Genomic DNA, 51,868 nt, shown 5'->3' on the forward strand with positions numbered 1-51,868 from the left:
TTCTCCAGGTCTTATTGTGGGATGGCATGTCACGATCGACATTCACTGTTTAACCTCTACGAAGCCTTGTGCCACCCAGGGGTTACCCGTGTTGCGGATTCGCGCCCGCCGGCGTGCGAGCGGCCACGTAACTCGAATCGCGGCACGTCGCCCACCGGACGGACAATCCCGTCGTGACCCTCTCGGACTAACGCCGGGAACTAGTCACGGGTGGGCCTTTCGGACTCACCACGATCGTGCCAATCGGCCCCCCGCGTGGGATAGGGTTGCTCGCCAAATTCGACCTACTGAAGTACCCACACGGAGGGTAGACCGGGCGATCGCACCTCGCCGCAGGTCGACTTCGGACACGGGCCACTTTAAGCGACCCGTTCCGTACTATCGGGATAACCGAGTGGTGTTATCGCCAACCTCGACGGTTCGATTAATTATCGGGCGTTTTTAGCCCACGACCAACCCTTTACGTGAAGTAAGATGGAGATTCAATTAAAGAAAAGACGAAGCGAAACGGGAAAAACAGTTCAACATAAAGCACATTTTATTCCGCGGCAAACAGAAAGCACACATATACAATTATACACCAAAAGCAAATGTAAAAGTAGAAGCACAACAATTCTGCACAAAAAGCAAATGTAACAATGCAGATCTACTACCGACTACCGAGCACACGGCAACACTTATACAGTTTTACTTCACAGACGGCGCCGACAACACATATACTCAAAGCAAAAGAAAAAGGAAGGGGCCACCCTCAACGATGAGGGGGGCAGACGGGCCTGGGGCCGAGACCGCGTTGAGCCTACCCGTCTGGTGATGAGCCGCAAGATGGCGGCGGCGCCCCGACTCCGCGGGCCTCGCTGGCACTGCCTGGAATGGGGTGGGAACGGGGCCCCCTTCTCACACTATCTCAGCGCGGGGGGAAACAGGAGGGGGTTGTTGATGCTCGGGGGAATGAGGATATCTCGCTGGCTTGGGTCCCGCGACGAGCGACTCCACCGCGACCTCGGTCGCGTTACCGTCCTCCCCTCTCCGCAGCTCCCCGACTCTGACACGAGCGCCCTCTCGACTGCCTTTGCCGCCGCCGCCACAACTCTCCAACTCTCCCACTCTCCCACTCTCCACTCTTCTCAACTCCGTCCAACTGCGATTCAGAAACTCTTTTTCTCTCCCGATTCAGAAACTCCCTCAACAACTGCCTTTTCGGCGAGCGAACGCGGCCCTTTATAGCCCCCGGGGCTTCGCTCCTTCACCTTCGACCCTTCACCTCTGGCTGGCTCCCCATTGGACAGAGGAAAAGTGGGCATGAATGATTCTTGATCCGATTTCTCGGAAAGGCTGGTGTTTTTGCACCCGCTGCTCGGTGCGCGCCCTGTACGAGTCCAGGATCGGTGCCCACAAGCGGCGCGGGAATGGCGGTGATGCGATGGTTGCGAGAGCGAGATGTGACGGCAAGGGTCGTGGCTGTTGTTGTGAAGCGGCATTGCGGTTGGTGGTTGTGTGTGATGGCTGTTGAGACATGGTTGGTGGTGGTTGTGGTGGTAGTAATGGCGGCTGGTCCAAAATAAAGATAGTAAAAGAAAAACGGCTATCTAAAAGGGTCGCAGCCCGAATGAATGACATTTATTCCCTCTAAACAACGGGTTTGGGCCTAACTACACATATACTTACAGAGATATCTCACCTAAGGGACCTGAATGGTGGTTTGCGAATTTCGTCAACCACAACACTACCCCCTCCCCTTTTTACAGACTCGTCCCGAGTCGTCAAATTTTCGTGTGCCATCATGTGTAGTTTTCCCCTAGTACATTTTACCTACGGATCCCTGAGTGCGACATTCATGGTATTCGTGTCCCCAAAATAAATAACCTGAGGGCTGAGTAACTACCTAAACAAACTCACTCACACGGACGACTTAAATAAAATTGCCGGCGCTAAGACAGACATGCCGGGGGCGCACTCATATGTACAGTACATCTTAACCTTAACTTACAAATTTTACACTAAACCATGGCCCAGGATCAATGAACTCTGCAAAAAGAAAGCAGTTAGCAGGGAGCCAGGCTGCTCGCATGCAGTCTCTGGCTCAAACAATGCAGGTGACAGGGAACGTGGCCGGCTGCTCACACGCAGTCCAAGGCCTTCCCTTTTGAAATGAACCCAGTGAACCACAACGGTGCATGGGCTGCACAAACGCAGTCTCCGTGCCAGCTCAAGTGGCACACGCAATGAGCTCAACGGATGGATGGATGGATGAATGGATGCACGCAAACACGGTGCACGGGCCGCCACTGCAGGCCCGTGTTGTAGCTGCCAACAGGGCAGTTCTCGCAGCTTGCAAACTGTTGCTTTCTGATCCTGGCGCACATGGCAATGAACAGGGGGGGCAAAGCAAAAATTGAACGGGGCTGGTGAACAGGGGCAGTGGGCATGGCATGGCAAAGGTGATCAGGCAAACACAGCCTGCAGAACAAGGCCGCTGCAAGCAAACACAGCTGGCAGATGAACTGGCCGGCACAGGCCTTGCAGAAAACAGCTGCAGACGATCCGGCCGGTACAGGCCTTGCAGCACAGCAGCTGCAGCCGATCAAGCCGGCACAGGCCTTGCAGCAAAACAACAGCTGCCGATGAAGCTGGCCAGCCTTCACCGTTCAGTGGAGGTTGGTGGAGGGAGTGCGGTGGTGCTGGCCACTCGGAAGGCGGGCTCGGACCTACCCTACGGTCTCCCTCCCAACCTATCGCCTTTGCCTGTCACTGTCTATACCCACTCCCTTAATTTGTCAAACCCCAATTTAGCCCCAACTTATCTTTTTATTTTTACTTCCCCACTATAAATCGTCCCCTAACCCCCTGTACTGTCCTTGTTCGGCTAACCTATCCTGTCACCTAGCCTACTCCCAACCCCTACGTTCCCTTCCCGGAGGGGAATAAGAGAGAGCTAGCGTCCTGTGTCGAGGCCCAATCCAAGCCTCAGAATGGCCTCCCCAGACTTCAGCAATCTAAACCAAAGTGGGTCCAGCGGCCCACAACGAGAGCGAGGGGATGGATGGTGCGGAGGGGTACACTTCCTATCTACCCTAACCATTTAACTGTTAAACTACCCCGGGGCTTTCAACAAGCACCTCTCCCTTAAACTATTGGTTCTAACAACCCAGATTCCCATCGCCTGTGTTGGTGTCCTCACAATTTCGGGCCTCGCCCCCCAATTTTCTCTCCGTGCCCTCACACGGTCTCATGGCTGGGACGCGTGGCTCCCTTTGACAGGCACGACCCTCTGCCGAATCTCCAGCTATGGCACCCCCGGGCACTACACTGCCTCCGAGCCTACCAGCTCCCTAAACACCAGGGAGTGCCCCCCATGGCACCTCCCCTGAAATGCACACGTGGCAGGCTGGCTTTCCAGGCCCCTTTCCGAGGGTCACCCGTGCCCACAACACTGCCCACGCAGCTAATGGCGCCCCGGGCCCCCGCACCAAGCAGGCGCACCCGTGCCCACTACGCTATCCCAGCCCCCCATGGGCCCTTGGCCTACCACGGCCGACGAGCCTGGTGCCCGGGGTACCCACTCAGCGATACTCACCTTTCGCAGCCACGCTTCCAGCCCGTCAACAGGGCTCCTGCACCCCTCCAAATGGGTTTCGAGCCTACATTCACACCAATAACAAAACGACCTCCATTTTTCAATTTAACTAACCCCCTAACTCACTCTACACTGACCCCGGGGTCCCTTGGGCGGGAGTCACTCCTCCCCCCAATCACTCATCGCACCATGCAGTCCCCATTCGCTCCATACACACAGACCCGCTGGCCTCACTCACTCACCAAGCACATGCTTCCACTTCACTCACCAACAACTCTTCAACACACTCACCGCTGAACTCTGCCATCCTTCTAACTACCTCCCCTAACTAACTCGTGCTCTCACGTCGTCCCTTACACTATAGCACGTTCCTTTTAACACTACGTAGCTAAACTACGTCCCCTCTACACACTCCCTGTCAGTCACTGTCTCCAAATAATCCCATTAATCAATTTCCCAACCTAAATCTCGCTACATTCCCTCTAACTAATCCATTCCACGGACTCCATGAGGACTTACCCCTGCCCCATGAAGTCGGTCTAGCTCAGCTAACCCTTCCCCCTAACTAGTTTCCATCCTGTGCCCTGGTAAGGGGGTCTTCCACCCCTTGCCCGGGAATCCTGTGCACCCGAAAGTGAGGCTTGCTTTTTTTATTTTTTTATTTTTTTTTCACATGCGCAGCACCAGCGCGGCAACTCACAGCTCGCGCACTTTGCACCTGCCCGTGACGTCATGCAGCTGCACGTGTACCTCGTCCCTCCTTGGACGGTACCATCCGGCAGGGATACCCCTCCTGCCGGATTCCAACCCCACGTGCAGCCATGACGTCACCGTGCGCATAAAAAAAACACAAGCCCCACGTCTCGAGGGGTTCCCCACGCGAACACATGTGCTTTGCCCGTTGGAGCTTAACACACACGATCGCGTGGAGAACCCGTCCGGTCCAAATCCATAATCCTGCCTAAACTTTGTCCGTCCGCGGGATCGGCAAATCCACCGCGTGCGTTTCCGGACCGGGACTTCACTCTCGCAAGCGAGCACGTGGGGGCCTCGTGCGTTGCACAGTACGGACCTCGCGCTCGCTGCTGGGTGAACCCGGCACGGTCCCCGAAACAGCTACAGCCGAAACAGCTACAGCTGCTACTCGGCTTTCTTTCCTCTGTCGCAGTCTCCGTCTCCATTCCACACACGCACTCCCGCGTGTTACGACGCTAACACACCTCACCATTAAACTCACACCGGGAGACGCGGCTGCAAGTTCACACATGCCGACCGACATCTCCCTCACACACAGCGACCTTGCACACGCTGTCTCTCTCACACTCGGCCGCTCACTCACGCATGCCATTTCCCTCACACTACCCATACCACTCACACGTGGTGCTCCATTCATACTGGCCGTTTCACTCACGCATGCCACCTCCCTCGCACACGTGGCTCCACTCACTCGCGGCCTTTCACTCACTCGTGCCATTTCCCTCACACAAACCATACCACTCACACACGCGGGGGCACTCGCCCGCGGTCCCTCACTCATATTGGCCGTTTCACTCACACACACGGCGACACTCACACACGGTGCCTCATCCACACACGGCATGCTGGGAAGCACGCCCTTTGGCACACTTGCCACTACACCACTCACACACGCGGGGGCACTCGCCCGCGGTGTCTCACTCACACACCGTGCCTCACTCACACACGCGGGGGAACTCGCCCGCGGTGTCTCACTCACACACGGCGCGCTGGGAAGCACGCCCTTCTGCACACTTACCACCACACCACTCACACACGGGGTCGCTTCCACACACGGGGTCTTTGTCACCCACCCGGTCGCTCTCACACACGCCCTTGCACCCGCGCTATGCGTGCGTTGCAGCACGCATTTCGCCACACTTGTGAACACACACCTCGACACCACACACACCAGGACAACCACACTGGGGATTCGTGTCCCCACAAGGGTCTCCGGGGCCTCTATACCCCCCAAGCTCGGCGTGCACCTGTCCACAGCACTCCTCCCCTCAACCTCGCAAAGCACGACCGAACCCACCTGGTCGTGACTCGCCTCAAGGGGGCATACTCGCTCCCCTCGTTCCTGGAGGAGGCCATCCAGCTGCTCGCACCGGGCCTCCACCCAGTCCGCCAGCTCCCCCTCATGGTCCTCCACTACCTCTGTGTGTGTGTGCGCGTCACTAACCTTGTCCAATTCACCCTCTATCTCCCGTGTCTCTATACATTTTATTATTTCTGTCGTCTCCTCGTGTCTATTGGTCTCTGCTTCTTTCTGGCGTCTTTCCCTTATCTTTATGTAGGTCAACCTTGCTTTCTCCTTAAGTCGCTCCCATCCTTCCCTGTTTTTCACTCCTTGCTCTTTCACAATCTCCGCGTACCTCATCCTTGCTTTCCGTCTTAATTGTTCTTTTCTCTCCCTCCCAATTACTTTCACCTCGTCTCTTGTCTCCCGAACTATTTTCTCCTTACCTGCCTCCACTGCGGGCCCGACAGCCGTTGCACTCCCTCCCAGCTGGTTCGCTCCCACATGTGGAGTCGCCATTTTGAGCTCCCCGGTTACTGCCTTCATGCCCGCCTGCAGGCTTCGGCCCATTTTCTGCGTCTCACCCCGCAGCTCTTTCATTTCTTCCTTCATGTTTGTTTCCATTTCGTTCATTTGTTGTGTATTCGCATCCATTTTTTCGTTTATGCCTTTTATTTCGTTTTTCATTTCATTTGTGTTTGCATCCATTTTCGTTTTCACTTCGTTCATTTGCTTGTTCATGCCTTTTATTTCGTTTTTCATTTCATTTGTGTTTGTATCCATCCTCGCTGTCATTGCCGCCAGCATGGCGCATAGCTGGGCCATGTCGGGTGCGCTTGGGTGAGCCGATTCGGCAAGGATCGGGGGGTTTTGGTGGAGAGGGGGAGGGGAGTTGTCATACACCGCGGCCGCCGCCGCACCCATTTCGGGCTCTGGGTTCAGTTGGGGGAGTTCGTGTTCCTGCACAACCAACATTTCCTGCACGGGGATTTCATCCTGGACCATGGATCCTACATTACTACACATATACATTTCTAATACCCCCGGCTCCCGCTCACCTTGAGACGCCATCTTATTTCTCGTAAAGCGTTAATTTGAATGGCTCGTAATTTGGAGGGAATCGGGGGTCACTCCTCTCACCCCTGGACCGATTCCCGTGAATTTAGCTGGAGACAGGAGAGCCCGTTGTCCCGTTCTCCGACACCAGTGTCGCGAGGAGGGGGGTGAGTTTGTATCCCACTCCTGACACCAGTGTTGCTGATTCGCGCCCGCCGGCGTGCGAGCAGCCACATAACTCGAATCGCGGCACGTAGCCCACCGGACGGACAATCCCGTTGTGACCCTCTCGGACTAACGCCGGGAACTAGTCACGGGTGGGCCTTTCGGCCTCACCACGATCGTGCCAATCGGCCCCCCGCGTGGGATAGGGTTGCTCGCCAAATTCGACCTACCTAAGTACCCACACGGAGGGTAGACCGGGCGATCGCACCTCGCCGCAGGTCGACTTCGGACACGGGCCACTTTAAGCGACCCGTTCCGTACTATCGGGAGAACCGAGTGGTGTTATCGCCAACCTCGACGGTTCGATTGATTATCGGGCGTTTTTATCCCACGACCAACCCTTTACGTGAAGTAAGATGGAGATTCAATTAAAGAAAAGACGAAGTGAAACGGGAAAAACAGTTCAACATAAAGCACATTTTATTCCGCGGCAAACGGAAAGCACACATATACAATTATACACCAAAAGCAAATGTAAAAGTAGAAGAAGCACAACAATTCTGCACAAAAAGCAAATGTAACAATGCAGATCTACTACCGACTACCGAGCACACGGCAACACTTATACAGTTTTACTTCACAGACGGCGCCGACAACACATATACTCAAAGCAAAAGAAAAAGGAAGGGGCCACCCTCAACGATGAGGGGGGCAGACGGGCCTGGGGCCGAGACCGCGTCGAGCCTACCCGTCTGGTGATGAGCCGCAAGATGGCGGCGGCGCCCCGACTCCGCGGGCCTCGCTGGCACTGCCTGGAATGGGGTGGGAACGGGGCCCCCTTCTCACACTATCTCACCGCGGGGGGAAACAGGTGGGGGTTGTTGATGCTCGGGGGGAATGAGGATATCTCGCTGGCTTGGGTCCCGCGACGAGCGACTCCACCGCGACCTCGGTCGCGTTACCGTCCTCCCCTCTCCGCAGCTCCCCGACTCTGACACGAGCGCCCTCTCGACTGCCTTCGCCGCCGCCGCCACAACTCTCCAACTCTCCCACTCTCCACTCTTCTCAACTCCGTCCAACTGCGATTCAGAAACTTTTTCTCTCCCGATTCAGAAACTCCCTCAACAACTGCCTTTTCGGCGAGCGAACGCGGCCCTTTATAGCCCCCGGGGCTTCGCTCCTTCACCTTTGACCCTTCACCTCTGGCTAGCTCCCCATTGGACAGAGGAAAAGTGGGCGTGAATGATTCTTGATCCGATTTCTCGGAAAGGCTGGTGTTTTTGCACCCGCTGCTCGGTGCGCGCCCTGTACGAGTCCAGGATCGGTGCCCACAAGCGGCGCGGGAATGGCGGTGATGCGATGGTTGCGAGAGCGAGATGTGACGGCAAGGGTCGTGGCTGTTGTTGTGAAGCGGCGTTGCGGTTGGTGGTTGTTGTGTGATGGCTGTTGAGACGTGGTTGGTGGTGGTTGTGGTGGTAGTAATGGCGGCTGGTCCAAAATAAAGATAGTAAAAGAAAAACGGCTATCTAAAAGGGTCGCAGCCCGAATGAATGACATTTATTCCCTCTAAACAACGGGTTTGGACCTAACTACACATATACTTACAGAGATATCTCACCTAAGGAACCTGAATGGTGGTTTGCGAATTTCGTCAACCACAACACCCGCTTATACCATTTTGTGAAATCTAAGAATATGCCAAACTCTGTGGAGGATGTCCGGCAGGTTGTTGGATCTTGTAGAATATGCGCAGAATGCAAGCCCAAGTTTCACCAACCAGATAAGACTCGACTCATAAAAGCTGCTCAGCCATTTGAGCGTCTCAATATAGATTTCAAGGGGCCTCTTCCGAGTACAGATAAGAATCAGTATTTTCTTAACATTGTGGAAGAATATTCACGGTTTCCTTTTGTATTTCCTTGTGCCGACATGACCACTTCCACGGTTATCAAGTGCCTCTGTCAGCTGTTCGCTATTTTCGGAATGCCGGCTTACATTCATTCGGACCGGGGACCCTCCTTCATGAGCAAGGAATTACAAGACTTCCTTGCCAGTAGGGGGATCGCTGGTAGCAGAACTACTAGCTATAATCCTCAAGGGAATGGCCAAGTGGAGAGGTTCAATGGTACCATTTGGAAGGCAATCACAACGGCTCTAAAATCCCGTAATCTACCCATCAAATGCTGGCAGACTGTTCTGCCTGATGCTCTCCACTCAATTCGTTCACTGTTGTCTACAGCAACCAATGCTACCCCCCATGAAAGACTTCTGAACTATTCTCGTCGTTCTTCCTCGGGAGCCTCGGTGCCTACTTGGCTCTGCAATCCTGGCCCAGTCCTGCTGAAGCGTCACGTACGCACGAATAAAACTGATCCCCTTGTGGATGAAGTCGACCTCCTCCAAGCAGGACCCCACTATGCCCATATTCGCTACCCAGATGGCAGGGAAACTACGGTCTCTGTTAGACACTTAGCCCCAATTGGAACCCCATCCAAGAGTGAACCCCAAATTCTACCTCAGGCTTCTGAAGAAAATGTAATTCCCCAGGGTAGTCCCCAAGACGCACCCTGCTCAGAGGGGGATGATCTCGTTCCTGATATGGTTCCTGCAACTCCACAGCAATCAGATGCTGTGGATAACCCTCCAGTGCCAAGAAGATCCGGTCGCACCATTCGTCCTCCTATTAGACTAGATTTATAGAGATAGATATCTCGGAAGGGGGTGAATGTTGTGATAATAAAGTGCCATACTGTAATTGGCGGCAACGGTAATTGGGCGGATGTGGCAGCACTGTATATGAAGGTCAATGGCTGGTGTTGACACGTATACCACGTACTCCGTGGAAAGTCATGCTGGAACAGTAATGGTATGTTATATACTATATTAGGAATAATGTACTCTGAGGAATGTAATTGGTATTAGAGTATGGAGTTTAACTTCGTTATTATGTGATGCGTATGTGGTATTTGCCTTCAGTATTACGTGTACAAGTTATTGTATTTTGTTATTCTTACCCTATGTATATTTATGTTGTTGTAGATATGCGTATGGGTTTTGTGAGAATAAAGCCGATCGAAAAGGTCTATTGTTGATTACTACAACAGTCACAATTAATGTTTATTTATGTATTTATTATTATTTTATTGTTTTGTACGATTGACCGTCCGATCTGATTGAAACTTGCCAGGAATATTGCTGGGGACCCGCGGATGTGCCTTTTCGAGGTTTGATATTAATCGGACGAGCAGTTCCCAAGTTACAACCATTTATCTGTCGACCAATATCTGCGAGAGAGTGGGGAGAGAGAGGGGGTGGGAGTGGGGACGAGAGAGAGAGAGAGCGAGAGAGGGGACGGGAGAGGGGGTGTGAGAGGGGGGTGTGAGAGAGAGGGGTGGGAGTGGGGGTGAGAGAGAGGGGCGATGGAGAAGGGCGAGAGAGAGGGGCGAGAGAGGAGGGGGAGAGAGGAGGGGCGAGACTAGGGGTGAGAGAGTGGGGAGAGAGAGGGGGGGGAAAGAGGGGTGGAGGGAGAGGAGGAATAGAGGATAGGTGACACTCGGGGTGAGAGAGCAGGGAGAGAGAGAGAGGGGGGGGAAAGAGAGGGGGCGAGAGAGGGGGTGAGAGAGAGGAGGCGTCACAATTCAAGAGTGAGAGAGGAGGGGCAAGAGAGGGGGGTGAGAGTGGGAGCGAGAGGGGCAAAAGAGGAGGGGCGAGACTAGGGGGAGCGAGGGGGGGCGAGAGAGAAGGGGCGTCACAATTCTTCTTCATTTGATATGACGTCACAATTGACGCTGGAGACCTGAATATGTTTCCCAGGTGTTTCCCAAGTTATGGCCATTTGTGATACGGTTGGTCCGATCTAATTGAAACAATGCCCCAATCCAGTCACCGTTTACGCCCCTACGGGCCCGTACTAGTGAGTATGAATACCGCGAGGTACGCAATTTATTCGATGAAGAAGGGCAAGCCCCAAATTAAAGCACTGCCTCCGACGGATGAAAAACTCCGGTATCATACGCTGAGGGCTCATCTGCAGGTGATGCTCTGGAAGGAAGCAGACAAGCAAAGTGCCCCTCCCCTTCAGATCATCAGCTTTGGCTGTGAAATCGTGAATGGTGTGCCGTATCCTGTCACCGCCACAGGACCTGCTGCACCTCCTGAGTTGATGGATGTTGTTCGTCGCCAGTGCAGAGCTGAGGAGAAGGCATGCGCGCAGGACAATGGCAGCTGCTTCAAAGCTCATCTTCCAAGCTGCAGTTACTGCCACTGCTCTGCTTCCGCTGAGTGTCGCAACCCTCGAACCAAGTCCAAGAGAGGAGACCAAGAGCACTCACGTGGGGAAGAAGAGGAGGAATTAAACCCGATTGATGACATGATGTGCATCTAATGTTGTGGTCAGTCCATCGCTGGTTTCTCAAGTAGCTTTTCTATTGCTGGCTGTGCACGTCCACTCGTCGTTTATCGCAGTGCACCATTTGTAGGAAATGAACAATTGCAGCGTCGATTCATTGCAACGGCATTTTTTTTTTTATCATTCCAACCAGGAATAAAATCTATGGCAGTGAAACGCGCATTCGATTTCTCGAACAACTGGACACCACAATCATCCTTCTAGCATGTTCCAATCATAAGTTATTCCTGCTTTCCGTCTTCACCATCATGGCATGGTAGCCATATTGGATTTCTGTTGCTAGGCAACGTCAAAACTTCGTTTGAACATGAGACATGAAGCTGCCACACTCAAAACCCACCACCTGCACTGACCTTAGTCGAATGTCATGCTTGGCCAGCCGGTTCGTGAAAGACTTGGCGTAACAACTACCTCCCCCCCCAACCCCACACGAAGACGGGAGTAGTCGTGGCCGTGGCCGTTAGAGAAGAAGTGAGAACCATCAGTGGAATCCAGATGGTGTCGGTATTTCGTTGATTGTATCTACCGAGGTCCAAGGACATACATTATTAACAAGGAGCTTCAACGAGCGACTCGGCCACCGTTCATTGATCTCTGGCCAAGCGACGTCGATCACCACCTTTTTAAGGGATTACATCTGTCGATCACCACCTTTTTAAGGGATTACATCCGTCGATCACCACCTTTTTAAGGGATTACATCCGTCGATCACCACCTTTTTAAGGGATTACATCCGTCGATCACCACCTTTTTAAGGGATTACATCCGTCGATCACCACCTTTTTAAGGGATTAAATCCGCTCCATCTTTGTTTATTTTGATAACGTGCCAGAAGAGCTCCGCGCGGCAGAATGTGCTAAATCCGGTCGAGGGATACCCCTCCCAGTGACGTAGGGGCGGTTTGGAAACGCCCTCCTGTTCCTCGTTGCCATGGGAATGGTCCAAGCTTATGGACCGCACCCACAAGGTCGTGACGATGGGTCGTGACGAGTGGGCACGGCAAGTCGAGACGGTTAAATTTACACGTGTGTGAATGTTCTGCGGGACTGGCAGGGTGGTTGAGAAGAGGTAGAGCTAGAGGTAGCTGTGTACTCACCTGTGACCTCTGAACTGTCCAGCCTGCGCTCAAATCTCCTCCGAGCTTGAAAATAACAAGAGTTCCCTTCCAAAAAACCTTCCATGGTAGGAGGACGCCATTGCGCTATTATTACCAACCTATAGTTGTATGTGCGTGCTCTTATCCTTTTAAATACTGAGCGTCAAACAACGAAGCGGCACAGACCATTGTTCAAGTGTTTGGGATGTTTGACTTGTTCGAGGTTCGAAGCATCGGTTGGTTGTCGTTAAAGATCCCAAAGGGCAGGTGAGTTATCACCGGAACCCTGAAAAACAAACCACCTACAAATACCTGCGCATACTGCGGTTAGCAAGTGGTCAGGTGTTCTTGGATATCCCTTGACAGTAGGTTACCTGCTTGCTATCTCAGAGTGTAGTTGTCTTGACGGCAGGTTACCTGCTTGCTATCTCAGAGTGAGGTTGTTGTCTTGGCAGCAGGTTACCTGCTTGCTATCTCAGAGTGTAGTTGTTGTCTTGGCAGCAGGTTACCTGCTTGCTATCTCAGAGTGTGGTTGTTGTCTTGGCAGCAGGTTACCTGCTTGCTATCTCAGAGTGTGGTTGTTGTCTTGGCAGCAGGTTACCTGCTTGCTATCTCAGAGTGTAGTTGTTGTCTTGGCAGCAGGTTACCTGCTTGCTATCTCAGAGTGTGGTTGTTGTCTTGGCAGCAGGTTACCTGCTTATCTCAGAGTGTGGTTGTTGTCTTGGCAGCAGGTTACCTGCTTGCTATCTCAGAGTGTGGTTGTTGTCTTGGCAGCAGGTTACCTGCTTGCTATCTCAGAGTGTGGTTGTTGTCTTGGCAGCAGGTTACCTGCTTGCTATCTCAGAGTGTGGTTGTTGTCTTGGCAGCAGGTTACCTGCTTGTTATCTCAGAGTGTGGTTGTTGTCTTGGCAGCAGGTTACCTGCTTGTTATCTCAGAGTGTGGTTGTTGTCTTGGCAGCAGGTTACCTGCTTGTTATCTCAGAGTGTAGTTGTTGTCTTGACAGCAGGTTACCTGCTTGCTATCTCAGAGTGTGGTTGTTGTCTTGGCAGCAGGTTACCTGCTTGCTATCTCAGAGTGTAGTTGTTGTCTTGACAGCAGGTTACCTGCTTGCTATCTCAGAGTGTGGTTGTTGTCTTGACAGCAGGTTACCTGCTTGCTATCTCAGAGTGTGGTTGTTGGCAGCAGTTGCAAAAGTGCAAACGAATCCGCGTTCACAGGTTCAGCGACCAAGGGCAGCAATGACTCATTTCCTTGTAATCCACGTGAAGTCACTAAGTTCAGTACACTGTACATGTCTCAATGTCTTTGTCCTGTGCACGTGATCCAGTTAATAAAGAACCCCAATTATTCCCACATCCTTGTGCGGTCTGTCCCTGGAAGGTTTTTGACCCAGGTGTTTTGACGAACCGGCTGGCCAGGATTGACGTTCGACTGAAGACGATTTGGGAAGGAATTTTGAATGTATTAAGGGTGTATATGAATTACACCATTTTATATATATATTTATATATATATATATATATATATATATATATATATATATATATATATATATATATATATATATATATATATATATATATATATATATATATATATATATATATATATATGGTAGTTTGTGTGTGCTCTCTCTGCAACCTGTTCACCTTCCTCCTTCTCATTGAGTGGATGTCTGGCTGCATTTGGATTTGAGCTGTGGGTTATGGGGGTACTGGGGTTCATGTCGTGCAAGTTAGGTGCGTGGTCGAAAATTTGGTGTTTGAGTCGGTGTTGGGACTTTGGAGGGTGTGCATACAGGCTGCGACACAGGCATGGTGGGCGTAATGTCCTGCTGCATTGACATTTGCTTGTTCTTCCTTGTTCAGGCGTTTTTCACTCAATCGTCCCATTATATTAAACTAGTGTGTGCCCGTACGTCCAAAAAAAAAAAAAGTCATATCAAATGTCATATAGCAGCATCGCGTCCTGTCATTGGTTTGGTAAATAAATGCCCATAACTTGGGAAACACTTGGGAAACAGCTGAAATGGATGAAGAAGAACGATATCAAACCTTGAAAAGGCACATACTCAGGTCCCCAGCGTCAATTGTGACGTCATATCAAACGAAGAAGAAGATTTTTGACGTCAATTGTGATGTCATATCAAACGAAGAAGAAGATTTGTGACGTCAATTGTGACGTCAAAGCACTGTGTCTTGTCATTGGTTTGGTAAATAAATGGCCATAACTTGGGAAACACTTGTCTGATTAATATAAAACCTTAAAGGCACATCCTCAGGTCGCCAGCAATATACCTGGCAAGTTTCAATTAGATTGGATCAGGGGTTGTTGAGAAACAGCGGTCACACACACACACACACACACACACACACACACACACACACACACACACACACACACACACACACACACACACACACACACACACACACACACACACACACACACACACACACACAACGACACAGACACACACACACACACACACACACACACACACACACACACACACACACACACACCGACACACACACACACACCGACACACACACACACACACACACACACACACACACCGACACACACACACACACCGCCACACACACACACACACCGACACACACACATACACACACCGACACACACACACACACACACACACACACACACACACACACCGACACACACTCACACACACCGACACTGACACACACACACACACACACACACACACATTGCTGGAATTATAGATAGATAATAGCGGATGTTCTTCTTCTTGTAGTGAAACTTTCATCGCTTTCTTCCCGGGTCCGCCGCGCTTTCCTCGAGAGCACGTGCCACCGAGAGAGCACGTGAGCGCGTTCGACTTCCCCGCAGGGCGCGAGGAAACAGAGGAAGCATGGAGGAGCATCCCGTCCATGTGGTGGTGGAGCCTTGGAGGGGGACGAGTTATTAACGAATAAACGAGGAGACCAACAAAGTTCGGACGCCGCACTCACGGCGGAAAGAATCCTTATAACAATTGATACGAGACGGGGAGAGGAAAGCATCAAATCACAGTCGAAGAAAAAAAAAACCGAGGGAGTGACAGACGGTCGACGTCGGATGACGTAACACCGTGACAACGGTGCTGTTGTTTACACGCGTTTCCATAACGACGCGGAATGTTTTGACAAACACCGCGCGCTGGCAAGGGCGGGGAAAGGAGAAAAAAGAAAAGAGGAAAAATCTCGTGCGACGATCAACCAATCAGATGGAGGTTCGTCCCTCATCGGAAATGACGTGGACCAATGAAATCACGCGCCCGTTCCCGGCTTCTGTGCGATATAAACGAACAAGCGGAAGGGAATCCCCGAGGCGTTTCGCGCGGATGTTCAACAGGCGTTTCGTGTCTCCGTCTCACTGTGTGACGTCCGTGCGAAGGTGTGAGGCGTTGACATATTATATCCATAGATGCCGACGCGTAGGCAAGATTTCTTGATTGTACAAAAGTGAAGAGCCGCACAACGAACAAGACGTTTATGAGATTGCCAAAGGAGGGAAACGTTTCGGAGGATCCCATCTGTTCGGGTGCATCCTGGTGATGAAGTCCTGAAATGGCGACGGTGGATCGGCGTGCTGTAACCTTGTTCTCATTCGGTGGTGACGGTACTCTCGCCATGTCCGAGGGTTATTTGGAAGATGTCATCATGGTGAGAATAAGGAAGGGATCCCTGCAGCATGCACACGTTTTGTTCTCTTTCTCTCTTTCTCTCTTTCTCTCTTTCTTTCTCTCTTTCTCTCTTTTTTTTCTCTCTCTCTCTCTCTCTCTCTCTCTCTCTCTCTCTCTCTCTCTCTCTCTCTCTCTCTCTCTCTCTCTCTCTCTCTCTCTCTCTCTCTCTCTCTCTCTCTCTCTCTCTCTCTCTCCTCTTTTTCTCTCTCTCTCCACTGGAAACTTTCCTCGAACTTTAGCCAAATCGGTTTTTATCAGGTACCCACTTGCTTGCATCTTGATATGGGCTCAGAAGGAATTACGCGTGAGACGATTGAGATAGTTTTTAACTTTGAAAAAAAAACCCCACCTTGTCACAGTTTCCCTTACCTTTTACCAACAAACTTTTGCGAAAGCCTTTTGGTCATTTTGCTGCAGTTACTGTACATAACAAGTAATAAAAACAATTTAAACTAGAACTGCCACTTTATAACTGCTGGCAGTGATGACCGGGTACCCAAACGTGTCCGCCTTTGACACAACTGACACAACATGAGACTTAAATCATCGTCGCAAAGTTTCGCATTCATCGGAAAAGCGGTGCCAGAGAAAACATGATTTAATGGTGATACAAACACAGGCCTGCTTCGCGACAGCGCAGAAGAGGCGAGTTACGAACCGGGCAGCACAAAGCGTTCAATTTCGTTATTACTGGCGAACAGATTAAAATGATTAAATAATTCTGGCTGCCAAACCACGTGACCAATCAGGTTGAAATTTTAAACTTTTGTTTCGCATGTCGGCTAAATTTCAAATGTGAAGTTTCGTATATACAGAAGCAGCGGTTCCAGAGTAAACATTAATTAATATTTATCCTTCAATTCAAGATGGCGGCCAAACCATGTGACTTGTGACGTCATAATTTTCACCACATGTGCAAACAGGATCGGAGATGATAAGTGCAAATTTTCGCTTCGCCAGGTTAAGCAGTTCCAGAGAAAACATTATTTAATATTTTTCTTAAAACCAACATGGCTGCCAAACCCTGGGCCCGATCCCGTTGAAATTTCAAACCCTCATTCCGCATGAGCGTTCCACCATAAACTTGATGTTTCACATTTATGGATGCAGTAGTTCCAGAGTAAACATTAATTAATATTTTTCCTTCAATCCAATATGGCTGCCAAACGTTGTGTCATACCTCAAAAGGGGGTGAGAACTTTTTATTCGTCATGGAGAGGCGGTCATAGTGGTCGAGTTTCGCCTGGATCTGTTCAGCCGTTTCAGAGAAAAAGAAGTTTGAAGATATTGTTTTTCAATCCAAGATGGCTGTCGAACCATGTGACCTATGACATCACAAATTTATATTCTGCTTCCAACTGGGTATTGGAACACGTTTGTGAAGTTTCGTGTTAATCGGTAAAGGTGCGTTTTTCTATCCAAGATGGCCGCCAAACCATGTGACGTGTGACGTCATAATTTTTACCATGCTTGCATACTGCCCTCTCGATGATAATTACAAATTTTCGATTCGTTTGGTTAAGCGGTTCTAGAGAAAACATTATTTAATATTTTTCTTAAATCCAAGATGGCGGCCAAACCATGTGACTTATCAATTCTAAATTAACAAACTTATATCGCCTTCCTGTCCCGAATACAGTTCTGAAATCTCCCCTTCATTGGGCCAGGGCTTCTGGAGAAGAAGATGTTTGGAGGTTTTAGGGTTTTTTCAAGATGGCCGCCAAACCATGTGACCGATTAAGAACAAATTAACAAACTTGAGAAAGGACCTCATGGGGAATATATGTGTGAAGTTTCGTCTTAATCTATCTTGCCCTTCTGGAGAAGAAGATTTTTAAAATTTATTCATTTTCAATCCAAGATGGCTGCCGAACCTTGTGACCTATGATGTCATAAATTTAAATTCTGCTTTCCATCGTCGACCCGAACAAGTGTGTGAAGTTTCGTGAAAATCGGATAAGGTCTATTTTTCTATCCAAGATGGCCGCCAAACCATGTGACTTCTGAGGTAAAATTTTTTTTACCATGTATGCAGACTTGAGGGAGGAAGGCACTTGCAAATTTTCCCTTCGATGGCTTATGAAATACCAGAGAAAACATTATTTAATATTTTTCTTAAATCCAACATGGCGGCCAAACCATGTGACCTATCACTTTGAAATTAACAAACTTGCATCGCATACATGTCCCGAATATAGTTGTGAAATCTCGCCTTCATGGGACCAGCGCTTCTGGAGAAGAAGATGTTTGGAGGTTTTAGGGTTTTTTCAAGATGGCCGCCAAACCATGTGACGTATCAACAACAAATTAACAAACTTGAAAGAGGACATCAGCGGGAATGTACTTGTAAAGTTTCGCCTTAATCTGTCCAGCCCTTCTGGAGAAGAAGATTTTTTTAAAAAAACACTAAAAAACAAGATGGCGGCCGAATTACGTCATCGATGACGTCAAGAAAAACATTTTCGTCAGTGATTTTAGGCGTAGATGATGCTCAGAATTTTTCAGATTTTTCCTATATGGCGTTCTACTTGACGAATTTTCACCGGTATATCGCTTCACCTATGACGTCATGAAAAATCACACGTGTTCCCCATAGGGAGCTTAGTAAAATGTATCAAGAGAAAATTTTTTCCATTGCAGGGTTTCTGAGATACAGAGGTCCAAAGTTTATCGTTTTTTTCAAGATGGCACCCGCACCACATGACCAATGACGTCATAATTATAACGTGATTGTGCTATCAAAAAAGATACATACTGTGGTGAAAATTTTGTGTCGATCGGACTTAGTATCCCAGAGAAGATGATTTTTAAAGCGAAAAAGGGTGCAAAATGCCGGCGGAAAAAGAAAAAGAATAAATAAACAGAAGAAAAACAATAGGGTACCCTGTACTCACAGGGTACCCTAATAAACTACAGGGGCACTAGGTAGAGTGCATACCTCCGCCACGCAATGCCTGATCCACGAGAACATATCGGGGTCCAATGCATTTTTCATATATCATGCTATACAGGACTAGATCGTTTTTGGCCCAATCTCTCAATGGTGAATAATCACTTGAATAATTAAATAATTCTCGTATCCAGATCCGGATTCGGATCTTCACCCAAATCGAATCGATTCGTCCTCGACACCACCAAGTTTCATCCGAATCCGTCCACAACTTTTTCAGAAACCGTGCGATAAACAGGGTATCCCAAACGTTTGGATCCATTGGCAAAAATTTATTTAAAAGTTTTATAACAGTAAATGCTCAAATTGACGGCCTTGGACTTCGCGACACTTGTTTACACGCTGAATAGAAGAACGTTGAACATTTCTGAACCAAAAACGTTGAAACACTTTAACAGTGACATGTGTTTTTGGATGCTTATCAGGATGCTTTCTGTTGAATTCGGCAGCAACTCCTCTATGTGAAGAATCCTGTCTTGCGTACATGAGAATGACATCATTTCAATCTTCAATTGTGAGTTTCGAAGCCATCTTGGATCTGAAAGAAAAGAAAAATATCAAATTGTATATTAGGAAAAATGCCGACGGATCCAGACTTTTGGGATACCCTGTATATTAGTTCACCCGAATCTCAATGGTGAAGAATCACTTAAAATTATGACAATCTGATCTTCACCAGAGTTGAATGAATTCTTCCTTGTCACACACCCAACCTGTCGTCCAAGTTTCACCCAAATCCGGCCATAACTTTTTGAGATATCTTGCACACAAACAAACAAACAAACAAACAAACAAACAAGAAGACATCGTGCAGAGCCCGATACTTGCAAAATAGATGAAACGCATTTGACCTCAAAAACGAATTGGTGGTTGAATTCAATGACCAAATATGCAAATCCTCTTCAAATTCCAGGTCAATCAGATGAAAATTGACAATTTTAGAAATGCGGGCATGTTAACATCTTGGCCTATGTTGACCTCAAAAATATTTGGTGGTTGAATTGAGTGATCTGACATGCAAATCCTCTTCAAATTTCTAGTCAATCGGATGAAAATTGACATTTGTTGACCGAGCGTTCGAATTTTGATTTATTTATTTGACAACTAAATACCACCTCATCGCTTCTCTGACGGGAATACTGAGGTGGGGGTTGGGGGGAGGAAGAGGGGTGAGAGAGGCCGGACAAAGGCCGCCCGGACGCTTCCGGGGACAAACACGGCCCGACATAACCACCGTCCAGACATGTGGTGGGGAAGAGAGGATGGAAGGAGAGTAAGGGGTGGGGGAAGAGAAGGCAGTGAGAGGTGAGAGGAAGGGAAGGCAGACATGCGGTGGAGCATTAATTACAATTCATACTGTGTCATCAAAATGCTGGTGTATAGAATAACGGTGAAGATGGAAACAAAATAATGTCTGAAATCCATTTTCTACTAGTTACACTAAAAATACCACCCAGACATGTCCAGAGATAAACTCAATCCGGGGACAAAGTCCAAACTGGTCCAACACGTGGAACATGTCTTTCAATCCACACAAATCTCACACTCTCACTATGTCTCTTCGAAAGGACCGTTTACAAAACCCCCCCATCCACTTTCTCAACAATCCTCTGGAAGAAGTCTTTTCTTTCAAGCTTCTGGGTCTCACTATCTGCCATGACCTTTCCTGGGAAAGTCACATTTCCAACCTTGCCTCAAAAGCCAGTCGCCGACTGGGAATCCTCCGTCGTGCAAAGTCCTTCCTCGGCCCTCTTGAGCTCCTGACTACTTACAAAGCTTTTGTCCGTAGCCTGATGGAGTACTGCTCTCCCCTCTGGGCTGGTGCTCCTGCCTCCCACCTTTCTCGACTTCACGCTGTCGAAACCAGGGCTTTTAAGATCATTGGCATCTCCCGCAATGAAGCTGAGTCTTTGGGCCTCTCACTCAATCACCGCAGGTTGGTCGGTGGTCTTTCTGTCTTCTACCGACTCCTCTCCAGCCTTGCCCCCCTGCTCTCTCTGCGATTTGTCCCAACCACATTTCCACAGGGCGCTCAAGGTCCGCCAACAACCCCCTTCTGGTAAAACTACCAAAATCACGAATCACTGCTCATCTTCACTCTTTCATTCCTCTTTTTTCCCGCCTTTGGAATAAACTTCCTCACTCTATTCTTTCCCATTCTTCCCTCCAGGCTTTCAAAACAGCTGTTCACCACCACCTCTTATCTTCCCCCATCCAAATCCTCGATCTTTTCTACCCCCGATAATCCACCCAAGCCCACTTCCTTCAATTCTCCTGCTTTCCTTCCTGAAAGTCCCTGTAATGTCCATCTTCTCCTCGCCATGTTCCCCGTCCCATCCCCATCCCTCTCCCTTCCACAGTTCACCTGTGTCTGTTCCCCAATGTTTTGTCCCTTCCACTCCCACCCCTCTTGTCTCATGCCTCCTTGCTGTGAGTTGTGTGTTAGCTCTCATACGAGCCTCGACCAAGGTATACAAAAAATAAAAAATAAAAAAAAATAAAAAAAGGCCGCCCGGACGCGTCCGGGGACAAACACGGCCCGACATAACCACCGTCCAGACATGTGTGGAGGTAACCACCATCCAGACATAACCACCATCCAGACATAACCACCATCTGGAAACATCCACAGAGAGAGAGAGTGAGAGAAGGGGAGAGTAAGAGAGGTGTGGGAGGAGGGTGCTGCACTGTATTGGGAGGGGGTGGAGCAAGGTTTGGACAAAGAGAGAGAGAGAGAGAGGGGGTTGGGGGTAGAGGAGTTAGCAGAGAGAATGTTATGCTTCACACACACACACACACACACACACACACACACACACACACACACACACACACACACACACACACACACACACACACACACACGCACACACACACACACACACACGCACACACATGCGCGCGCGCGCACACACACACACACACACACACACACACACACACACACACACACACACACACACACACACACACTTAGTGTCTTTTCTGGGGAAAATAATTATTCAAAGAAAGATGTGCTGATGGTTTCATGTGATCATTTCTTGTGACCATCCCTTCCTTGTTTACATATTTTTTTGGAGGAACATCCCGACATCCTTTTACATTTACAAACACGAGCAGAGGTGCCCGGCATTGCTCCCCTTCGCCTTCCCCTCCCTCTTTCCATCCCTTCCCCTCTCTCCTCCTATTCCTTCCCCTCCCTCCTCATATTCCTTCCCCTCCCTCCTCCCACCCCACCCTTCTCCCACCAACACTGCTTCCCCTCCCTCAAAACTGCCCCCCCCCTTCCCCTGCCTCTGCTGATTAGTGGAGGTTGGCTTTGGAGCGTCCCACTCTCTGGGGACGTGTGCAGTGCAAAAATGCAAATTATCTCCACAGCTGATTTGTAATATCCTCTGCCACCACCACCACCACTGGGTGGCGCTACACAATACACATTCACGTCGAGAATACAACCTTCTCTCCTGTACCTGCATGACTACAGGTGAAACCAAGTACCCCATGTTCACCCATGTTCTCGCTTATTCTGACTATATTACTATTAAGTGATGGATGACTACTACTACGACATTAATGGTCCAAATTATTCCCACCTTGTAGGATCGCCCGAGGAAACTTTTTTGGCACAAGTCTTTCAGGAACTGGCTGGCCAAGCCTGACATTCGACGGAAGGTGGCAGGAATTTTTAATTTGTTCGTGGTGCTGGTGATAACTTGCGTACTCTTTGTGAAGGATAATGTGGGGTCTTTAACAGCCCCAACTAATGTCAGCAGACGGGACGCCCAGTTTTGCGTCCATCCAAGGGACGGTCCACACATTGATGAATCTCCTTGCTTGTATGTAAAACACCGTGATGACAGTTTATAGCTTGGTCGGGATTCAAACCGAAGCCATACAGCTTGGAGGAGTGTGCACACCTTTAAGGTATTCTGTCAGCCCCCAAAACCTTTCGCTTGTTCTGACCATTGTTGTGAAGTCGAGCATTTTCTTCCCAACATGCAATGCAGATTTTACATTTCATTGTTTGTTGGAACTTGGTTGGGCTTCAATGAATACAAAAGGCTATCAAGAGATCTGTTTTGAGCCTTTGATCACTGAAAGAAAGAAAGAACAAACTAACTGGCTCTATGTCGGTACGTCTCAGCCTCACGGATCATCCATTCCATTGCTACTAATGCTCGTAATGGTAAAACAGCTCATAGTTTGGCAACCAAGTCTACACAACTGATGCAAATGGAAATTTAACCCCTCGCCTGCAACAACATGCAACCCAACCCACCTCCTAATACTTCCTTCCTCTTTCCCTATCCCTCTCCCAACCTCTTCACCCTTTTACTTTCCACCCCCCCAGCCCCCACCCTCCTCCACTCTCCCATACATTCCTTCCTTTCCTCATATCTGTCATTTTGGCTTGAAGAAAAAGTGCTTGAAACCTTTTTTGAAATATTGATCTGAAGATCTTGGAGAATATCGGACATATTTAGAATGACCAAAGGAGATAATGGAAGAATCAACATACTATTTGAAAGATGAACCTGGGATCTCAGCATCATGGGGAGTATGTTCAGACGTGCCTGTGAATCAGGACAAAATGAATCAAACTTCGAACGAATATAAAAGTTGCAAAACAAGTCAGCACTAGAAAGCATCCCAGAATGCAAAATTCCCATCTGCGTCTGCTTTGTGCAGGAACTAAACTTGACAAAAACAACAGCTAAAAAAATACATGTTTGTAAAATTTATTAATTAGTGTTCTTCATATTCTTACAATAAAGATTTGGTGAAAATTTGATGGCAAAAGCTCATATGGTAAAAAGTTATGGCCTGGACAGACACACTGAAGCTCAATGGTAATTAAATAAATAAATATACAGAAATGATTTTAAAAAGCCGACCATGTCATGCTGCGCAGCGGCGGATGGGCTCATAAGTGCTATTTGTACTTACTGTGACTTTGACCTTTGACATTTTGACCGAATTATTAAATTTTTCTTCTCCATGTTCCCATAATAAAGGATTGTTGAAAATTTGGTCAAAAATATGGTAAAAAGTACAACGTCGGTGGGCAAGAAAGGTGAAATTTTGCCTATTTATTTAACTTGAGGTCACACTTCTGGGGGGGGGGGGGTGGGAGAAATCACAAAACTCCATCAATGTCCAAACAAAAATAATACACAATAGCACAATGTTTTAGTCAACTAATGGGCCCGTTTGTCCATTGGACCATTTTTTTTCATCGGTCCTCACGGCCTTGTAGCATATCAGTCTACCAGTGTGACCACTCCTCATTTTCAAGAATGCCAAGGTGAGCCAATGAAAAAACAAAAATTCACAAGGTTTCGGAAAAGCGATGATAATAGATCACCTATACGCCAAGAAAACCCATAGAAAACCAAGACGCCAAGGTGAACAACGAATAGCCAAAATCTTGTGAAAAAATCCAAGGAGTGGTCACACTGCTGTCTACCGTACTGCTTGAGCCTTGTACCAAGACCAGATGAGCTTGGGCCAGGGCGGAGATTATTCATTTGTTATTATTATTACCAAATGATACGACGATTATTATTGTTATTAATATTACTAGTGCGTGGCTGTACGTGCGTGGCCGTACGTTCAAACCAAAAATAAAAATAAAAACTTTCAAACCGAAAGCCAGAAACAACCACACAGGCCATTTCTTCGCTCTCGTAAACAACGACTGGATTGGGCCATTGTGTTTATCTATAAATGCACATAAGAAATTGAGAAATTATTAGAATACACGAAGTCATCACTATCCGGAAGTCCATACGTTGTAACCCGTAATGGGGAACGCAGCTGAGGTTCTCTTCCCTATCGGCCATGCCTACGCAGCAACGTGTCTTGTCATTGGTTCGTAAATAAATGGCCATAACTTGGGAAGCACTTGTCCCATTAATATGAAACCTTGAAAAGGCACATACTCAGGTCCCCAGCAATATAGCTGGCAAGTTTCAATTAGATCGGACCAGTGGTTGTCGAGAAACAGCGGTCACACACACACACACACACACACACACACACACACACACACACACACACACACACACACACACACACACACACACACACACACACACACACACACACACACACACACACACACACACACACACACACACACACACACACACCTCATCCATTGAAGTAGATGCATATTTATCCTGTTTAACGAATGATCAACATTACTAGAAGACCATGATACATTTCTCCAGGAAAGTTGAATGCAAACACAACGCCCTACTTTACAAAATTGGAAAAAAATACAGATGAGATTGCCAAAAATAGCTGGAATGGCACTCAATGGAGCGCATAGTCTCGGCTCGCTTGCTCATTCTGAACGAAAATACCATCTATTGAACGTGCTACTATTATTATAGCCCACTGCTATTGGGCCCATATACCCATATCATTCCATGCACCTTATTATGTCACAGACATTGCCATTATCCATTGCTTTATTGATTAAATATTAGGATATTTAAGGACCAGTTTTGTGTGTATTAAAGCTAAATTGCATCAATGTAGGTGAATATTAAATTATTTTTTTCTCATGGCTAAACGATCATACTGTTACGGTTGTGGACATTCGCAAACCACCATTCAGGTCCCATAGGTGAGATATCTCTGTAAGTACATGTGTAGTTAGCCCCAAACCCGTTGTTTAGAGGGAATAAATGTGATTCATTCGGGCTGCGATGCTTTGAGATAGCCGTTTTTCTGTTCTATCTTTATTTTGAACCAACCGCCATCACACAACAACCACCAACCACAACGCTGCTTCACAACAATAACAACGCCAACAGCCACGACCTTTACCTTCACAACTCGCTCCCACATCATCGCATCATGCCATTTCCAAACGCACCATGACCATCAAACCACCACCATAAACCCTCCACCACCCTCACCTCCCTCCTTCTACCGCCATTCCCGCACCACCCGTGAGCACCGAGCGTCGGGCTGTCCTGGGCTCGTACAAGATACGCGCCGAGCTGCGAGTGCAAATGCGGCCTTTCCGAGGAGAATTCGGATCAGGAATGCTACACGCCCACTTCTGATCCGTCCAATCAGCAAGTACGGGGCGGCTTGGCCCCGCCTCCAGGCGCGTCTGTGTGGAATCGAGATATGCAAATTCTAGGATCAGGGGAGATTCACACCCCTTTTCCTCCGTCCAATGGGTGAGCGTGGCTCCGCCCCCGAGCTCATCCTGATCCGGAAATTTGCATATGGGTTCTCGTGCCGGCCTATAAAACGCCGAGCAGAAAAGCGAAGAGTTTTGGGGCAGAGAGAAAGAAGAGTTGTTGCGCAAGAGTTGTTGTTGCGAGGCAGTCAAGTCGGGTTGGAGCGCGGAGTGGAGTCGGGAGGCGAGGGCGTCCAGGTGGTTTTCTGCAGTCGGCTGAGGAGAATTGGGGGAAGAGTCCGAGGAGCTCGGGTCCGAGGCAAGGAAGACGGCGGTCGGCGACGAGGTTGCGGTGGAATCGCTCGTCACAGGACCCAAGCAAGCCAGCTATACTCCTTCCCCAGAGCATCAACAATTCCCCCTTTCCCCCGCGCTGAGATAGTGCAAAAAGGGGGCCCCGTTCCCACCCCACTCCAAGCGGTGCCAACGAAACCCGCGAAGGAGCACGAAGTCGGGGCACCGCCGCGCTGCCACATTTGCGGCTCATCACGAAGACGCGGGTAGGACCCCCCCCCACCCCGGTCTCGCGGGCCTGGCCGCTCCTCCAGGTGCCGCGCACACATTGGCCTACGGGCCCATCTGCCCCCTTGCCTATGAGGGTGGCTTTCTTTTCCTTTGCTTTTGAGTAAATGTGTGTCGGCACTGTCTGTGAAGTAAAACTGTTTAAGTGTTGCCGTGTGCTCGCATAGTCGGTAGTATCTCTGCGTCATTGTTTCTTTTGTAGCATTTGATATATGTGCATTGTGTTTGGCTGTATATGTGTGCTCTCCGTGTGCCGCGGAATAAATGTGCATTATGTTGAACTGTTTTCCCGTTTCGCTTCGTCTTTTCTTTAATTGAATCTCCATCTTTCTTCACGTAACGGGTTCGTCGTGGGCTTAATACGCCCGATAATTAATCGAACCGTCGAGGCCGACGATAACACCGCTCGGTTATCCCGATAGTATGGAACGGATCGCTTAAGCGGCCCGTGTCCGGAGTCGACCTGCGGCGAGGTGCGATCGCCCAGTCTACCATCCGCGTGGGTACTTAGGTAGGTCAAGTTTGGCGAACAACCCTATCCCACGCGGGTGGCCGATTGGCACGATCGTGGTGAGGCTGAAAGGCCCACCCGTGACTAGCTCCCGGTGTTAGTCCGAGAGGGTCACGACAGAATTGTCCGTCCAGTGGGCGACGTGCCGCGATTTGAGTCACGTGGCCGTTCGCACGCCGGCGGGCGCGAATTCGCAACAATACGTATGAAATTTTGCATCGATCTGTCAACGGTTCTGGAGAACATTTTTTACATTTTTATTTTCAATCCAAGTAGTACGTGCCCGTAAAAAAAAAAATAAACATTCCAACCACGAGCAACAAACAACAACCACACAGGCCGTTTCCTCGCTCTCGCGTGCCCGTACGTGTGTGGCGCGGAAGTTCGCATATCACAGTTACGATGATTCGCAATTTAGGTTTTAATGGCCAATTATTCAATTAGCGCCAACGTATTTTGCCTTTTCGCAATGTCATCGCAAGGAAAAACAAAAAGAGAAGAGAAGAGAGAAAAAAAAATTACTTCCTGGTTCGGAGCAGACCAGCACTCTGATGTTACTGAAATTTATGCACTGTCTCATATGAAAACGATCATAACTTGGGGCATTGTGTTTATCTATAAATGCGCATAAGAAATCGAGAAATTATTAGAATACACGAAGTCATCACTCTCCGGAAGTCCGTACGTTGTAACCCGTAATGGGGAATGCAGCTGAGCTTCCCTTCCCCATCGGCCACGCCCACGCAACAACGTGTCTTGTCATTGGTTTGGAAAATAAATGGCCATAACTTGGGAAGCACTTGTCCGATTAATATTAAACCTTGAAAAGGCACATCCTCAGGGCCCCAGCAATATACCTGGCAAGTTTCAATTAGATCGAAACAGCGGTCACACACACACACACACATACACACACACATACACACACACACACACACACACACACACACACACACACACATACACACACACACACACACACACACACACACACACACACACACACACACACACACACTGCTGGAATTATAGATAGATATGCCCACCAGACGATATGACCGATTAAGTCACAAGTTTAATTGTTGCCGTGTGCTCACTTGCATGGTGTTGTAGATCAGATATATGATGTTTCAGATTTTTCAGCCAACAATTTTTCAATTCAACCAATTATGGTTGGAATACCCCTTCACCGATGACGTCATCAGTATCACCCGATATACTCCATGGGGAGTTGATTACATATTTGCAGTTTAATTTTTTTTCTTGGAGCGGTTTTGGAGATGAAGATGTTCATTTTTTTTCCCCTTTAATCCAATATGGCTGCAATGCCGTGTGATCTATGATGTCAGAATTATGAATAAAATATTCTTCATGGGGAGTCCCTCCTACATTTAAAGTTTTGCATCGATCGGACAAGTGGTTTCAGAGAAATTTTCAAGCAAAATATGTGGACGGACACACAACACACAACACACACACACACACACACACACACACACACACACACACACACACACACACACACACACACACACACACACACACACACACACACACACACACACACACACACACACACACGGGCAGCAGGGTGGTTATAATAAACCACCAATAACGATTCGCGATATAACTGGCAACTAGCATGTTTAATGACCTCGCATCATACGTCATGTAACGTATGTCTGCCTCATCTCCATTGGCTCGTTCAGTGGCTCATCACTATCTCGGCTGGGAGAAGGAGGGAGCTTGGAGTGCCTGCTTCACACATGGCCAGATCTGTACGGGGTGACCACAAGTGCGTTCAAATAAAACACAAATTTTGCATACATATAGATCATATATTTATGACTTTGCTTATTCAGGGCAATCCTCGCTAACTACAATCGTCTTGATGCTTTACTAAAGTACAAATAACCTAATCTTGATCAGGTGACCCAACCTGCATGTGTATCCATACACATCCTCCTTGGTCCTTTTGTTTGGTAATACGAAGCATTTTCAATTTGAAATTGCTGTCTAAACCATCAGTCAGACCACTCTGGTGTGGATGTTAAGATTACTGAGATATAGCAAGGACCGCTGAGGTTAAATACCTGAGCAGGGAGAGAGGGTGATCTTGCCCCACCTTTCCTTACGCAGGCATCCTGCACCACCTTGCCCTTCTCCTCTTCAATCACTCACTACTCCAATCAACCTATATTCAATAGGTTTGCATTACATGTCAGCTTCATCTTCCTCCACCAGCAGCTCTCTCTCCTTCCTTAACGCACATCCTGCTCACCTCCCTCTCTGTCTGTCCTTCCTTCTATCCTCCCATCTGTCTCTCCAGCATCTGAATTACTCAGATTTCCTCCTTCCTGACAACGATGCTGAACTCAACAGTGGGTCAGGAATGGACTTCGGTGGTACAGGCCACAGCGTTGCTCATCTGTCCTCCATGATCACTAGCCCATCCACTACAATATCAGGAGAACAGAGTTTCATGGCTGACCTCCTCAACTCGCACTTCGAACCATTACCCTTTGTCGAGTCTCCTGTCGGGACTCTGGGCCTATGTTCTCCCCGTGAGCCCGGTCACCAACATTGGGCAACAGCTGCACCTATACGAGGTAAGGCCATAAAATCGTTCATGATGAGGTATAGCCAGACTTTGACTTGTGATCTCGAGTCTGAGGCTGTCTCTAACCTGATCATTTGTTCCATTTCATTGATCATGTCTAAGCTTATTAAATTCATGATCAATCTTTTCCCATTTCCTTGATATTCTTCCTGAAGTTTCCTCATTAAACAATTTCCTGTCCTTGTTTATCAACTTGTATGTCTTTTAAGTGACACTCCCATTGTCCCTGTTTTTTGCCGTCCCGTCCAACACATTTGCTCCAGAATCACCATCTGATGGATACATCTGGGATGCTTTGGGAACACCAACTCCAGCTAGTCAGGAAAAGTCCGTTCCGTCTTGCCATGCCCAATCTGCTTCCCTTACCTCTGAGCCCAGCCGAGGTGGTTGCAGTAGCCAACAAGGCCATTGTTTCCAGAGTACAGGATTTGAGGGGTGGTTGAGTGCTCAGGCTGTTGGAGAAGCAACAGGTATGTGGTGTCGCTCTGGCTGATTTTTACAGACACTTACTTGGTGAGAATAGGGTTGTGAGTTCAGTAAGATGGAGTGGGAGTCGAGCCAGTACTCAAATGTATGATTCAGGAAATATAGAGACTACATCAGGTTTATTTTGAAGAAAACAATGACATAAATGTTGTGCGAGCGAATGTTTCCATATCTTGTATTTGCCTCCTTAGTCCTTACCCGATAAGTATGCATCACCGATTTCTTCGCTTTCTTTTCCACAGTGTCTGCGATCAGGGGAACACGGCGGAGGCGAGGCGTTAAGCGGGCAGGCCCATCAGGAGAGCAGAAGAAGATTCGGAATCTAACGGCACAGAAACCAAGACACCCTTGCACCTTCTTGAATTGTGCAAAGGTTTACTCCAAAAGTTCACACCTAAAAGCACACATCCGTTCTCATACAGGTATTTGCACATATTTAAAACCACAGGTATTGGATCTTGTGAAAACATTTAGTGTTATATTTTATGGAAAGACTTTCTTCAAATCAATTAACCCCCCACCCCCAAGGATAGAGGGAGGCTGATACCTGTTGTAGGGTTTGTTGATCCAATTAGTGCCCCGATTTTTAATGGTAGTACCTCAGAGTTTATTAGACCTCTCGGGGTACCAAACTCTCATTTAGGTTTTGTTTTGTTTTTCTGCCAATTTCTGAGCTGTATCTCGGAGCAGGCTGGAACTTTTGGAATTAAAGTTAGCATCAATGATGGGAATAAAAAGTGTGTGGGGTTGACGAAAAAAATTTGACCATTACCTAATGAAGGTCTCGACCTAATTATAAAGAATTTAACATTTTTCATGATAACTCGATGAAGGTTTGTCTGATTGGAACAAAATTTCCCTCTCTAGATAGGATAGAGCAAGGCACATTTACTCTTAATTTGTGTGATATCCCTCAAGGTTAATAGTGAAGGTCAAATGGTGGTCTGAATAACAATTTTGTCATCACTCAATTTTGCTAATGCGGAATCTCAAACACCGAAGGTCAAGGTCATATGGCGGTCTGAAAATAATATGGCCATCATTGGATCATGGGCTCGGGCAGATGGAGTGGGAGTTGATTCGAAGACTTACGCTTGGCGATTGTTTTGTGATTGCAGATATCTAGTTATGTTTATTGTTTCACATATCGTTTGAGCTTCTGTTATTTTATGGAGCTATGGTAACCCTAAACCTAAAAGGATGCCTATTTTACCTTTAGATGCATAAGTCGAAGTTAGTGACTTAAGTTTGGAAGGAAAGGGTTTTTTTTTTTGTCAGCATCACCTGACCTGGAGAAATCAGTCGATTTGCACATCCTAATCCAAGCTTTTGTCAAAACATCTTTGTTCTCCATCGAAGTGAGGAGGAATCTTTTTGGTATAAGCTCTGGTGTAAAGCTGACTGCAATCTCTCTGAGAATCTCATGCAAGATGGCATTGAAAAAAAAACAAGAAAAAAACTGAAGGAAAACTTACAATGAGTGTGACTGGCTTGGCGATTAGATTGAAAAGAAGTCAATATTTGATGTTTTTCTGCCTCTGCATCTTTACGCAGGTGAAAAGCCATATGGCTGTGACTGGACTGGCTGTAGTTGGCGGTTTGCCCGCTCAGATGAGCTCACTCGGCATTACCGCAAGCACACAGGACATCGTCCATTTCGTTGTCTATCATGCAGTCGATGCTTCACTCGATCAGATCACCTGGCATTGCATGCCAAGAGGCATTCTACTGACTAGCACAGAACTGGCGGCCAGAGAGGGATCGTTAGTGAGGATTAGGGAAGGCGTCATGCGTTGGAAAAAAGACTGGAGATGCCAGAAGAGCAAAGTGAATGGCTGTGAGATGTCGTTTTCCATATAAGTATGTTTGTCTATATTTTTAATTGCTTTCTTTTTTGTGATACTAGATTTTTATTAAATTATATATTTTATTAAATGGCTCCTCAGTAATGCCTCTTTAATTTGCTCAGAACAAAAAAATTTTTTTTATAATAAAGGTGGGATGGTGTACTTGGGATGGCAGGACATCTTGAAGGTATGCGCACCCGCCTTTGAGCTGTCCAACCTGGATTTAAAGATATACCCAGGTGTGAACTCTCATCCTGGTGTTTCATGTGCAGGGTGATCAATGTATGCGCCGTCCATTGGAAGGACGTTAAGCTGGAGGACCCGTCTTATGGCAATGGTTGTTGGGGGACATTAAAGATACAACACTGTCTTTTGCGAAGAGGAGGCGAGTTGTTGCCAGCACCCTGAACAAATTGGAAATTTCTGCTGGTCGAACATCAGGCCTGGCTAGCCAATTTGTGAAAGACTTGGATCAAAGATGTTTCCTGGCCTACCCCACAACAAGGTGTGAATAATTGAGGCTCTTAAAGTATGTAGTCGTAGTAGTGGTAGTCGTTGTTTTGTTAGAATGGCTTTGGGGGCTTGCATTCAGAACACAGGAAAGCTCAGGCAGACATAAGCTTTATCTTTAATGACCCTTGACGTCCTTGTCTGTGCACTACTAGTAGTAGTAGTAGTAGTTGTAAAAGATGTGCATTAATGTACAACTGCTTTGCCAATTTAATTGCGCCATTAATTTTTGCCATATTGAAGTACAGTAACAAATTTCATGTAAAGTTTATTTATACGTATAGTACTGAATTGGTTTTGGTTACGTGTACCAACATGAGGACAGCCCTATTTCAATAAGGGAGATGTGTATTTTTTCAAAAATTTGTATGAATGTGCTTTGTATATTGAATGCTATTTTTGTAAGTAAATCTTTTTAAAGTCATGTTTTATTGATCTCTCAGGTTGCTTTTCAGTGCTTCCAGGTTTGAACGGCATTTCCAATTGAGCTTTCAATTTAATGAAATGTGCAAGGGAAGTAGCGATAACCCCCTTTTGTATTTGGGATTATGTAAATATCCTCACATCTGTGTGTACTTTGTGGATGTACACACATGGGTGAGTTAATAACGGGTATAGAGTTGCAGCCACGAATCCCACAGATGTCATACACCTTCTCTACCATTTCCCGTTACACACACACTATATATATATATACAGGTGGTGGACAGAAAATGAAAACACCTGGGTAAATGAGGAGCACAAAGTCAATTTAAAGCAATGGCTTCCACATAGTTGTGGCCCATGTGTTAATGAAGCAAATTTCATGCCAGCATGCTTAGGGTCATGTATGAAAATGCAGCACAGGCCTATAATTATGGCTAGTATGGCTGCAAGAGGAGACCTCAGTGACTTGGAAAGAGGAGTGATTGGTGGGGTGCTTTTGGCAGGAGCTTCAGTGGCAAAGAGTTCAACTTACTGATGTTTCACAGGATCGCGAGCCAAACCGCCTCAACATAAGGTGATGTCGGCATGGAACGCCGAGGGAAAAACATCATCAACAAAGGGCAACAGTAGAAGGAAGCGCATCCTCCAGTATCGTGGTAGCTGTGCATTAAATTGAAGTGTAAGGCAAAGCAGGCAAGAAACTGCAGATGAATTGACTGTAAATTTCAATCTAGGGTGCAAGCAGCCAGTTTAATAAAAAAAATGGTCCACTGAGAACTCCACGGAGCAGGATACCATAGTCAGGTTACAGTGAATAAACCACTCATCACACCTGGCAATGCACGTTTACGAGTCTAGTGGTGCAAAGAGCACAGGCATTGAACGACCGAACAGTGGAGAAATGTGATATCGTCAGATGAATCATCCTTCACCAGGTTCTCGACAAATGGACAAGTGCACATGTGGCCCCAACCTAAAGAACTCGACAACCCTGAGTGATTGGTCCCAACATTGGAGGGTTCTTGTGGTTCTGCAACGCTGTGGAGCGCATTTTCATGGCATGGTTTCGTTGCAGTTATTCCCTTAGAAGGCAAGGACAATGCCATTCGCTACTTAATGGCACCGAATGATCATCTTCACTCCACGTTGTAGCATTTCTTTCCTGCCGGGAGGGGTGTCTTCCAGGATGTCAATGCCCCTATCAACAGAGCAAGTGTGGTCGCCCAATAATTTGATGAGCATGACACTTCTATCCATATGTCATGACCTTCTCAGTCACCAGATCTGAACCTAATCAAGCGTTTATGGGATAGTCTGGAACGATTCCTGAGACCGCATTTTCCAGCTGCATCAAATGGGTGTGAGTTGATTGACTTTCTTTTGGAAGAATGGTGCCGCAATCCTCCTGTAGAACTCCAGACGCTAGTGGACTCTATGCCATGGCGCATACAGGCTGTATTGGTTGCACGTTGTGGCCTCACATACTATCAAGTGATTTTGCATTGGTGTTTCCATTTTTTGTCCACTGCATGTACATTTTAAATTCATTTAAAAGGGTATGCCACTGCCCTGGGGCATTCGCCAGGTGTCGGGGGTGGGGTTCTGTCCAGTGAGTGTGCTGTGGCCAGTCTCAAGAAAAGTGGGCAGGTAAACATAGAGAGAGGAGGAAAGAAAGCATCGCCCTGCCAAATCGTGTATCGACCTCTTTCACCTTCATCGTGTTCTGGTCCTACTGTCATCTGGTTTGATGAGGAGGTGAGACACGAGCTGTTTATGGTCTGGAAGCATTGGTCTGGCTGCCCGAGAGCTCACCCAGAGACACCACCTCAACAGCCTGGGTGACGACATTTTCTGGTGGTCAGGATTTCTTTTATTTTCCTTTCTACCTTTGTTCTTATTCTCACCCCCACCCCCCCACCCCCTTTCAACCTCCTCCCTCACCGATGCTCTCTTCCCTCTATTCGTTTTGAGATCCGTGGCTATAGAGGGAGGTTATAAACATCATTGAACTTAATGTTTACTCCTGTGAATAAATTTGTAAGAATTTTTTACAGAATAATAAATTCCGTTTTCTTCAATCGTTGTCGCGTGTTGTATTTTGGAGAGGTTGTGGGCCTTGTGCACCTCTGCCACCTCTCATTCAGTCATGTTCTCACTGCCTTCACAGGGCTGACAAGATGGTCTAGACTCTCGATGTATGCGCACTCGCCTCTAAGCTGTCTAGCTTAGGTGGTCCAAAAAAACATATGGCCAACATTGGATCACGAGCCAAGGATAATTTGTGGGCAATCGCCAAGGTTAAGCCAACAAGGGAGGCTTACCCTTAATGATCACTTTGTGATCACAGATATCTCGTTTTCATTCAGGTAAAAGTACCCCAAAGTATTCCAATTGCACCAAATAATTTGTCGACATTTGAATAATTTCTGTTTACAATTTATATCACTTCTATCCACATCATTTTTATCTACATTCTAAATAATTTGCATTTACAATCTACATCAATTCTATTTATATTATTTCTGTCTATATCTAAATTTTTTTACATCAAAGTCTAAATATTGTTACGATTGTGGGGTAAGATGGAGGAATCTAATGGGGAATATAGCTTTGTGTGGAGTTGCTTGGTCTATGGATATGTTGGAGGCATTTCGATGTAACTAAGTAGGGAACCTGTGAGCTTAAGTGTTACGTGTCACCACACGAGGGGGTGGTGTCGTGTTAATTTGCTCGGGTTTAAGAATAAGCTTCCCCAGTATGAAATCACCCCTCTGTGATGTTTCCAGACGTCGTGTCCAGGGGGATTAACCCCTACCTGAACGGATGGCAAAGCTTCTCCTTTGATGGCCTACAGCCAATACTCGGAGATTAATGCACGTGTGGGAAGGGGGAGGGGGGCAATGGCGGAGGGGCGGAGGAGCGCAGCACAAGTGGGGGGGGGGTTACACTCAAACCCCACTACAAATACATACCTACAGATTCTTAAAAAAGGAATAAATTTCATGAAAAAAAACAAATATTTACAAAGGACAATAATTCAAAAGGGGAATGAGAATAATAGTGAAATAATGAATCCTAAAGTCGAGGCGCCTCCTTACACAGACTCAAATACAGACAAAGGGAACACAAAATAAAAAGATAAACCTCTCATTTCGAGTATTCTTGGACTTAGCTTGGCCCACAGCTGGTTATTGTGGAACTTGGAATCGAGGTGCTCCTATTCGCACATGCAGACATGCACAAAATGGCACTTCTCTCGTAGCGGAACAAACGCACGCCAGGCAATCTGCGCACTGCACATCAAGGCTCAGAGCCCCAGTGCATTGGCCTCTTGCGCCGATCGTCACCACCGACCCAACCGCGAGCCAAAGGCCAGCGTCTTGCTGCACCACGCGAGCCAAACCACCTCAACATGAATACAAGGATTGTGCCGTCCTCCTCGGCGTGTGCTCACCATGAACTCTCGCCTCTCCGGTACAATGCTCCTCATACCTCCGCTCTGATCATGGCTCTCCAAAAATGTGCAAGCCATGAACTCCTGCCTCTGATTCTCCTCCGAATCAACTCTGCCATGTGCGTTCCTCACACTGACCTCATGCATGCGCTCTGCCGATCTCTCGTCCTATTCAGTATGATGCTCCCCCACACCCTCTCAAAGTGCGCAAGCTAACCCTCTCAATCACGCCTTTATCCTCCGCCTCCGGGGTGTGGCCTGCTCGCACGAAACCTAGGAAGGTGGAGCTTCTGCCTGCTTGGCTAGCTTCTGATGTCACGCCCATCAATCATCAGCCTCAGGGGCGTGACTTCGCCTGTTGTCACCCCTTGAAGGTGGGGCTTTCTGCCCACTTGTAGTGGTTTTATGGACGTGTTCCCCACCTTTATTGCCGATATTGACAGATAAAAGCATAGGGAAAAAATCATAGAGGGGTGATTACATACTGGGGAAGCTGATTCTTAAACTCTAGCTAATGAACATGACACCACCCCCTCATGTGGTGACACGTAACACTTAACCTCACAGGTTCCCTACTTAGTTACATCGAGATGCCTCCTACATGTCCACGGACCACTACACAATGCTATATTCCCTATTAGATTCCTCCAGCTACCCCCACAGTCGTAACACAGCCCCCTCCCCGAAACCGTAGCTCCTGCAAGGTTCAATGCAGGCGTTACCATTGCAGCCTTAACACTTACCGACTCACACCTAATTAGTTTATGAAATGAATTAGACGGGGCTATGGGAAGTGAGCCATACCTCACTTACCTATTTTCCTTAACGTTTTACACCCCTTAAACACAACAATTCAAATATTTGCAAAACTCTTGGTTCCTCGCTCCTCACTCCTGGGGTGGGTAGAAATTGTCAGCAAGCACACACAAAAACCTAATGTAGGATAAAACCTTCACCAAAAATTATTTTAACATTTGCACAACCCCCTTCTAAGGACTGTTCTTTGGTGGATGCCACAATACCCAACGTTACCTGCGGAGCTGTCCCGATTTACCTACCCAAATTTCTGTGAGCCCTGTCTCTCCGGTACAGGTTTGTGACATGGATTTAGTGAACCTTTCCTCACACACTCATACATAAACTCTATATCAATCATTCATTCCAACCCTGCAAGACCATGGCTGAAATGTTATTACACACATGTGTGATCCTCAGCTGGGCAGCAGGGAGGTACCGTACAAGAAAAATGGTGGGGGTTCCTCCGGGTGTGGTACCGCAGTCCAAAAACAAGTCGCCTGACGTACGACTTCTAAGCCCCCCCCTCAACTATTCGGTCCTTGACAGCCAAACAGCTGTTTTGCTATAGGTCTCGTCGGGGACGGTCTCCACACATCCAGGCTCTCACGGCCTCACACGGCTCGCCAGGGGTCTCTTTACTGCTGGTCACCCAACCAGACCTCCCCATCCGACGGGTCTCCATTTCCAAACACCACCGGCTGCCAGGGACAAATTACCTCGGGGGTGGGGGGCACAAATTACCTCCTCCAGAGCTTGATCCATTCCTGCGGTCCCACTTATCTTCCCCACCCACACAACCCAACATCTTATTTCCTCCCCCGCTGTCATTCAATTCTCAAACATTGCAATGCAAAAATGGTGATCCTGCTTGGCCTGCTTACATGTTAGAATTCGCATTCATTCTCCAAACACGACTCAATTCTCTACACATTGCAGACATCTCAACACAAGACAATTTTGGTTTCCAAACCAATCCCTTTACGGACCATTGAGTTACTCTCACTCATTATCATCCTAATTACCCATGTCCCAATTTCTAGCAAAACTGAACCCTTGGGACAGTAAGCATCAAAGCACTTTACCCGAAGTGTAAGTCATCGCAGGTTGGTCGGGTCTAAGGGTATCATCCACACCCTCCTAAATTCCCTTTGCTCTCTTTTAATCCACCCCTGTGGATTCATTGCTTTCAATCTCCCTGGGCTCCAAACTTTTTATTCGTTCATTTTATTGCATTTTTAAATTTGTCTATCACTCCAAAATCTTGTAAATCACCCGGGCTTGTGATTTGGTGCAATTGTACACAATAAGCACACCCTCAATGAGGTGTCAAAGAATCAGATCAGCCGCAAGAACTGTCTACAAACATTCTTGCAAGAGGTAGCAGGATCTCTGTTTGCACCACCCTCCAGGATCTGGTAGACCCAAATTTCCCTCAGTCGCTCCCAGAAGTCTACATCCTCCTCCTACATCCTCATGTTGTTTACCCTGTATACCCACCCCATCCCTCTCTCTTTCACAAATCTGATGTCCCTGTTCCCTACTGCTGTTGTATCTCTCTCTCTCTCTCTCTCTCTCTCTCTCTCTCTCTCTCTCTCTCTCTCTCTCTCTCTCTCTCTCTCTCTCTCTCTCTCTCTCTCTCTCTCTCTCTCTCTCTCTCTCTCTCTCTCTCTCTCTCTCTCTCTCTCTCTCTCTCTCTCTCTCTCTCTCTATATATATATCTCTCTCTCTTGCCCAATCTTGTCTCTTGCCTCCTTTGTTATGTTTTTTGTGTTAGCTCTTATATGAGCCTCGACAAAGTATACAAAACAAAAAATCCTTGATGTCTAAATATATATCAAAATCTTTTACGTTTACAATCTCAATCTTTCATTTGCAGTCTCAATCTACTATGTCTACAGTTCAGAACATTCAGGGCCCTTTTCACGGTGCCATACCAAGAAGGAATCCCCATGTTTTCCATTTGCAGATGCCCACTTCATTGCCATGCGAGGGATTCTTTCATCACCCATTAGATAAATATGTCCAACACATTACTTCTTCTAAAGCTTATACGTGAGGGGTAGCTATTTATCCATTCTGTAAATTTCTTTATTTGTGACTCATCACGATAACCTTCATCAGCTGTTCCTGAGTGAACGCGTGGGTGGGGTTTGGTTGGGGGGAAGGGGATGTATGTCCAAGCGTTACGGAGTGCTACAGGGGGGAGGTGGGGATGTTTCCAGTGTCGTTACGTATTAACGTTAAATCAACCTATGGCAAGTTTGGTCCCGGCACCTTTTATTCAATGATAAAAGCAAATCGCTTTGTTTAAATGTTGTCTTCCCATGGTAGTCGTTGAGTTTCAGGAGGAAGTAAAGTGGCCACGTACCCATGCCAATAGATACATGAAGTGGAATGTCCAAACTCCATGTTGACGTCATTCTCTCATCAAGCCACTCTAATTGTTCGTTCTCCATGTACCTGATGATACACACAGGTTCGCGTTGACGTTTGGCCGCCACACGTTGCACTCACTGCCTTTTACGGCGTAGTTGGAATCGTTGGCTACTGGGTGACTTAAGAAAATGTGACGTCACTTTCCCTGAGAAGACGTTGTACTTTGTAGACGAGAAGCACCGCTCCCAACGGGAGCCGTCAAGGGGGTCATGTTAATGCCGATTTTACTCCAAGGGGTCCCAGGATTACACACCCAAAAAATGGTTGTGATCAGTTCAGCCGTTTTTGCGGTACCTGGGAACAGACAGACGGACAGACGGTGAATAATTATAGTAAAGATATTCATACTTTAAATTGAATGATTTTATCAAAACATGTTTTTATATCGCCAAGATCTGTACAATATAAAATGTTGTATAATAATAATAATGATATGGAAATTTCAAAAGTACAAAATTAATATTGTTTTTGCGGTTTTGACGACTATTCCATCATTGCTTTTTCCACAGACACTTAATCTCATTTGCAAATAAATGAAAGTAATTGAACATATTTAGAAACGATTACGTCACTCCTTACGAGTGGCCCGATGACGTCATTACAGGGATTTCCCCGACTGCTGCTTGGTCGTATTGACTGTACACTCACTGTACTGCCTTTAATTTTTCAAATATAGTTCGTAGTCACCGAAACAAACAATGGGATAAATAACAGCCCGGGATTAAAGATCCACCGAATCAAAATTGCTTGAAAGAAAAAAAAACAATAAAAAACCACACATGTTTGGTTTAATGAATAAATAGATATGGCTTCAATTAACACTTAATCGTTGTTCATTTCTTGAATAAATATCTTGAAACAAAGATTTTAACGTTTTCCGGTGTCCTTTTACGCTGTATGCCTGGTGTTGGCCTAATGGTTATGGATCCTAGGGTCCTGAGTTCAAATCCCACTCAGCTGTTGAATTAATACCAGGTGGGGTTGACTCTGCCTGTCATCTTTCCAAGGTCGGCAAAATGAGTGCCAGCTTGCTGGTATCCTGTGTCGGGGTGGCGACCCGTCCAGGATTGTATCCAATAGCCAAGGAGACCAGTTGCTTAAGCAGCATCAACGCTCTGCACAGAGTATGGTCCCAATCTCCTCTTCTCCTTTTAACGCTCAATTAGCCCCCCCCCCAAATGGCGACCATATATCACGTGACCCGCCAGGTCATCTTGACCTCCGGTTCACACAAGTGTGTGGTCTTACAGCACCTTGGACATCAGCATTTCAACTGTCATCATAAACTCAGGATTCTTGATCAGAAAAATCTTCGTAAAATTCACTTTCTGACGAGTCTGAATGGCGAGTCGTGCGCCTATTATCCATTACGTGCTGACACAATCTTTCCCTCTTTTTTTTTGTTTTAATACCTTGTCGAGGCTCGTGTGAGAGCTAACACACAACGCACAGCAAGGGGGGTATGAGACAAGAGGGGCGGGAGTGGGAGGGACAAAACAGTGGGGGAACAGAGACATTAGGAGATCTGTGGAAGGGATAGGGATGGGGTGGGGAACATGGGGAATACAAGATGGACATTACAGGGAGGTGTTAGAAGGATTTGAATGAGGTGGGCTTGGGTGGATTATCGGGGGTAGAAAAGATCGAGGATTTGGATGGGGGATGATGAGGGGTGGTGGTGAACAGCTGTTTTGAAGGCCTGGAGGAAAGAATGGGAATGAATGGAGTGAGGGAGTTTATTCCAACGGCGGGAAAAAAGAGGAATGAAAGAGTGAAGGTGAGCAGTGATTTGTGATTTTGGTAGTTTTACCAGAAGGGGGTTGTTGGCGGACCTTGAGCGCCCTGCAGAATTGTGGTGGAGACAAATCGCAGAGAGAGCAGGGGGGGCTGGAGAGGAGACGGTAGAAGACAGAAAGACCACCGACCAACCTGCGGTGATTGAGTGAGAGGCCCAAAGACTCAGCCTCATTGCAGGAGAGGCCGATGATCCGAAATGCCTTGGTTTCCACAGCGTGAAGCTGAGAAAGGTGAGAGGCAGGAGCACCAGCCCAGAGGGGAGAGCAGTACTCCATCAGGCTGCGGACAAAAGCTTTGTAAGTGGTCAGGAGCTCAGGTGGGCCAAGGAAGGACTTTGCACGACGGAGGATTCCCAGTCGGCGACTGGCTTTGGAGGCGAGGTTTGAAATGTGGCTTTCCCAGGAAAGGTCATGGCAGATAGTAAGACCCAGAAGCTTGAAAGAAAGGATTTCTTCCAGAGGATTGTTGAGAAAGTGGATGGGGGAGTTTTCTAAACGGTCCTTTCGGAGAGACATAGTGAGAGTGTGAGATTTGTCTGGATTGAAAGACATGTTCCACATGTTGGACCAGTTTGTGATTTTATCCAGATCTGCAGTGAGCGAAGAAGCTGCTGCTTGCCGGTCTGAGGGATGACCGATGGTACGGCAGAGGGTGGAGTCATGAGCAAAGAGAAATAGAGGATTTTCCAGAGAGTCGGAGAGATCATTGATGAAAACCAGAAAAAGAACAGGGCCCAGGACGCTACCCTGAGGAACTCCAGCCTGCACAGGAAGAGGGGATGAAAGAACTCCATTTAGGGCCACACGTTGACTGCGACAGGAGAGGAAGTCTGCGAGCCATGAGTGGAGATGGCCTTGAATACCATGGGAAGAGAGTTTGGTGAGCAGGGCAGGGTGCCAGACTGTGTAAAAAGCACGTGATATTGTTACGAATTTGGAAAACTATCGCACACAACATTCAGGTTCCTATAGATGAGTTATATCGGTAAGTATGTGTTTTATAGATAGCTCCCTTTCCCTTGTCTAATGGGTAAATAAATGTTCATGCGCTGTGCAGTTATTTTAATAGTCAGGTTTTCCTTTCGTTCATTTCTACACCCCCATCAACGCCAGACACACCTTCACCTCACTCTGACGGATGCCATTGCACCAATGCGTTCGATCACGTACGAGGGCGGAGTTCAAAGAGGAGCATCGCGGTGGCGCTCAACCAACCGGGATGCATCGAGTGACGTGACCGTCGCTCGGCCAATCGGACTTCCCCGACTCTGTGAGGGGCAGTCCAAGTGATGTCACCACGCCACCTGGCCAATCGAAGGGTTTGCCGCCCGTTTTGGCCAGTGAGAGGGACGGCGAGGATATGTGTGCCAAAACTGGCCAGTGACAGGGCGACGAGGGATTCTGCGGAGAAGGCCGTCCGGTGTGGAGAAGCGTGGAGGGTGGAGACACCCCCCCTTCCGCGGGGGACAACAAAATAAAAGCGCAGATGGCTGGTTGAAAAAGACAGACAAGATTGGAGATTTAATTCGCTTCGAGATTGAAGAAGAGACTTCTCCACAGTCCTCGTCGTCGTCAGCCCTGGTCCTCGTCTGCCTCCGCCGACTCCTCCTCCGAATGATTGCGAGCTTGAGTGATCACCTTGACGCACCTTAACTGGGTCCGGCTGCACTGGTCAGTCCTTGGGTGACCGGAGTTCCGGGAAGGAGTGGACGCCAGCCGCGCGCTCGTGACCAGGTAGCCAGCCACCACTGATCTGCAGCCCGACTGTCCTCCGGGCTGGAGATCCAAATAAAGACCAATTGTGGTCCGATTCTTTTGGGTGTGTGCTTATGTGTGTTTGTGGCGCCAGTCTGGAAAGTAGTAAAACTGTTACGTACTTTTCGCCTGTACATTGACTGCGTTGCAATTCTCAATAGTCCGTTTAGCTCTGCTCTTATGTGCTTCCCTCATTCCCCACCTATTGTATAAATAAACCCCCATTTGTTAAATGTTTTAAGCTCGTTCGTGTCCATTCTTGCATTGACTGAGCATGCTGGGAAGAATTATCAAGGCCATTGTGCCGCTGTAAGGGGACATTTGGACCGACGGTTCTTGGCGATTAAACCGCTCAGAATCGTACACGGAACGAGCGCGCTAAGTGGCTCGTTTTTGTACGAGTTCCGTCAAGGGTGTGAAGACTTGGTAGATCGCCACTTGGTCTCTCAGTATTTTGAGATTTGGCGAATAACCCTGTACCACGTGGTGGAAATATTGACGCTTCACGGTCCAAAAGAAAGGACCAGTATTCTCTGGAGTTTTCCGGAGAAGTACAATCTGAATTCTAGGCGATCGGTCGAGCTGACTTGCGGCTCCATCTAGCGGTCGTGCTCGTGGCCGACGTTCTGGTCCCGCAACAATATGTCCAGGGATAAGGCTCGGATTTCCTGTCTGGCATTGAGGACTTCCATCCATTGTTGGGAGAGCAGAAGCAGCATATCCAGGATAGAGTGACCTGGTCTGAAACCAAATTGATGATCGGAAATCAAGCCATTGGAGAAGAGGAAGGATTTAATGTCTGAAGCGATGATGGATTCCATCACATTGCTGATGATTGGGAGAAGGCTGATTGGTCTGTAGTTGCAGGGATCTGTTTTTGCACCATTTTTGTGCAGGGCAGTGATGTTTGCTGATTTCCAAGGAGATGGCAGATGACCTTGAGCAAATGAGAGGGTGAATAGAACAGAGAGAGTGTGAGCAAGAGCAGAAGAGCAGGCTTTGAGGACACGTGGGCTGATGCCACCTGGACCAGTTGCAGAATCTGAGTCGAGGTTTGACAGCAAGCTCTCCACCTTGTCAGGAGAAAAAGACACAGAGTCCAGGGACAGTTGGGTGCGACTGAGTAAGGTGGGTCGAGAGAGTGATGGGTTTTGGACACAAGATTTAGCTGCAAACACCGAGTTTAGGCATTCAGCTTTTTCACATGCGGTACCAGCAGTGCGGCCATTTGAGGTAAGGGAGGGGAGGGAGGGGGAACATACACCAGAAACAGATTTGATTAGACGCCACCAGGATTTTGAGGAGGGAGAGAGGTTTGAGAGTTCAGACTTGAGATGAGAAAGATGTTGTTTTCTGGCTCTCCTGAGGGTAGATACACACTTGTTCGGAGCTTTATGGAAGGAACTGAGATTGCCCTCAGTTGGGTTTGCTTTCCATGAGGCAAAGGCAAGTTGTTTCAGGACAACTGCCTCACCACAAGCTTCAGTAAACCAAGTGCGGGAGGAAGGGTAGGACAACTGAAGACGAGAGGGGATAAATCTGTGCATGAGGGAGAGCAAGTTTCTTTGAAACAATTCCCCGGATCAGTTGATGTTGGAGAAAGTAGCGATAGGAGTCCAGTCTATAAGTTTGAGGGCTGCTTGGAGACCCTGCCAGTCGGCTTGGGTGAAATGCCAGACTCGACGGTGGTGAGGTGGTTCTCTGATAACAGCCAGAGAGATGTCCCCTTTGACAAGGACGTGGTCAGAAGAACTGATTGGAGCGGAGCTAGAGCAGCAGATATTGTCAGGGAAATTTGTCAAAATCAGATCCAGAAGAGATGGAGTACCATTGGTTGAGATCCGGGTCGGGAAGTTGACCGATTGAGTCAGTCCCAATGAGTCGCAGAAAGCTTTTGCTGAGGTGTCATGGCAGGTGAGAGAGGTACCCACACCTAGCCAACTGGCGTGATGACAATTGAAGTCGCCACATATGAGGAAGAGAGTTTGGATGAGAAGATAGAAGTTGGTCCATGTTTTGGGATAGTGAGGTGTAGATGGAGTCATCACTGTTCGGTGGACGGTACAGTGCATATCTAAACATGAGGTGGGAGTGGAGGGGAAGCCGTAGCCAGAGGTAATCCTGGGGCTGTGGGGGAGTGAGGGCAGTGCATGGAGAGTGAGGAATAGAGTCTTTGATGTAGAGAGCAGCTCCTACACCAGGACGAGGCTCAGGTCTGTCATACCGGAGGAGGGAGTAACCGGGGAGAGATACTTTGAAGTCAGACACGTCTTGGGGGAGGAAAGTTTCTGTTAGGCAGATTATGTCTGGTTTGTCAGTGGCAGCCTGTATGGAAAGATCTGAAAGGTTTGAGCGAAGGCCCCAGATATTTGAGGTCCACACTTTTAATGAAGAGGGAGGGGTGGAGGCTTTGGGTGCAGGGGGTGGGGTGGGGGAGGGTAGGACAAGGGACGGGGGGGGAGGGTAGGACAAGGGACGGGGGGGGGGAGGTAAGGAGGGTTGTTGAAAGAGTGTGGGGGATTGCAGAATAGCTAGGGGAGGGGGGCGGATGAGGAGGAGAAAAGGCTCTGTGGTGCTGGGGGAGAGGGGGGACAAGAGAGGGGGAAGAAGGCAGTTGAGGATTTGAGGAGTTGGAGTGAAGAGAGGGGGGTGAGAGGGCAGTGGAAGGGGGGAGCCTTGTGGATGAGGGGGGGAGGGGGGCAACTTTGAGAAGGATGAGTGAGGGGGATGAATGGTGGGAGAAAGGTGAGGGGGGAGTTTTTGAGAGAGGTGAGAGTGAGGCTTGGAGGGAGAAGAGTGGGATGGTTGCTTTGAGAGTGAGGGGTGAGAGGAGTGAGTTGGCACTGAAGTTGGAAAAAAAGAATGGTTGATGGAAAGTGAACATTCATTGCAAACTGGGGTTTTTTAAGTTTTCGGTCAGAGATGCGATTTAACACAATTCTTCATGGATGCAATAAAGGCGAATGCAGAGAATGGAGAGAAGAAATGCTGTAACAGTTGGATTTTTTCGGCAAGGCATGAATGAGAGGTCGAATTGAGAGTAGTCTGTTTAAATAGCAGAAGAGTAGTGCATTATGATACAGTAAAGAGTACCACACGTGTGAAAGAGGAAGATGAAGCATTATAAGAGATAGTTTTATTATTATTATTATTATTATTATTATTATTATTATTATTATTATTAATGTTTGAGAGAGTTTTCAACAGATTAGGTCATGGAAGTGTTGTAGAAAAAAAGAAAAAATTAAAAAATTAAAAAAAAATTAAAAAGAGGAAGAAGAAGAAGAATCGAGACTCGTGAGTGAGCAAGGAGAAAAGTAGCGTTATTTTTATTTATTTTTTTGTTGTTGATTTAAGATAAGAAATAGAGTGATTAGTTGGGAGGGATGGGGGACGTTAGGAAAGTGGGGAAGATAGAAATTGAAGGTAATGGGGAGAAAAAACAAAACATCATCATACACCGAGGGGAACCGGTAGGCCTCAAGCACCCGTTAAGACAAGAAATACGATGAATACTCTTGCGGCTCGATCTGGATCACATGCATGGTCTTGTGAGACCGGCGACGCTGCTTGGGCCTGCAATAAACCAGTTATCTGACATGGTGTCAGAAGTTAACCGGACCTGTTGCTTCCTAACAAACGACCATCCATCAGTATGGCATGGCGTTTCCAAGCTTTGAATACCCGACTATCGATTGCGATGCAGCAGATTTATTTGGAGAATTCACTCGGTTTCGAGAGCACATTCAGTTCGTGTTCACTGACCCGCCATCGGAGCTAAACCCAAATAGAAAAGCCGGATGGCTGGGCATGTGGATTGGTGCTCATGGCCGTGAAGTTTATAAAATGTTCACATGGGAGGAGACCGAGAAAGATGATTTCTACAAGGTACTCTATCATTTTAAAATGTATGCGCGACCGAGAAAGAACAAGCGGATCGCCCAGCACCGGTTGAGGCAGCAGAAACAAAAGAGTGAGACATTTGATAACTTTGTAAAGGATCTGAGGATTATTCTCATGGACTGCGAGTATGCTGATCCCGAGGACATTCTCGTAGATGTGGTCATTGATGGCATTTTTTAAATCCAGGGTGCAGGAGAGGTTCCTGGATCAAGGTGAAGGACTATCACTAGCAAAAGCTCTGGAAATTGGACAACAGTTTGAGTTGTCTCGCAAACAAATCCGCATCGTGCAGAGTGAAGATAACTACAAACTTGGGGTGTCAGCTATCACAGCTCAGAGCAAATCACATCCCGAGCCTTGTGCCTCATCATCGCAGCTGCAAGCATTCAAAGCATACAGTAGATGTGACATGGATGAGCGGCACGTGTGGAACCAAGGGAAATGTCCTGCAGTGGAGGAGGAGGAGATTGGGACCATACTCTGTGCAGAGCATTGGTGCTGCTTAAGCAGTCTCCTTGGCTATTGGGCACAATCCTGGACGGGTCGCTACTCCGACACAGTATACCAGCATGCTGGCATTCATTTTGTCGACCTCGGAAGGATGACAGGCCGAGTTAACCCCACCTGGTATTAATTCAACAGCTGAGCGGGATTTGAACTCAGGACCCTAGGATCCAAAGCCCACCACCCTAACCATTAAGCCAACACCTACAGTAGGCTCTGCCTGTTCCTATTGCAAACACCCAAACCATTGGATGTTGGTCTGCCGTAGGTGACAGCGACTGGGCAAAACACTCCTCGTCGATGCTGGAGAAAACAAGGAAGAACTTCCTGAAGGCAGTTCGGAGGTTCTTCAAATATACAAGGTTGACAACATCGGCACTCTGGCAGTTGACAAATGGTCTCAGACTGTCAGAGTCAGTGGCATTGCGAACATTACCTTCCATATTTGATGCAGGGGCAAGGTGCAATATACTTACACTCAGGGATTTTCAAAGACGACCAGTTAACACTGAACTTCACAAGTCTAAGAGAACCCTGATAACTTACTCCAACCACATCATTCGGCCGGTTGCTTCTACGGATTTTTCCCTGGAATTCGAGGGGAGGTCCGTAATAGCTCTTTGCGAGCTGGTCACTCTGGATCAGGAGAACGTGATATCAGGGGAGACCGCTGAGAACCTTGGCCTCATTGCTCGACTGAGTTCCCTGGCGGGGGTTCAGTCAGTGGATGATGGATCATTTCCCCCAGAGCTACGAGATTTTCTTGATATCATTGGTACTTCAGGTACCCGCCCAGGGGTCTACTGAATCAAAATACACCCAACAGCCAATGGGGTTGTACATGCTGCACGTCGGCAACCCACTGCGCTAATGCCTAGGATCATCGAGGAATTGAACAAGATATTAGATAATGGCTTCATAACTCGGAGCCAACTGAGTGGGTCATTTCAAGTGGTAGCTGCAGTTCACAATGGCAGGCTAAGAATATGTTTGGATCCAAGAGATCTCAACAAGGCCATTAAACATGAGCATTATCCCATGAAGGTGGTTGAAGAGGTGGTCTCAAACATACCAAAAGCCAACTTGTTCTCAGTATTTGAATGCAAAGATGGGTTTCTACAGATTCTCCTGGATGAGCAGTCATCAAAACTGATGACCTTCAGTACACCGATGGGTCATTTTCGTTGGCTGAGGCTACCATTTGGATTGAAATGTGCCCCAGAAATATTTCAGCATATCATGGATCAAATGTTCGATGGCATTATTGGAGCCACAGTGATCATGGATGATATCTTGATTGCAGGACGAGATCAAGATCATCACGACAGCATTTTAAAGCAAGTCATGGAGAGGGCTACATCCTACAACCTCAAATTGAACATGCAAAAATGCAAAGTTCGCCAAAAGGAAGTTCGATATGTCGGGCATCTACTTACTGCAGACAGACTCAAGCCTGACCCCTCAAGAATTGAGGCCCTCCGTAATATGCCTATTCCACAGAATAAAGAGGACGTGCGGCGTTTCCTTGGATTAGTTGCTTACCTGGCTAAATTTATTCCTCAACTGAGTGGTCAATTCACCGCTTCGAGCTTTACTGAGAGCTGATAGTATTTTTGACTGGCAACCTGCACAGGACCAAGCTTTCCATAAACTACTGAATCTCTGTTATCAGCAGCCTGTACTGAGATACTGTGATGTGAAGGCACCAGTAGAGATCCATGCGGATGCAAGTCAAAGTGGTCTCGGTGGTGTCTTGATGCAGGAGGGGAAGCCGGTTGCATACACTTCGCGATCCCTGTCGGAGGTGGAACAACGGAATGCTCAGATTGAAAAAGAAATGCTTGCAATCCTCCACGCCTGTATGAAATTCCACTGCTACATATTTGGCAAGACAGTGACTGTATTTACAGATCACAAGCCACTTCAAGAGATTTTCAAAAAACCTCTTCTGTCTGCTCCCATGCGTTTGCAGAGGATGCTGTCACGTGTGCGGTGGTACGATCTCGAGGTAGTGTATAAAAGTGGTAAAGACATGCAGCTACCAGATACACTATCTCGTGCTTATCAGACGCACCAGTTGTTGGGACAAGAAGTCAATCTGGAGCAGGTTTCAATGTTAGACTTCATCTCCATCACCAAGGAGAGATGTCCAGCTGCAGGAACAGACTCGACAAGAGTTACAACTTCTGTCGGACGTGATCCACACTGGATGGCCCAGCTACCGAAACGAAGTGCCCATTCCATTGAGACCATACTGGGATTCAAAGAGTGAGGTAGGTGTCTCTGATGGAATTACCTATAAAGGTATGCGTATAGTTGTGCCTCCTGGTCTCCGTCAGCACATGTTCTCCATCATACACAGCTCTCTCCTTGGTGTTGTAAAGTGTAAACTGCGTGCTGGGGAAGTCCTCTGTTGGTTAACAATGAACCAACAGGATGGAAGAGGCAGTGAAAAACTACACTACATGTGCAGATTACCAAAATAAACTTCCTCAAGAACCGCTCATACCGACACAGATTCCAGGTTTACCATTCAACCAGGTCGTTGTGGACCTCTTCGAGTTTGAGTCAAATCAACACATTTTGGTTGTTGATTATTATTATTCCAAATTTATAGAGGAATGTGTGCTTAAGGATATGAGAAGCCACACAATTGATGCTCTAAAATCCATCTTTAGTACACATGGTATACCTGAAGGTCTAAGGAGTGACAATGCATCATTGTTAGTGTCCAAAGAGTTCAAATCGTTCTGTTTTGATTCCGGCATTAACCAAACTACTTCCAGCCAGGCTCCATTTGCTCGTGCTAACTGTAAAACAATTGTGGAAGAAAGCGGAGGACAAACATCTGGCTTTGTTAGACGACCGCACCACTCCCCTCGAAGGACTACACTTGTCCTCTGCACAGCTGTTGATGGGTAGAAGACTGTTCTTTATACTACTCGCTCAGGCCCTATTGTAAAATGGCCTTTTTAAAAATAAAAACAAAACTTTTTTTGATCTTTGCTTTGAATCTTTGATTTGCTTTGATTTTGTGTGCAGGTGGGTTGCTACATGTGGGTTATTATTTGTTAGATCCTCGTGGAGGATCTCCAAGTATTACTCACGTTGTTCTTCATCTTCTTCTTGTGGACTTTTTTGTTTCACAGCCTACGGTTTTCATCGAAACTTCCTGAAACTTGGCATATATATATATATATATATATATATATATATATATATATATATATATATATATATATATATATATATATATATATATATATATATTTATATATATATATATATATATATATATGTAAAAATACCCTGCGCAGACAGTTACCATCTCCGATTTTGAAAATTCCTTCGAGAAAAAAAGTTATGACGTCAAAATATCTCCGCTAATGGAAATCGCCTCAAAAATTATCTCTGAAACTAGACAAGCTTTTTGAATTCTTCTTGTGGGAATCGAACGGGGCATTAGCAGAGATTAATTATGATACATCACTATGAGACATCACTGTGATAAAACAGGGCATTAGCACATATGATAAATCACTATGACGTCATATCAATTTTATGACGTCATTTCTATTTTTTGACATTTTTTGTTTCACAACCCAGAGTTTTCATTGGATCTTCGTAAAACTTGCCATGTATATGCAGAAAGCCCACGCGCAGGCAGTAACCATCTCCGATTTTGGAAATTCTTCCTGGAAAAAAAGTTGATGTCATAATATCGCCGATAATGGAAATCGCCAATACCATTATCTCTTAAACTCGGCAAGCTGTTTGAATTTTGTTTGTGGGAATCAAGCCGGGCATTAGCACAGATCATTTATCGCAAACCTGATACATCACAATGACGTCATATTCGTCAAAACAATGATATCACCAAATCCAGCATTTTAAGACGTCATATTCGTTTTTATGACGTCATCATTAAGAGGACGAGGATATTAGCTCATTTGAGCTTGTTATATTATAGCGAACGCAGTGAGCTTCATACTTAACGCGTGCACGTGAGAGAATAGGAAACAACAACAACAACAACAACAACAACAACAAATAGCCCTGGCTATTTGGAATCCTTGTCGTTTGCTATGACCTT

The 51,868-nt window shown here is 47.2% G+C and overlaps 1 protein-coding gene across 2 annotated transcripts; it reads left to right on the top strand.

Moving 5' to 3' along the window:
- Positions 1-10,967: 10,967 nt before the first annotated feature.
- Positions 10,968-35,207, top strand: LOC147025263 (uncharacterized). Of its 2 annotated transcripts, none has more exons than XM_085886061.1 (5): positions 10,968-11,227; positions 29,570-29,849; positions 30,124-30,330; positions 30,589-30,768; positions 31,901-35,207. In XM_085886061.1, the coding sequence occupies exons 2-5, from the start codon at positions 29,633-29,635 to the stop codon at positions 32,080-32,082; spliced, it is 786 nt and encodes a 261-aa protein (XP_085742187.1). In that variant the 5' UTR covers positions 10,968-11,227; positions 29,570-29,632; the 3' UTR covers positions 32,083-35,207. The 2 variants fall into 2 exon arrangements, with proteins under 2 accessions (XP_085742187.1, XP_085742186.1); XM_085886060.1 differs by lacking the exon at positions 10,968-11,227 and adding an exon at positions 15,674-16,036.
- The last annotated feature ends 16,661 nt before the right edge of the window (positions 35,208-51,868 follow it).

This window comes from Eptatretus burgeri, chromosome 6 (genome assembly GCF_056783735.1).
Source record: "Eptatretus burgeri isolate ZD-2024b chromosome 6, Ebu_testis_v1, whole genome shotgun sequence".
NCBI lineage: Eukaryota > Metazoa > Chordata > Myxini > Myxiniformes > Myxinidae > Eptatretus > Eptatretus burgeri.

Excerpts from the sequence above, each read along its gene's own strand:
- LOC147025263 (XM_085886060.1), top strand. The coding sequence starts at position 15,941 with ATGGCGACGGTGGATCGGCGTGCTGTAACCTTGTTCTCATTCGGTGGT. Across the intron at positions 16,037-29,569 it reads ATTTGGAAGATGTCATCATG|CATCTGAATTACTCAGATTT; the intron begins GTGAGAATAAGG and ends CTGTCTCTCCAG. Across the intron at positions 30,331-30,588 it reads GGCTGTTGGAGAAGCAACAG|TGTCTGCGATCAGGGGAACA; the intron begins GTATGTGGTGTC and ends TCTTTTCCACAG.